The following is a 72,089-nucleotide window of genomic DNA, read 5'->3' as shown; positions in this document are numbered from 1 at the left end:
GAACTTTGCGACCTTTTGCCACATTTCAGGCTTCAAACATAAAGATATAAAACTGTATTTTTTTGTGAAGAATCAACAACAAGTGGGACACAATCATGAAGTGGAACGACATTTATTGGATATTTCAAACTTTTTTAACAAATCAAAAACTGAAAAATTGGGCGTGCAAAATTATTCAGCCCCTTTACTTTCAGTGCAGCAAACTCTCTCCAGAAGTTCAGTGAGGATCTCTGAATGATCCAATGTTGACCTAAATGACTAATGATGATAAATACAATCCACCTGTGTGTAATCAAGTCTCCGTATAAATGCACCTGCACTGTGATAGTCTCAGAGGTCCGTTAAAAGCGCAGAGAGCATCATGAAGAACAAGGAACACACCAGGCAGGTCCGAGATACTGTTGTGAAGAAGTTTAAAGCCGGATTTGGATACAAAAAGATTTCCCAAGCTTTAAACATCCCAAGGAGCACTGTGCAAGCGATAATATTGAAATGGAAGGAGTATCAGACCACTGCAAATCTACCAAGACCTGGCCGTCCCTCTAAACTTTCAGCTCATACAAAGAGAAGACTGATCAGAGATGCAGCCAAGAGGCCCATGATCACTCTGGATGAACTGCAGAGATCTACAGCTAAGGTGGGAGACTCTGTCCATAGGACAACAATCAGTCGTATATTGCACAAATCTGGCCTTTATGGAAGAGTGGCAAGAAGAAAGCCATTTCTTAAAGATATCCATAAAAAGTGTTGTTTAAAGTTTGCCACAAGCCACCTGGGAGACACACCAAACATGTGGAAGAAGGTGCTCTGGTCAGATGAAACCAAAATTGAACTTTTTGGCAACAATGCAAAACGTTATGTTTGGCGTAAAAGCAACAGAGCTGAACACACCATCCCCACTGTCAAACATGGTGGTGGCAGCATCATGGTTTGGGCCTACTTGTCTTCAGCAGGGACAGGGAAGATGGTTAAAATTGATGGGAAGATGGATGGAGCCAAATACAGGACCATTCTGGAAAAAAACCTGATGGAGTCTGCAAAAGACCTGAGACTGGGACGGAGATTTGTCTTCCAACAAGACAATGATCCAAAACATAAAGCAAAATCTACAATGGAATGGTTCAAAAATAAACATATCCAGGTGTTAGAATGGCCAAGTCAAAGTCCAGACCTGAATCCAATCGAGAATCTGTGGAAAGAACTGAAAACTGCTGTTCACAAATGCTCTCCATCCAACCTCACTGAGCTCGAGCTGTTTTCCAAGGAGGAATGGGAAAAAATTTCAGTCTCTCGATGTGCAAAACTGATAGAGACATACCCCAAGCGACTTACAGCTGTAATCGCAGCAAAAGGTGGCGAAAAGTATTAACTTAAGGGGGCTAAATAATTTTGCACGCCCAATTTTTCAGTTTTTGATTTGTTAAAAAAGTTTGAAATATCCAATAAATGTCGTTCCACTTCATGATTGTCCCACTTGTTGTTGATTCTTCACAAAAAATTACAGTTTTATATCTTTATGTTTGAAGCCTGAAATGTGGCAAAAGGTCGCAAAGTTCAAGGGGGCCGAATACTTTCGCAAGGCACTGTATATACTTCTGTGTATTGATATTAAGAAAGGCATTGGTGTTTATGGTTAGTTACAGTCGTCCAACGATTGTGCCTTTTTTGCAAATGCGCTTTTGTTAAATCATCCCCCAGCGTTGCAACAATTATATGCAACGCAGGACACGCTAGATAAACTAGTAATATCATCAACCATGTGTAGTTATAACTAGTGATTATTATTGATTGATTGTTTTTTATAAGATAAGTTTAATGCTAGCTAGCAACTTACCTTGGCTTCTACTGCATCCGCGTAACTGGCGGTCTCCTTGTGGAGTGCAACGAGAGGCAGGTGGTTATAGCGTTGGACTAGTTTACTGTAAGGTTGCAAGATTGAATCCCAAGGTGAAAATCTGTCGTTCTACCCCTGAACAAGGCAGTTAACCCACCGTTCCTAGGCCGTCATTGAAAATAAGAATGTGTTCTTAACTGACTTGCCTAGTTAAATAAAGGTATAAAAATAATATATATTTTTTAAATCGGCGCCCCAAAAATACAGATTTCCGATTGTTATGAAAACTTGAAATCGGCCCTAATTAACCGGCCATTCCGATTAATCGGTCGACCTCTAATCTGCACGCACAGTGAGGCGAAGACTTTTGGAGGAAGGCCTGGTGTCAAGAAGGGCAGCAAAGAAGCCACTTTTCTCCAGGAAAAACATCAGGGACAGACTGATATTCTGCAAAATTACAGGGACAGGACTGCGGAGGACTGGGGAAAAGTCATTTTCTGTGATGAATCCCCTTTCCGATTGTTTGGGGCATCCGGAAAAAAGCTTGTACGGAGAAGCTCACCATCAGTCCTGTATCATGTCAACAGTAAAGCATCCGGAGACCATTCATGTGTGGGGTTGCTTCTCGGCCAAGGGAGTGGGCTCACTCACAATTTTGCCTAAGAACACAGCCATGAATAAAGAATGGTACCAACACATCCTCCGAGAGCAACTTCTCCCAACCATCCAGGAACAGTTTGGTGACGAACAATGCCTTTTCCAACTTGATGGAGAACCTTGCCATAATGAAAAAGTGATAACTAAGTGGCTCAGGGAACAAACCATTGATATTTTGGGTCCATGGCCAGGAAACTCCCCAGACTTTAATCCCATTGAGAACTTGTGGTCAATCTTCAAGAGGCAGGTGGACAAACAAAACCCCACAAATTCTGACAAACTCCAAGCATTGATTATGCAAGAATGGGCTGCCATCAGTCAGGATGTGGCCCAGAAGTTAATTGACAGCATGCCAAGGCGGATTGCAGAGGTCTTGAAAAAGAAGGGTCAACACCGCAAATATTGACTCTTTGCATCAACTTCATGTAATTGTCAATAAAAGCTTTTGACACTTATGAAATGCTTGTAATTATACTTCAGTACTCCATAGTAACATGGACAAAAATAGACACCGAAACAGCAAACTTTGTGGAAATGAATATGTGTCATTCTCAAAACTTTTGGCCACGACTGTATAGCTTCTATACGTGTAGATAGATCATTAATATAGATGATAGATTACGTTGAAGTGATGGTCCTGAAGCGTTCCTGGCCCGCCGTGTCCCAGATCTGCAGTTTGACTCGCTCCCCGTCTATGTCTACCGTACGGATCTTAAAGTCCACACCAATTGTAGTGATGTAGCTGCCTGCAGGCCAAAGCAGAGAGGTTAGAAACACACACACACACACACACCACATGCTATGCACACATTCACAATCTTGAAGAAAATATAGAAAACACTGTTCCTAACCACTCACATCGTTTAATAGTATATACACTGACCAGATAGAGAACAGCAACTCACCAGAGAAGGAGTTATCTGCAAATCGTAGTAGTAGACTGCTTTTCCCTACATCTTGAGCAGAGAGGTTAGACAGGTATGAGAGGTTAGGTGATTAGGCCTTTCTTCATTCACTTCTGAGTACACAGTGTCAGGCTACTTATTGTCCTATTACAAGTAGCCAACATACAGCAAGCCATATCACTACATCATGGGTAAATGTTTTAAAATCTATCATATTGTCTGAAGAGTTGGCAACAAATAAGTCTACTTCGTCAATCATCAGAGCTGTAAGCTTGGTGAGTAAGTGAGGCATGTTCATCATAATCACCCAATGATTAAGCAGACTGACTGATATTTTCTGTGTTACTAAGGAGATTAAACAGTAACCTAATCCTTTAAATCACAACTCACAAAATATGACCTGCCCGCTAAACATCAGTGTCACAGCACAGCTACACTTGAATTACACTATTTTAACACAGACAAAGTAAGCACTAAGGGACCACAGGAACTTTGTATGAAGATGGAAGTTAAGATGCACTGACTGGAGTCTCCAATGATGAGCAGTTTGAAGAGATGGTTGTAGTCCTTTCCCGGGCCCGCCATTTCTGCAGACAGTGCTGTTGGTTTCAGTAATCCTCTCCCAATAAATGCCGTTCCACAGGAACAGTTTCCAGTCTTCCCAAATGCTACCAGTTCAGATTGGAAGATGTACAGAAAACATCCTCAAAACACTTCCATTGCAATTTAATTTCCTACTGATTTCCCAGATCAGTTCCAATATTACAAACTATTTCTGTTACCTCCAAAGTGCAATAATTACCAGTTAAATCAAGCGCATTTCCAGTTTAGTACATGGCATTCCGTTGTCGTGCTAAGGCCTCGGTTAGTTCTGGGTTTCACCTCAGTTCCAGTTCCTCCCACTAACTCCAGTAGGGGATTCCTAGTTCATTGCAGCACCATATTCAGACTCACAGGTTCACCTAAGTTCTTTCTACCAGTCCAGTGCAGAAATGTGTTTTTCCCCCTTAGTTGGGCTGTAGTGACAGATGTTGAAGGACTTCTGACACTTTAAACTCTACACAAGGGCAAAGAGACTATCCTCGTCAAATTGCGGTCTGGCAGAGTCAGTCACTTCCTCCATGAGCGTCTGAAAGTGCTCATAGTTGTTAGTCTGTGTCCAAGGTAGATGGATTGTTGTTGCTTGATTAGCTAATACTTAGATATTCCAGTGGGTAGCCTACGGATGTAAGAATTCACGTCACTGCTGTTCTCAGTTACCACTCTTGCTTATTCCACAGTCTTGCTGTCATCTCTGCATCAAGTTATCACGCACCTCTTACAAGAAACAAAATAACAGGCAGAGGGGCCTGAAGGGCTGGACAAGCAGAGACGGAAAGCAAAAATCTGAGAGGGTGAAGTACTTCCTCTTTCAATCTACAGTCCATGCAATGTTTTCATCCATTGAACTGCTTCGGTCTCAATCCCTTGGTTACACTTCCTCTCTGAGCTATGGGAAAATAAATGTTGGACACCTTCACAGTATTTGGTTTGTTTCAGGCTTTCCTCAGCTCCCTTGTTTGGCCCATACCCTGAAAAAGAACATCTATGGCACATTTATCAATGACAATATACAGGGACAGAGTGATGAGACAACCTGTAGTCTGTCAATTCCCTGTGACCACATGCCAACCCAGTCCCTGTATGCACCGCACCCTCCCTTCCCTGTTCACTAACACAGCTGTGTCTCTAACTGTAACGTTTCCAACCGTTTTCCCTCTCTCCACACACATTAAAAATAGACCTATATGAACCACACCTATATGAAACAGCCTGCATATATGGTTGAATGCGTAATGGATTGGGAAGAGGTTAAAACAAAATGTTTGGGGAAAGGTTATAATGTTAAATAGTAGAAAGTGTGTATCATAGAAACATACTTTTTCTTTGATATTCACTAACTAAGTGACCAAAGTATTTTTAGGGACAGCAAAAGAATCCCTCATGTCTGTCCGCGTCGCCGATTTTAGGGCGAAAGAATGGCAAGAACTGAGGACAGTTTTTCCCCATAATAAACACATTTTTTTTTTAAAGAGTACATGGGGCGAAAGTTAGTTAGTTCTTGAAAATAAATCCTGACACATTCGTACAAAGTTACAATATTTTCTATGGCTTCTTCTTCTTCATCGTGATTATCAATGAAAACATTACTGAAAACCCTGGGAAAGTGTCCCTCCCTAGTCCCTACCCAAACCCACAATCGTCTGCTGTCTGAGGAAAAACAAGCTGGCTAGGTCTCAACAATAACACACTTCGTAAATTAGCTACAATCGCAAACTACTCAAAAACAGTTGATGACAAACCACAATGTTTGATTTAATTTAAACCATAGACATGTGGGTTTAACACACTTACCTACCATGTAACCAGAGGACATTATCAACCGCTAGGATCAGCAGTGACTGCCTGAGCTGAGGCTAGATTCGTTTGTATCCGGGATCTTTGGGAATTGCTATTTGCTAGCCGCTCACCCACAGACGAAGTTAAAAGTTACTTTGTCATAAAAATGTAATGAGCGCAAAACACAACTCGGCTAGATAACGGTATAGGACTAATTCCTCGAGAGTAGCTACATTTCTATGCGCATTACAAACGCGTCGTGCTACAAAATGATCAATAGCGATGACTTGTGCAGGTCAGTCGGAAGGAGAAATACGAGGATCTGTTGACCGTTCCGGGGGGGGATGACTCAGGAAAGGTCGGAGCCTTAGACTAGTCAACGGCCCGACGTCTTCAGGCCACACATGAGTGTTGTTGAGTCACTCACATCCAAATCATGTGCTTCTCCCTTCTCTCTGTTCACCCCATCTTGCTCAGTGTGCTTTATCTTGTCTCATCAATACATACAAAAAAATAGGTCTGTTTGTACTATACTTGTTTAATGTGATTATAGTAGTAGGCTGGGTTACTTACACTATCTCTACAAATATGAAATATAAACACTGGGGAGGGAAACCAATATTCTAGAAATCTAAATGGAATAATCCAAGGCTTTATGTAGACACGATATAGAGATTTTTCAAACAATGTATTCCTTCAGAGCATAAAGCCGGGGTTAATTTTTCATCAAGACTGATGCACAGATATGGAAAAGTGATCAAAATATTTTATTATCATAAAACACATCAGGATGAATCCTGGAATGGAAGTCCTTTGGACAAGAGAGGCATGAGTTATGTACACAATAGTATAGTACAATTAATCAAGGAATAGCACATTATGAGCTCAAATCGGGTTATGTGTGTGTCCTCAGAAAGACAGCGAGAAGGTTCTGTGTGACAGGTTGGTGAATATGTCCATCTGGTGACTGCTTCCACCTACTGTCAGCACCTGGAAAAGCAAAGACATCACAACCACTTCCTTCATACACCAAAAACCACCACAGTCTCTGCTCAACAAAACTCAACCATATCAACACTGAGACCATATCAAAACTGAAACCATATCTAAACTGAATATCAATAATATCATCCAGGCTGTATCACTGAGTCCCATAGGGCGGCGATAGGCCCAGCGTCGTCCGGGTTTGGCCAGGGTAGGGCGTCATTGTAAATAAGAATTTGTTCTTAACTGACTTGACTAATTAAATAAAGGTTTAATAAAAAAATGTTTTTAAATGTACTGAAGCTTTGATGTGGACAAAAATGTAATCATTAGTAATGCTCTTATCCACAGCAACTTACAGTAGTGAGTGCATAATTACTTAACTTTTTTTCCCGTACTGGTACCCCATGGGAATCGAACCTACAACCATGGCGTTGCAAGCGACATGCTCTACCAACTGAGCCACACAGGACTTATGAACAAGAACAGGAAGAAAACAAGCGGGACGATCAAAGAAGGAAATTTAACCTGAGGGGTTGGATGAGTAATGTGGAGTGTTCAGATGGTCTGTCTAATGACAGTGCTGTTGAGGTTCAGTGCCAGCGTGTTGAGGGAGTGGGAGGTGCAGGGGATCTGAGCCTTTACCTCTCCCCCGAGGAGACAGTGGGACACACACTGGCCCTCACCCACCGACAAGATCTACAGACGGGGGAGGGGTCACACACATACACTGTCTGCAGTTAGAGAAAGACAAACACAAACTTTATTTCTCCCTTTCCACACACAGTCTGACCCACACACACGTCTCACCATGTCCTGGTAAAAGTTGGCTTGTCGCTGGCATCCGGAGAGAGAGAAGATGGAGGTGGGTGACATGGAGCGGAGGTGCCAGAGGGAAACGGATGGGCCTCCTCCACAGAGATGGTGGGGAAAAATAAGGCACAGAATTATTTAACTACATTAAAAGGAGATCAAATTGTAGGAGGAAACGCTGAGTAATGTTACAGTATCGGCATTGCAAAAAAACATTTCAGGCATCTCGACTTTTCATCCTGAAGGACTAAAAGATAACAGCGCAAGACATTCCACAGGTGGAGTCGACCTTCGCGACTGTTCTAATGTATCGCCATGGCAACCACACTGATAACAACATAAGTGCCGCATTTCAGACTGAGGTACTGAACAAGTCAGGACAATTTCTAGAAAGAGAGTGCTCATCCTATGGGGGAAGGGACCGTTGACTTATGGGAAAAAACTAAATTGCAAGGGCTGCCCTTCCTCACCATCCAATCAGAGTCGGTCATCAGGCAGCTGATCCACTTGCCATATTGAGGGCGTGGGCATTCCTAGAAAGAGAGGGAGTGAGAGAAGAGAGAAAGAGTAGAAGCATTATGATTGTTTGAATTATGATGTGTATTTTGTTACGCAATCTGCAGAAAGGGGCGGCGGACTATGTATTTTCATAAATAACAGCTGGTGCACAACATCTAAGGAGGTCTCGAGCTATTGCTCGCCCGAGGTAGAGTATCTCATGATAAACTGTAGACCACACTACCTACCTAGAGTTTTCATCTGTATTATTCATTGCTGTTTATTCATAGCTCTGACCACAGTCAGAGGCTGGCACTAAGACAGCAATGAATGAGCTGTATTCCGCCATAAGCAAACAGGAAAACGCTCACTCAGAGGCGGCACTCCTAGTAGCCGGAAAATTTTACGCAGGGCAATTTAAATCCGTTTTACCAAATTTCTATCAGCATGTTAAATGTGCAACCAGAGGAAAGAAAACTCTGGACCACGTTTACTCCATATACAGAGATGCATACAAAGCTCTCCCTCGCCCTCCATTTGTCAAATCTGACCATAATTATATCCTCCTAATTCCTGCAAAAATGAAAGCAGGAAGCCCAAGTGACTAGATCAATAAGAAAGTGGTCCGATGAAGCAGATGCTAAGCTACAGGACTGTTTAACTAGCACAGACTGGAATATGTTCCAGGATTCCTCCAATGGCATTGAGGAGAACACCTCATCAACACCATTAGCCCAGAAACCCTAGACCCAGTCCAATTTGCATACCACCCCAACAGATCCACCGATGATGCAATCTCTATTGCACGCAACACTGCCCTTTCTCACCTAAAGGATCACCTATGTGAGAATGCTATTAATTGACTACAGCTCGGCGTTCAACACCATAGTGCCCTCAAAGCTCATCAATAAGCTAAGGACCCTGGGACTAAACACCTCCTTCTGCAACTGGACTTCCTGACGGGCTGCCCCCAGGTGGTAACAACACATCCACCACACTGATCCTCAACACAGGGGCCCCTCAGCCTGCTATAGAGGTCGTGGATGGCAGGAAGCTTGGCCCCGGTGATGTACTGGACCGTTCGCACTACTCTCTGTAGTGCCTTGTGGTCGGAGGCCGAGCAATTGCCATACCATGCTGTGATGCAACCGTGCCTGGCCGTGCAGTAAGGGTAGGTAACAACACATCCACCACGCTGATCCTCAACACAGGGGCCCCTCAGGGGTGCGTGCTTAGTCCCCTCCTGCACTCCCTGTTCACTCATGACTGCACGGCCAGGCACGGCTCCAACACCATCATTAAGTTCGCCAATGACACCGATGGTCACCGACAATGACGAGACAGCCTATAGGGAGGAGGTCAGAGACCTGGCCGTGTGGTGCCAGGACAACAACCTCTCCCTCAACGTGATCAAGACAAACAAGATGATTGTGGACTACAGGAAAAAGAGGACCGAGCAGGCCCCCATTCTCATCGACGAGGCTGCAGTGGAGCAGGTTGAGAGCTTCAAGTTCCTTGGTGTCCACATCAACAACAAACTATTATGGTCCAAACATACTAAGACAGTTGTGAAGAAGGCACAACAAAGCCTATTCGGGGAATAGGAGACTGAAAAGATTTGGCATGGGTCCTCAGATTCTCAAAAGGTTCTACAGCTGCACCATTGAGAGCACTGCACGGCCAGGCACGGTTGCATCACAGCATGGTATGGCAATTGCTCGGCCTCCGACCGCAAGGCACTACAGAGAGTAGTGCGAACGGTCCAGTACATCACCGGGGCCAAGCTTCCTGCCATCCACGACCTCTATAGCAGGCGGTGTCAGAGAAAGGCCCTACAAATTGTCAAAGACTCCTGAACATCTAATCAAATGGCTACCCAGACTATTTGCATTGTCCCCCCCCCCCCCTCTTTTACACAGCTGCTACTCGCTGTTATTATCATCTATGCATAGTCACTTTAATAACTCTACCTACATGTACATATTACCTCAACTAACCGGTGCCTTCTGCACATTGACTCTGTACATAGGTCTCGCTATTGTTATTTTACTGCTGCTCTTTAATTACTTGTTACTTTTATTTCTTATTCTTATCTGTATTTTGTTTTAAACTCCATTGTTGGTTAGGGGCTCTCGTAAGTAAGCATTTCACTGTATGGTCTACACCTTTTGTATTTGGCGCATGTGACTAATTCAATTTGATTTGACAGGGATGTCAAACATTCAGCCCGCTGCACAGGCCCTATGCAGGTTCTAGTGTAGACCGCCTTTCGGGTTAAATTATGTTAAGGAGTGTTTTGTGTTAGAGGAATTCTAAATTCCTATATGTTTTGTAGCCAAAACCAAATTAACACTCTCTCTATTTCGTGATAAGTTGTAAGTTTATCATATTATGCATGAAATAGATCGAGACCAGTCTTAAAAGTCAGGTAATAGCGTTTAATTCAAGAGAGTACTGGGTACATACACATTTTACCACAGGTTATAAACTGAAAATGATGTCAGCGTTTTCTAAATGTTCTATCTCTTTCATGACACCGGTAGAGAGGCCCTATAGTTCTCGAGCCTTCCCTCCTCTCCTAAAGCCAAGGTCAGTCACTGTAAATCAGCATTCCAGACAGTCTGGAGATAGTCCGTCCCTGCCATCTGGAGATAGTTCATTCATTTGTACAAAGGAACAGACCGTCATTGTTACTAAACTCCTGACTAGATTATATACAAATGGGAATGGGAGCAAGAGAGCAAATTCATATATGTACAGTACATAATAGCATTTGGACTAGTCAGTCCTGATTGAAATGTATACATAATTAGTCATCATTGATAAAAATTCCCTTAACATTTTGTCAACACAAAATCATTAAACTAGTGAGAAATCTGTGATAGTTGAAAAAAATAATTTAGTTTGCTTGATTTACTATCATCCTAAATTAAGATAATTATTTTGCCATATCTAATTAAAATGTATATTACCCAACTATACAAGCTAATGTTTTGACCACATCAAATTGGGGGGGGATTACATATCGTTTTAACTCAGGTTGGTGACATTAGTATAAAAGTTTATAGTCAAGTAAGTAACTTAATAAGTAACTTAATACTCAAAACTAGAATTACCAGAATTATAAAGCTGTTTGATCAACACTGACAAGTACAAAACTGCTTTGTCAAAGTCAGAATTTCTTATTTCAAGCATCTTATCCTTTTCATCTCTTCACATATTAAGAACAGATAATGACCAAATGGAATTCACTGTTTCATTGTCAATCTTACACACAGCAATCGTGTAGACAAAATACAGTACTGGGGAACACACTATGAGGCATTTGAACTGTTCTATTACATCCCCAAGATGGTATTTGACTTGTACATAAGTTTGGCTCTTGTTGCTAACTGTGTACTAAGATGTAAAAATCAACCAGCTTTTCAGCATCCTACTAACTCAGTGGCCTGTGCAAGGTGTGGGACCTCAACTTGATAAGCCATGACGTTTCTATCAAAGCGTATAGTTTGAAATGGTTGATATTCCAAACAATAAAGCCTAGAATCAAGAAGAAACATATGTTTTTGACCAGTCCAAATTCTGGCATATTACCATTCAGTACATTGGCAAATTAGAATTTATTACAAGCCTTTTGCCTGATACAGCATGGTTTACTTCATTGAAACCTAGGAAGTCCCACAATTTTCCACGTAAATATTGTAGATCTTTAACCTCTGATACAGGTCCCATCTCCCTTTCATTTGAAAAAATTGGGTGCATTGAACTGTCAACATTTTGGCAGCTTTCATATATTTGATTCTGATTGATCAAAGACTTGCAAAGCCCAAGCCCATTGGAAGCCCATTGTTTAAAGAAACAACTTTTAGACTCAAACCGCATACACATATGTCTAACCATTGGACCCAATGACTTTATCTGTGATGGCAAATGTATCATATAATGCTGTTTAGGTGTAACATTGCAGTCTGGAAAAAGCGCCTTCCAATGCTTCAAATGATTTTCAATTAGTAACTTCAACCTAGACACAGTCACAATGGAAAGAACAGGCGCAAATACTATCTGTACAAATACTATCTGTACTATCTCTATTAGCTCAATTATCAGTTGTATATATGCATTGACTTCCAAACTCTCCAAAAATAAATGGCAATATCCTTAGCAGGACAAGCATTTGCCCAGATGATTGTTTTAGTTTACCATCACTTGACTTTAATGTACAAACAGAAATTGGGGATGGCCGATCTCTAACAGAGGGGAATAAGGGAAACCAAGAATAGCAGAATTCACTGAGTCCAGATCAATCTGTCCTGACACAACGAGATGATTCAAAACACATTTGACTTCCAATGGGGCTATGCCCTCCAGAATGACATGTATAATGTCTTGCAGAGTTTGTATGATATCAAAGGCTGGGAATTCAACAAACTTGCTCCTTCTATTGATCCCATATGTTGTTCTCAGGCTGTTGCGAAGCAAGTCCGTCTGTGCCTTTTCTATTTCATCACACTGACATGCTTCTCCAATGTCTTTTTAGTATATCCATCCTCATTGAAGAGTGACTGCATGCCCTCAAAAGAACACTCACAGTGTCTGCACTTACTGTAGGCAAAGCCCACACCCTCTTTGAACCCTGTTGTGCCAGGGTGTCTCCACAGAGAAACCATGGCACAATATATAATTTTCTCTCCGTTAACAGTTAGCATTTTAACCCACTGTACACTGCATCCATGTCTTCCTTGATTCTATTCAATATTACATCTACACCAGATTGACGGAGGACTGCTGATCTAGCCATGGCAAGTAGCCTGATAGCAGCCAGTTTAGACCTGTATTTTGGATTTATATTTCCTAGGGTGTAGTACACAATTAACTTGTTTTTTGATGCAAAGGACCTAGTGGATTACAGATTTCTATTTCATCCGTGTACAGAACAATCTGCAATGCCTTTGGTTTCTCTGAAAATAAGGGATGTGATTTTAGAAGAGCACCATCAACCATGTCATGAAAAAACTTTCCCTGCACATCTGGGGTCCCTTTTCAACCATAGACAAAATCCTTGGGTGTGATAAGAACTGTTCTAGACTTTTGACTAATGGTACATAATAAAATAATTTATCTTTGATGAAAATGTATTTTGATCCTCCACATTTCATCCTGCATATGGTTCGAGCAATTGGAATTTCCTCTGCATCCAAACAGCTTCTTAATACCACTGTCCTGTCTAAATGTTGTTGCAACGCCAGCAAAAGGGTCAATGAAATTGTCAAATATATCCATTGCATCTTTTTCAAGTTGACCTGATGTGCTTCCTGAATGCTTCTTTAGCACTGCTTCCATCTGCTTCCTGAGGTTGTCCAATAGTGGTGATTGATACTGCTGTACCCCAGCAACAATGTCATTCACACCTTTCTCAAAATGGGAGAGAGAGAGAGAGAGAGAGAGAGAGAGAGAGAGAGAGAGAGAGAGAGAGAGAGAGAGAGAGAGAGAGAGAGAGAGAGAGAGAGAGAGAGAGAGAGAGAGAGAGAGAGGTGGGGATGTCATCAATCATGGAGGTTGGAACACACTATCATGTATACACACCATCATGTAGGCAATATCAACCAGGTGAAATTGTGTCACTTCTCTTGCGTTCATTGCACGCAGAGTCAGGGTATATGCCACAGTTTGGGCAGCCTGGCTCATTGCGAACTAATTTGTCAGAATTGTACGTAATTATGACATAACATTGATGTTACGGTGCGTGAATGAGGACCCAAAAGCGAATCAACTTAAACAGAGCTTCTTTAATTACCAAACATAGGTAGGCTCAGATGGACCGGCAGATTCCGACAGGACAGGACAAGGTTACAGCAAACATGACGACAGTCTGGTTCAGGCATGAATGACACAAACAAACAAGAATCCGACAAGGACAGGAGCAGAAACAGAGAGAGATATAGGGACCTAATCAGAGGGAAAAAAGGGAACAGGTGGGGAACGGGGTGAATGGGTAGTTAGAGGAGACAAGGGACAGCTGGGGGAAAGCGGGGGAGAAAAGGTAACCTAACACGACCAGCAGAGGGAGACAGGGTGAAGGGAAAGGACAGAGACAAGACAACATGACAGTACATGACAGTACCCCCCCACTCACCGAGCGCCTCCTGGCGCACTCGAGGAGGAAACCTGGCGGCAACGGAGGAAATCATCAATCAGCGCACGGTCCAGCACGTCCCGAGAGGGAACCCAACTCCTCTCCTCAGGACCGTACCCCTCCCAGTCAACTAGGTACTGATGACCACGGCCCCGAGGACGCATGTCCAAGATCTTACGGACCCTGTAGATAGGTGCGCCCTCGACAAGGATGGGGGGGGGGGGGGGGGAAGACGAGCGGGGGCGCGAAGAACGGGCTTAACACAGGAGACATGGAAGACCGGGTGGACGCGACGAAGATATCGCGGAAGAAGAAGTCGCACTGCGACAGGATTAATGACCTGAGAGATACGGAATGGACCAATGAACCGCGGGGTCAACTTGCGAGAAGCCGTCTTAAGGGGAAGGTTCTGAGTGGAGAGCCAAACTCTCTGACCGCGACAATACCTAGGGCTCTTAGTTCTACGCTTATTAGCAGCTCTCACAGTCTGCGCCCTATAACGGCAAAGTGCAGACCTGACCCTCTTCCAGGTGCGCTCGCAACGTTGGACAAAAGCCTGAGCGGAGGGGACGCTGGACTCGGCGAACTGAGATGAGAACAACGGAGGCTGGTACCCGAGGCTACTCTGAAAAGGAGATAGCCCGGTCGCAGACGAAGGAAGCGAGTTGTGGGCGTATTCTGCCCAGGGGAGCTGTTCTGACCAAGACGCAGGGTTGCGAAAAGAAAGACTGCGTAAGATGCGACCAATAGTCTGATTGGCCCGTTCTGCTTGACCGTTAGACTGGGGGTGAAAGCCGGAAGAGAGACTGACGGAAGCCCCAATCAAACGGCAAAACTCCCTCCAAAATTGAGACGTGAATTGCGGACCTCTGTCCGAAACGACGTCTGACGGAAGGCCATGAATTCTGAAAACATTCTCGATGATGATTTGTGCCGTCTCTTTAGCAGAAGGAAGCTTAGCAAGGGGAATGAAATGAGCCGCCTTAGAGAACCTATCGACAACCGTAAGAATAACAGTCTTCCCCGCTGACGAAGGCAGTCCGGTGACAAAATCTAAGGCGATGTGAGACCACGGTCGAGAGGGAATAGGAAGCGGCCTGAGACGGCCGGCAGGAGGAGAGTTACCGGACTTAGTCTGCGCGCAGACCGAACAAGCAGCCACGAAACGACGCGTGTCATGCTCCCGGGTGGGCCACCAGAAACGCTGGCGAATGGAAGCAAGCGTACCCCGAACGCCAGGGTGGCCGGCTAACTTGGCAGAGTGAGCCCACTGAAGAACGGCCAGACGAGTAGGAACGGGAACGAAAAGAAGGTTCCTAGGACAAGCGCGCGGCGACGGAGTTTGAGTGAGTGCTTGCTTTACCTGCCTCTCAATTCCCCAGACAGTCAACCCGACAACACGCCCCTCAGGGAGAATCCCCTCGGGGTCAGTGGAGGCTACTGAAGAACTGAAGAGACGAGACAAAGCATCAGGCTTGGTGTTCTTAGAGCCCGGACGATAAGAAATCACGAACTCGAAACGAGCGAAAAACAGCGCCCAACGCGCCTGACGCGCATTAAGTCGTTTGGCAGAACGGATGTACTCAAGGTTCCTATGGTCAGTCCAAACGACAAAAGGAACGGTCGCCCCCTCCAACCACTGTCGCCATTCGCCTAGGGCTAACCGGATGGCGAGCAGTTCGCGGTTACCCACATCATAGTTACGTTCCGACGGCGACAGGCGATGAGAAAAATACGCGCATGGGTGGACCTTGTCGTCAGAGAGGGAGCGCTGAGAAAGGATGGCTCCCACTCCCACCTCTGACGCGTCAACCTCGACAACGAACTGTCTAGAGACGTCAGGTGTAACAAGGATAGGAGCGGATGTAAAACGATTCTTGAGGAGATCAAAAGCTCCCTGGGCGGAAACGGACCACTTAAAGCACGTCTTGACAGAAGTAAGGGCTGTGAGAGGAGCTGCCACCTGACCGAAATTACGGATGAAACGACGATAGAAGTTCGCGAAGCCGAGAAAGCGCTGCAGCTCGACGCGTGACTTAGGGACGGGCCAATCAATGACAGCTTGGACCTTAGCGGGATCCATCTTAATGCCTTCAGCGGAAATAACAGAACCGAGAAATGTGACGGAGGAGGCATGAAAAGTGCACTTCTCAGCCTTCACAAAAAGACAATTCTCTAAAAGGCGCTGGAGGACACGTCGAACGTGCTGAACATGAATCTGGAGTGACGGTGAAAAAATCAGGATATCGTCAAGGTAAACGAAAACAAAGATGTTCAGCATGTCTCTCAGGACATCATTGACTAATGCCTGAAAGACAGCTGGAGCGTTAGCGAGGCCGAAAGGAAGAACCCGGTATTCAAAGTGCCCTAACGGAGTGTTAAACGCCGTCTTCCACTCGTCCCCCTCCCTGATGCGCACGAGATGGTAAGCGTTACGAAGGTCCAACTTAGTGAAAAACCTGGCTCCCTGCAGGATCTCGAAGGCTGAAGACATAAGAGGAAGCGGATAACGATTCTTCACTGTTATGTCATTCAGCCCTCGATAATCTATGCAGGGGCGCAGAGACCCGTCCTTCTTCTTGACAAAAAAAAACCCCGCTCCGGCGGGAGAGGAGGAGGGGACTATGGTACCGGCGTCAAGAGCTACAGACAAATAATCTTCGAGAGCCTTACGTTCGGGAGCCGACAGAGAGTATAGTCTACCCCGGGGGGGGGTGGTTCCCGGAAGGAGATCAATACTACAATCATACGACCGGTGTGGAGGAAGAGAGGTGGCCCTGGACCGACTGAACACCGTGCGCAGATCGTGATATTCCTCCGGCACCCCTGTCAAATCACCAGGCTCCTCCTGTGAAGAAGAGACAGAGGAAACAGGAGGGATAGCAGACATTAAACATTTCACATGACAAGAGACGTTCCAGGAGAGGATAGAATTACTAGACCAATTAATGGAAGGATTATGACAAACTAGCCAGGGATGGCCCAAAACAACAGGTGTAAAAGGTGAACGAAAAATTAAAAAAGAAATGGTTTCACTATGATTACCAGAAACAGTGAGGGTTAAAGGTAGCGTCTCACGCTGAATCCTGGGGAGAGGACTACCATCCAGGGCGAACAAGGCCGTGGGCTCCTTTAACTGTCTGAGAGGAATGTCATGTTCCCGAGCCCAGGTCTCGTCCATAAAACAGCCCTCCGCCCCAGAGTCTATTAAGGCACTGCAGGAAGCTGACGAACCGGTCCAGCGTAGATGGACCGACAAGGTAGTGCAGGATCTTGAAGGAGAGACAGGAGTAGTAGCGCTCACCAGTAGCCCTCCGCTTACTGACGAGCTCTGGCCTTTTACTGGACATGAAGTGACAAAATGACCAGCGGAACCGCAATAGAGACAGAGGCGGTTGGTGATTCTCCGTTCCCTCTCCTCAGTCGAGATGCGGATACCTCCCAGCTGCATGGGCTCAGCACCCGAGCCGGCAGAGGAAGATGGTAGTGATGCGGAGAGGGAGGCGACGGAGAGCGCAAGCTCCTTTCCACGAGCTCGGTGACGAAGATCAACCCGTCTCTCAATGCGAATAGCGAGTTCAATCAAGAAATCCACGCTGGAAGGAACCTCCCGGGAGAGAATCTCATCCTTTACCTCTGCGCGGAAACCCTCCAGAAGACGAGCGAGCAAGGCCGGCTCGTTCCAGCCACTGGAGACAGCAAGAGTGCGAAACTCAATAGAGTAGTCTGTTATGGATCGATTGCCTTGACATAGGGAAGACAGGGCCCTGGAAGCCTCCTCCCCAAAAACAGATCGATCAAAAACCCGTATCATCTCCTCCTTAAAGTCTTGATACTGGTTAGTACACTCAGCCCTTGCCTCCCAGATTGCCGTGCCCCACTCACGAGCCCGTCCAATAAGGAGAGATATGACGTAGGCGACACGAGCAGTGCTCCTGGAGTAAGTGTTGGGCTGGAGAGAAAACACAATATCACACTGGGTGAGGAACGAGCGGCATTCAGTGGGCTCCCCAGAGTAACACGGCGGGTTATTGATTCTGGGCTCCGGAGATTCGAAAGCCCTGGAAGTGGCCGGTGGATCGAGGCGGAGATGGTGAACCTGTTCTGTGAGGTTGGAGACTTGGGTGGCCAGGGTCTCAACGGCATGTCGAGCAGCAGTGTCTGCCTAGCATCGCTCCCTGGATCTCGACGGCTGAGTGGAGAGGATCCGAAGTCGCTGGGTCCATTCTGGGTCGGATTCTTCTGTTACGGTGCGTGAATGAGGACCCAAAAGCGAATCAACTTAAACAGAGCTTCTTTAATTACCAAACATAGGTAGGCTCAGATGGACCGGCAGATTCCGACAGGACAGGACAAGGTTACAGCAAACATGACGACAGTCTGGTTCAGGCATGAATGACACAAACAAACAAGAATCCGACAAGGACAGGAGCAGAAACAGAGAGAGATATAGGGACCTAATCAGAGGGAAAAAAGGGAACAGGTGGGGAACGGGGTGAATGGGTAGTTAGAGGAGACAAGGGACAGCTGGGGGAAAGCGGGGGAGAAAAGGTAACCTAACACGACCAGCAGAGGGAGACAGGGTGAAGGGAAAGGACAGAGACAAGACAACATGACAGTACATGACAATTGAAGGTTGTGCAATGCAACAATAATATTTAGACTTAGGGATGCCACCCGTTAGATAAAATACCGAACAATTCCGTATTTCACTGAAATAATAAACATTTTGTTTTCGAGATGATAGTATCATGCCCTGACCATAGTTATCTTTGTATTCTTTATTATTTTGGTTAGGTCAGGGTGTGACAGGGTGCGTTTTTGTCTTGTCTAGGGTTTTTTGTATATCTATGGGGTTTTGGTATTGTCTTGGTAAATGTAGGTCTATGGTGGCCTGAATTGGTTCCCAATCAGAGACGGCTGTTTATCGTTGTCTCTGATTGGGGATCCTATTTAGGTTGCCATTTTCCATTTTGGTTTGGTGGGTTATTGTCAGCACTTGTTATTATTAGAGTCACGTTTGTTTTGTTAGTTTGTTTAGTGTTCTTTGTAAATAAAGAAGAATGTATTCAAATCACACTGCGCCTTGATCTCATCGTTACGGCGAACGTGACAGAGTTTCCGGATTCGACCATATTAATGACCAAAGGCTTGTATTTCTGTGTGTTATTTTATAATTAAGTCTATGATTTGATAGAGCAGTCTGACTGAGCGATGGTATGCAGCTGGCTCGTAAGCATTCATTCAAACAGCATTTTCTTGTGTTTTGCCAGCAGCTCTTCGCAAGCACAGCGCTGTTTATGACTTCAAGCCTATCAGCCTAATGGCTGGTGTAACCGATGTGAAATGGCTAGCTAGTTAGCGGGGTGCACGCTAATAGCGTTTCAAATGTCACTCGCTCTGAGACTTGGAGTAGTTATTCCCCTAGGGCTGTGGCATTTCTGGAGCGATGGGTAACGCTGCTTCGAGTGTGGCTGTTGTCGATGTGTTGCTGGTTTGAGCCCAGGTAGGGATGAGGAGAGGGACGGAAGCTATACTGTTACACTGGCAATACTATAGTGCCTATAAGAACATCCAATAGTCAAAGGTATATGAAATGCAAATGGTATATAGAGAAATAGTCCTATAAATACTATATTAACTACAACCTAAAACCTCTTACCTTGGAATATTGAAGTCTCATGTTAAAAGGAACCACCAACTTTCATATGTTCTAAGCAAAGATCTCAAACGTTAGCTTTTTTACATGGCACATATTGCACTTCTACTTCACCAACACTTTGTTTTTGCATTATTTAAACCAAATTGAACATGTTCCATTATTTATTTGAGGCTAAATGGATTTTTATTGATGTATTATATTAAGTTAAGTGTTCATTCAGTATTGTTATTTTCATTATTACAAATAAAAAATCATCCGATTAATCGGTATCAGATTTTTTTGGTCCTCCAATTATCTGGTATCAGCGTTGAAAAATCATAATCGGTCGACCTCTACTACACATTCACACTCGAACTGAATTGAATGGGGGACACAACTACTTTTCACTAAAGAAGGGAAATGAGGTACAACATGCAACTTTGATCGAAGACCTAAAATCATGCCTGACAAAATCACAACGGTATCCTAATATAGTGCGGATACAGAAGTAGCCTATTCTACAACAGTGTAACTGTGTGCTAGTATTATGTGGATGGGTAAGCTACTTCATTCAATGATTACAGTATTGTACAAGGTAGATACAAGAGTAGTCTATAGTCTACAATAATAATGTAATTGAATGTGCTCTAGTATAATTTTTATCATTGATGAATACAATTGTAAATGGGGATGGGTAGGCTACATAATTCAGTGAATACAGAATGTATTGCAATCTCTGGGAGTGTGTTAATGACGGCTGTTGAACTATGGCAATGTCGAACTAATTTCTAAATCTCTTTCTAAATCTCCTACTTTTAGTAGCCAGAGCAACCAATCAGCTGCTAAACCCACCACCCTCACTGTTCTCCCTCCACAAGTAACCACATCCTCTTCTCCTGTTCAATTACTTTGCCACGACACTAAAAATGACTGTACATTTTCTCCTGTGTCCATCTCAGTGCAACATGATCCATCCAAGGCCTCAGCTGGATGCCTAAAATGTGATACATGTAAGCAAGATGCTATAGTGTAGTTTGTGTATGTGTGTGGATGGATGGAGTTCTAAGTAAAGACATGAGGAGATGGTGATGAGAGTGAGAGCATACAGTATGAAAATAAAGACTCCTTGGGATCTAAAATGAGTGCTAGGTGCCTCTTGTCTCCTTTTTGTCTGAGGATACTACAGTCACCCCTGGTGGAGGTTCTTGGAACACTGCGATTTAAGTCTGAGCGGATGTTGACGAAAACGTTCAAAAGGTGGTGGTGCTTTGTTGCGTGTTATTTTAAACAGGCTGATGTTTGAGTACAGAATGAAATGGTGTAAACTTAACAGGCTAAACTTGTTGAGCACGCTGTTTGAGAAAGGGGTTCCAACAGGGTTCTTTGGCTGTTAACAAAGGAGAAGTATTTTTGGTTCCATGTAGAGCCCTCTGTGGAATGGAGCCCAAAAGGGTTCTACCAAGACACAGAAGGGGTTCTATCTGGAACCAAAAAGTGTTCTATGGGGATAGAAGAAGAATCCTGTTAGTTTGCAGACAGCACTTTTTTTTATCTGAGTGTAGGCCAATATTGCAGTGGTGGTTCAGTGGTTTTCTGTAAAAAAATGTAATTCATTGGTGGTGAGTTAAGATGATCAGAAATACTATGAAACATCCCCACTTTAAGCTGAGGCATGTGTGATCACTCAACATTGACAGGACCAACAAAAAAGACATGCTCACATGCAAACAAATGATAACATGTCTAACTTGCACCATTGTGCAATTATTAAGAGACTAGACACAAATAGCTAATCCTGGCTACCAATGTTCTAGCATTCGTTTATTGAGGCAAGCAGATCAGAGATGTTAAAGTGGTACCCAAACATATGCCATGTGTATATGTAAGGTCATTTTATTTCGTTATTTTATGGAGCCATTTCTAGGCCTCCCTGGTATTTGCATTTAATTGATTTATATAATTACTGCCGCTAGAGGAAGCTGTGACGTCAATGGAGTGCATTTGTGAGATCTTGGACATTTCTTCTTCATTCTTGGAGAATGACTAGTTCTGAAAACGAACGTTTCCCCCGCCTCATCAATTAACCCTATAAATTCAGGTATGTAAATGTGCAAAATTGCAATATGACTCAAATTATTGATGTAACATGGTTAATTACATAGTTCATGAGTTTGATGGTGTTCAAGGAATATGTGAAAAACTAGTTGGTATTTTCCCCATTGTAAGTAATGTAGTTAGGCTAGGTTTCTAATGGTTTACTTTTTTAAATATATATATATATTTTTAAAAAATGAGCTTTTTCGAAATTGCCACATATCTATTTTATATATATATATATATAAATGTGAGTTATATCATGTGAATGTGTAGATGTATGGTGACTCCACGTTTGGATGAACGGACCAACGAGACTGCCATGTGCAAAGAATAATGTTGAAGACATACAATATATATGTTCAACCACAAGGGTGTACTAATGAGGTATGATTTTAAAAATCATTTTGAGGACTAATATTATTTCAGTGTAGATAAGTGAGGGCCTGTTTAAAATGAAAACATGCCAGCCAGACCAGCCAGTGTATATGCAAATGTATTTGCATATGAATGGAGTGGAACTTAGCTGACTTTGTGATCTGTAAGGTAAGTACCAATGTGTGGATCCTAGTCAAGCGTTTGTCAAATCCAGATTTTTTAAAAGATGCGTATCAAATCTGTGGGCTAAATCAATGACAAACAGTTGACATGTTCAGGCTTCATGATCTGTGATCAAAGGATATGCGTAAAACTGCAACTGCACTGAAATTAATAGCCTGATTCAATGGGATTCTCCTGAATCTGTTAAACTGTTCGGTCTATGCATATACCAATACTGATTCTAACTTTTTGTTATTTTGCGGTAGGCATTTAATAAACCAACCACATTTTCTTGTGATGTTGAGGCTGAGTAAGACCTTCGATAGGCTAACAGACTGCGGAAATAATCGTGGAATTAATCATTGTTATTGCCTAGATCACTTAATATAATCTGGACCGTTGCTTTTCCCATGGCTAAGCAAAATGCATATGCATTTTGCCCGTCTCCATAACAAGGGATAGGCCAATATCCTCACATTTTATTTTGTATTTATTTTTTATTTAACCTTTAAGAAAGTCAGTTAAGAACAAATTCTTATTTACAATGACGGCCTACCAAAAGGCCTCCTGCGGGGACGGGGGCCTGGGGTTTTAAAAAATATATAAATATAGGACAAAACACATCACGAGACAACAACACTACATAAAGAGAGACCTAAGACAACAGCATAGCAAGGCAGCAACACATGACAACACAGCATGGTAGCAATACAACTTAACAACATGGTAACAGCACCAAACATTATTGGGCACAGTCAAACAGCACAAAGGTCAAGAAGGTCGAGACAACAATACATCACACAAAGCAGCCACAACTGTCAGTAAGAGTGTCCATGATTGAGTATTTGAATGAAGAGATTGAGATAAAACTGTCCAGTTTGAATGTTTGTTGCAGCTCGTTCCAGTCGTTAGCTGCAGCGAACTGAAAAGACGAGCGATCCAGGGATGTGTGTGCTTTGGGGACCTTTAACAGAATGTGACTGGCAAAACAGGTGTTGTATGTGGAGGATGAGGGCTGCAGTAGAAATCTCAGATGGGGCCTCCCGGGTGGCGCAGTGGTTAAGGGCGCTGCACTGCAGAGCCTGGGCGCGAACCCAGGGACTCTGATGGCACAGCTGGCTGTGCCATCAGAGTCCCTGGGTTCGCCCCCAGGCTCTGTCGTAACCGGCGCGACCGGGAGGTCTGTGGGGCAACGCACAATTGGCGCACTCATCGCGCACCAGCGACTCCTGTGGCGGGCCGGGCGCAGTGCGCGCTAACCAAGGTTGCCAGGTGCACGGTGTAGCCTCCGACACATTGGTGCGGCTGGCTTCCGGGTTGGATGCGCACTGTGTTAAGAAGCAGTGCGGCTGGTTGGGTTGTGTATCGGAGGACGCATGACATTCAACCTTCGTCTCTCCCGAGCCCGTACGGGAGTTGTAGCGATGAGACAAGATAGTAGCTACTACAACAATTGGATACCACGAAATTGGGGAGAAAAAGGGGTAAAAATACAAAAAAAAAAAAATCTCAGATGGGGGGAGTGAGGCCTAACAGGGTTTTATAAATAAGCATCAACCAGTGGGTCTTGCGACAGGTATACAAAGATGACCAGTTTACAGAGGAGTATAGTGCAGTGATGTTTGTGGCAAATCTGATGGCCGAATGGTAAAGAATATCTAGCCGCTTGAGAGCACCCTTACCTGCCGATCTATAAATTATGTCTCCGTAATCTAGCATGGGTAGTCTGAATCAGTGGTCATCTGTGGTCATCTGAATCAGTGTTAGATGGGGTGAAAGAGGAGCGATTACGATAGAGGAAACCAAGTCTAGATTTAGCTTTGATGTGTGCTGAGAGAAGTACAGTGCACCGTCTAGCCATACTCCCAAATACTTGTTTGAGGTGACTACCTCAGCCTCTAAACCTTCAGAGGTAGCAATCACACCTGTGGGGAGAGGGGCATTATTCTTACCAAACCACATGACCTTTGTTTTGAAGATGTTCAGAACAAGGTTAAGGGCAGAGAAAGCTTGTTGGACACTAAGAAAGCTTTGTTGTAGAGCATTAAACACAAATACCGGGGAGGGGCCAGCTGAGTACAAGACTGTATCATCTGCGTATAAATGGATGAGAGAGAGCTTCCTTTTGCCTGTGCTATGTTGTTGATGTAAATTGAGAAGAGCATGGGGCCTAGGATCAAGCCTTGGTGTACTCCCTTGGTGACAGGCAGTGGCTGAGACAGCAGATTTTCAGATTTTATACACTGCACTCTTTGAGAAAGGTAGTTAGCAAACCAGGCCAAAGACCCCTGAGAGACACCAATACTCCTTAGCTGGCCCACAAGAATGGAATGGTCTACCGTATCAAAAGCTTTGGCCAAGTCCATAAAAATAGCAGCACAATATTGCTTAGAATCAAGGGCAATGGTGACATAATTGAAGACCTTTAAGGTTGCAGTGACACATCCATAACCTGAGTGGAAACCAGATTGCATACCCGAGAGAATACTATAGACATCAAGAAATCCAGTCAGTTGATTATTGAGAAGTTTTTCCAACACTTTTGACAAACAGGGCAAAATAGAAATTAGCCTATAACACTTAGGATCAGCTTGATCTCCCCCTTTAAATAAAGGACGAACTGTAGCTGCCTTCCAAGCAGTGGGAAACTCCCCAGAAAGGAGAGACAGGTTAAAAAGGTTGGACATAGGGGCAGCAACCTTAAAGAAGAAAGGGTCAAACCATCTGGGTCATTCTTTTGGGGGTCAAGTTTAAGGAGCTCCTTTAGCACCTCGCATTCAGTGACTGCATGCAGCTAGAAACTTTGTAGCGGGGCAGGGGTAAAAGAAGGAGAAGCATCAGGGACAGTCGCATTAGAAGTGGTGGGAGATGAGGAAATGTTGGACGGGCAAGGAGGCATGGCTGAGTCAAATAGGAATCCGGACTTTAATGAAGTGTTGATTAAAGAGCTCAGCCATGTGCTTCTTGTCAGTAACAACCACATTATCAACATCAAGAGACATGGGTAGTTGTGAGGAGGGTTTATTCTCCAGGTCTTTAACCGTTTTCCAGAACTTCTTGGGGTTAGACCCACATAGAGAGAACTGCTCCTTAAAGTAACTAACTTTGGCCTTGCAGATAGCCTGAGTGCACTTATTTCTCATTTTCCTGAATGATAGCCAGTCAGCTTGAGTAAGCGTGTGCCAAGCCTTTCGCCAAATGCAATTCTTGAGGTGGAGTAACTCTGCAAGATCACGGTCGAACCCGGTGCTGAACCTGTTTTTAATTCTCATTTTCTTTATGGGGGTGTGTTTGTTAACAATACCACTGAAAATATCAAAAAAGAAGGTCCAAGCATCTACGACAGAAGGGATCAAGCTGATTCTATACCATTTTACAGAGGCCAGTTCATGAAGGAAGGATTGCTCATTCAAGTTTTTTAGCAAGCGTCTATGACAAATCAGGACAGTTCGTTTCACTGAGCAGCCATTACGAGCACAGGCTGTAAAACAGTGATCACTGTGATCAACAGTGATAAGGTCATTACAGACAACACCAGACTAATGCCTGTCAGTATTATTTGTGAGGATAACATCAAGACGAGTAGCCGTTTCTGGGTGTTTGGAGTCATACTTTGTGGGATTGGTAAAAATCTGAGAAAGATTTAGGGAGTCCCATTGCTTTAGGACTTGGTCAGGTGGTTTAAGCATGTCCCAGTTTAGGTCACCTAGCAGGACATATTCAGACTTAGTGTAAGGGGCCAGGAGAGAGTTTAGGGTACAGGCCGGTGCTGATGGAGGACGGTAGCACCCAGCAACAGTCAACAAAGAGCTATTTGAAAGTCACTGAAGGTGGTCCTTGGTAAAGATTGCCACTCCCCCACCTTTGGAAGATCTGTCTTTCCGAAAAAAAGGTATAACCAGAAACTATTTCTTAACCACGTCTCAGTAATGACCAACACATCTGGATTGGAGCTTTGAACCCACACTTTCAATTGATCAATTTTATGTAATAAGCTTCTAGTGTTAATGTGCAAAAAACCCAGGCTTTTAAGAGAGCAGAAATCAGTGAAGCAGATATCAGAGCACAAGTCAGAATTGGGGCTAGCAACTGTAGATAAGCCAGGATGTACATGCACATTTTCAGATATCATAAACAGTATCACATACTCCCTCAATTCGAACCCTGCTTTTAACCATAAGACATCTCCACATATATGTATAGCCTAAGGATTGCATGGTGACAGTTAATCCGGTAAACTGGGAAGTGGGGAAAAAGAGGTCAAATCAGAGAAAGATGCCAGAGTTTCTGAATTGGAATTCCGAGTTGGATGACTGTTAAAAAATATTTGAAAATCCCAGGTAGCTCGTTTTTCCTTTTTCTCCAGAGTTCCCAGTTGTCTTGAACGCACTGAAGTCGGAAGTCAGAGATTGCTGACTTCCAAGTTGTTTTTAATGCACCACTAAAGACCAAGGCTACCTCTTGTTTCTGAGTAGGGCTACGTCCAACAAAGGAGCCCTTGTGTCTGTATTGATGTGAGAAATAGGCATATCTACACAGTAATGGTGGCTGGCTGTGATATCAACTAGCCTAATCATTTTTGTGTTGAGGTGATTGTCGATTTAGCTAAAATAATATAATTGCTAATGAGGAAATTGCTAATGAATTTGATTAGATTACTCTGGCAATTAATATATATTTTTTGCAAAATCATGTACATGGTTAATGGTGAGATCTTTAATAATAAACTAAACTAACACGTGACCAAGAACATATGTAGACGTTAAGGCGTTCACGGTAAGCTCGTCCATGAACTTACACCCAAACTGACACGTGACGTGCCATTGCCACGTTATGCGACGTGAACGATACGTCTACAGGACGTGAACGTGTCGGAAGTTTGACGCCTTAGAAAAAAAAACGTCTCCTTTGACAGTCGATGTTAATTCATTGCGGTACTTTAGGTGACTTCGTGAGAGGTATCAGTAGCTTCACGAGTATTATTTATGACCTTCATCACCCCCCATACTGCTGCGGGAAAACAGTGCACTCCTATGGAGTTTAGCGGTGGCTGGCATCCAACGTTATTGTGCATTAACGCCACCTACTGTACTGCCCCCGCCTGTCCAATATTAAAAATGGACAAACCTAAATATAGAGGGTTTCCTGTACATGCCCAGAATTGCATGCCGCAATTACACCCTGCGCGATGATCGCGACTAGTCGTAGCGAGCCGACAACACGTTCGCCTGACTCCCAAGTTTACTTAGCTATATCGATATTTGTGCATAAAAGCGTTCCCACTACACTTGGAAAGTTTACCAACAAATGTTATTTCCATCAGGCCTGTCATGTACTTAACTCCTCGCATAAAAAGGTTGGATGGAAACATGGTTAGTTAGTGATTGCACTTGTTTTTACTTACAAATAAATCCGCATTTAATGGCACGACATTTTAGTTCAATGTTGCAGAGATTACTTACAAACAATTGAATGGTTGAAAATTAATCACTGCCAACACAAATGATACAACTTTTTTATTATTATTCATTATTTTCAAAGAGAAACAAACCATGAGTTGCAGTTTCTAATCAACATGGAAACATCACATAATTCAGCGATAACCAAAACACAGATGGGTCATATCTACATGTTGATCAACACAAATACAGAGGGGAAGAAAATGCACAGTGAATGTTACTTTGTTGTTTTGAGATGATTGAATAGGACTGTGTGGGTGTGCACAGTGTTTTGAGTCTGGAAAGCTTCTGTGCTTAACTTTCCTACCATGGGCTTTTCCACCTACCATTTACAGTTACATTTCTTCCTTACAGTACAGCATAAAACAAAATGTACAAAACCCCTTGACTAAAAGCAGACCTCTTGGTCTCTGTTGCGATTCAAATTCTGCCAACGTTTTCTTCCTGTGGTGCTATCCTCATGCCACAGAATCAACAACAAAGCTTAATTCACTCAGTCATTCACAGATCAAATGTCCTTAACTTCCCCTCCCTTTAATATCCAAATGATACAGTCCAGTTCAATCCAGCCCAGAAGTGTTTGGATGGAGGAAGGGGGAGGGAAAGTGGCAGTTACACTTCAGAGCGAAGGATCATTTTCTTCTCCTACTGCTTGGCGATCGGCTTGGGGACTGTCTGCTGCCACTCCTAGAAAAGAGGGGGAGAATAACCCAATACAATCAGTACTGATAACTCCACAATAATTATTTACATACAGTAGTTGCTAGAATAGTTTGTTTACATTTTAGTCATTTAAGCAGACTTCTTATACAGAGCGACTGACAATTAGTGCATACATCTTAAGATGGCAAGGTGAAAATCACCTGTTGTAGCAAGTACATTTACTTTATTTCTCAAAACCTATACCTTCTGTTGGAGTCAATCATTTTAAAGATTAGTCTGTTTTGTCCTATAGGAACACAGAAAAATATGTTTGCCTTCAAATTGGCTAGTTGACTACTGACCTGCGGGTGGGTGGAGAATGTGCAGGTCGCCTCTGTCTGGGTGGAGAGTAGCTGAGGGAGCGAGAGTCTCTCAGCGAATCAGCTGGCACTCTTTGAGGTTGCGCTGGGCTGGAAAAGATGACAGAGGTGTCAAATATCAACTGGTTCCTGTATGTTACAGAATTTTCCAGACTTTTTGAATAACATTAGGTAATTAATAATATTGTAATTTCCATAACTAGAGTTCTGGGTCAAGAACCAATGGAAATAATAGATCTATGACAAATAGTTAACAAATAGTTAACATTAACAACAATTCTGGTGGTCCTAGTCTTTTTGGTTACCACTTTTTCTTGTCTTCCTTCTCACTTTCAGAAGAGGAGGAGGAGGAGGAGCTATGGGCAGCCGTTATCCTGTCACCTCTGGGAGAGAGAGAGGGAGATATTGTAAAGAGAGGAATTATGTCAGCTCCATTTACGGCATTTCTATCCACAATGTGATCCAAATGTAAAACATGTCAATCATTTAACACCCCTCCTTACGCTTTTCCTTGCTCTGCATCAGAGTCAGAACTGTCTGATGAAGAGGAAGATGAGGAGGAGGAAGAAGAAGATGAAGAGCTGGGGCTGCCTAACTTTCCTTTCCTTTTCTCTTTGGCCCCCTTCTCACTCACACCGTTTTCAGTCCTGACTGGTCGGTCTGAGGGATCAGTAGCGCCGCGTGAGGGGAGAGGAGATTGGGTCCTCGAGGTGTCTCGTAGAGATACTCTGGTCTCTGAATGGCTGAGGGCCTGTGGTGACCTGAAGTGGGGTGGGTCAGAGTGACGTGTTTCTTTGGGGTGGGCTCTGATTTCTGATTGGCTGGGAAGGGGACTGGTCTCCTTGGAGTGGAGCGGTGAGGGTATGGAACGAGCCTTCCTTCCTCTGTCTCCCCCTTTCTCTCGTTCGTCTCTATCACTTCTTCGGTCTTTCTCCACCGTTGGTTTCATCACTTTTTCTACAGGCAGCTCCTTCCTCTCTCGGGCCGGAGAGGGGGATGAGGAAGAAGAACCAGAAGAGGAAGAGCGACGGGGTGGGGGGACTTCTTTAATAGGTTGACGCTCTCGCCTCTCTTGCTCTTTTTCACGTTGCCGCTCTTTTTCCCTCGCTCTCTCCAGCTCTCTATTCTTCTCTCTCTCCTGGTCTCTCCGCCTTTCTCTGGATAGCGAGAGGCTGCTTCTACTTCCTCGAATGGGAGAGGGGGATCGCCAAGACCTGAGGGGCGAGAAAATAAATACACAAATTAAATAAACAATTTAGAATCCGGTTTGGCATTCTGAGGTCTTGGCAGATTTGAATTGAGTTATTATTGATTTATGTACGCAGGAAGTTGCCCCACTGTGTGTGATGTTTGATGTGTGTATAGTTGAGTTGTGTTTGATTTGTTGTGAATAGGTCCTGGTCGTACCTGTAGAGGGGACTGCGTCTTCTGGGGCTCCTCGACCTGCTCCTCCTGGCTCCTCTGTCTCTGGAGCAATCCCTTCCCCCTCTATCCCTCGCTCTCTGACTCTCTCGGTTGTGCTCTAGCTCCCGGCTGCGGCTCCGCCGTGGTGCGTAGGCGCGAGTCGGGGAGCGGGTAGGGGGCGAGGCTCTCCGGGTGCTGGCTTGTCGTCGAGGGCTGGGGGAGTGATTGGGGGGGTCCTGGTACTGCCGTGGTGGGGTGCGGCGAGGGGGGGAGGGCCGCGGGACAACTGCTATTGCGGGGGCTTTTGGGGAGGGCGCCCTCTTCCTCTCCCACTCCTGCTCAGAGGGGCTGTGCCTCTCTGCCCTCCTGGCCTGGCTCTTCACCCCTCCCTCTTTCTCCTTCTCCCGCTCCTTTTCTCCTTCCACTTCAGTGGGGGCGTACCTCTCGCCTCTGCCTTGGGGGGCTCCTCTTCTGGGAGGAGAGGGTGGAGGGCTGGAGCTCTCTACCTCCGTTGGGCTGTACCTCTCCTGTCCCCTCCCTCGCTCCTTCTCTCTGTCTGTGGGGGGGGAACGTTCGGCAGCAGGGGGGCGTTGGGCGGCAGGGGGCGGGTGTTCCCTTTCAGAGAGCATGACCCTGTCCCCTCCTCCCGTTCTCTCACATTCCTTCTCTCTCCCTATAGCTCTCTGTTCGTCACTCTCCGAAGCGCTCCCTCTGTCCCCATTGGCCAGATACCTCTGGAAGGCGGCACCTAGGGCGGGAGGAGCGATGAGGGAGGGGAGGGCTTTCTTCACCGGGCTGCTCTTCGCCATGGTTTCCCTTTTCTTCTCTTCCTCGTCGGAGGATGAAGAAGATGAGCCAGAGGAGGATGAGGAAGAACTGTCGCTGTCACTCCCGCTGCTACTGCTGCTGCTTTCCTTCGCTTTCGGCTTCTCCTTGTCTTGCTCCTTTTCCGACAGGCTTTGGTCTCTGTTCTCCCGCCTGGTGTCCTCCTCAGTTTGTCTTTTTCGCTCCCTCTCGACTGTCCCCCTCTCCCCAACTCGCTCCACGGGGAGGTCTTCAGACAAACAGATAGACGGATGTTGTTGAGTAGAAGACAATCTGCCAGATCTCTCGCGCTCTCTCCCTCCATCTCGGTCTCGCTCACTCTCTTTTTCCCTTTCACTCTCCTGCTTCCTCCGCTCATCTTGTTTCTGCCTCTCTTCGTTCAATTCCCTCTCCCTCCCTTTACCCCTCTCCTCCGGTTTCCACTCGTTCTCTGTCCTTCCCTCACGCTCCCTCTCTTTCTGTCGTCCATTGGCGAGAGGTGATTGAGGGACAGGGGATGTGGAGTCGCGGGATGAGTTTCTACCCCTCCCTCCATCGCTTTTCCGACTAGGGAGAGGTCCTTTCTCATTCCCTCTCCCCCTCTCTCTGTCAGCTGGGGCTCGGGGGGGGACATTTCTTTCCTTTCCTCGCTCCCCCTCTCCACTCCTTGCTCCCTCTTTTTCTCGTGATGGAGACACAGAGGAGTCTCGTCTTTGTGGTTTGTCCTCCTTTCCGCTCCTCTGTTTCCTGGTGTCCGGTTGTTTCGGGGGTGGAGAGGGGGATGAAGAGTCGTCTCTGCTCCTCTGCAGCATTGTTCTCTGATTTCCTCTATCCTTCTCTCGCTCTCCACTTCTGGAGCGCCTGGCTTTCTCTCGTTCCAGTCGAGGAGGAGAGGGGGAAGAGGAGTCGTGTCTCTTTCTTGTAGGCTTCACTTTCTCACGCTCCTTCTCTCTCTTTTTCTCTTTGTCCTTCAGTCGCTCCTTCTCCTTTTCCTTGTTTGCCCTCGGTTGGCGTTCAGGGGAGCTGTGATACCTGGGAGATCTCTGAGAGGGAGAGAAGGAGGTAAGGAGAGTGAGGTGAGAGGAAAAAAAGGAGAATGAGTGAGAGTGCTGAAGGCCATTGATTATGCCGAATTGTCACAAAACAGGAGAGAAGGTTTTGAAATAGTAGAGATCTGATCACCGGACCAATCACAGGTGGTCTTACCACTCTGCCTCCAGGACGCTGTGGACTCCCGTCCTCACGACTACAACCCCTCCTGTCAGGAGCCAGCCCCCTTCTCCCCTCTTCTGCTCTCTTGACTGGCTGGTTCTGCTGCCTCTCTCTCAGCAGGGGAGGGGATTGGCTGATGGAGACAAGGCATGAGAGATGGAATAACAGCATGGGGTGCAACTCAAAACTCTGCCTTGACTTTTAAGTTATTGAATGACTAGGAATTGAGTAACTATGAATAGGGTTGCACATTTTCGGTAACTTCAACAAGGATTTGTGGAAAACCTGGGAATTTTAGGGGAAGTTACAACCCCAAATTGTGAGTCATGACCTCTGGTGACCCGGAAGTACCTGTGAGCAGAGCTTGAGGACCCACTCCTATGGCGCCGTGTCTTACCCTGGGGCGGAGTCTCATTTTCACTTCTCTTGCGTTTTTTCTTGGACGCCTGCTTCTCGTCTGAGGAGCTGAGAGGGAAAACAAAGTATTTTAGTACACACACACACTATGAACCACTTTCTGTAGGACCCACCTGTCTGTGTCACCCTTTTTTTCTAGCCTGTCCCTAGAACAGAGAACAAAGTCTTTGTTCATTAAGCTGAAAAAGGTAAAAGGCTCGCACACATCACACCGAACGGGAATCTAGTGTTTGTCTGTTGATCGTTCAGCATGCTTTGCTTTGGGGGGGAACGCCTGCTGGAGATGTCATTTCTTCACGTGATTCTCCACGTAAACATCGGTAGGCAAATTACATTCAGAGGTGCTAAGTATGAGTCCTCGCTAGCAAACTAAAAGCTAGCACATCCCTTACACAAGAGGTTCTGATCCACTTCAATTTAGATGTTCTGAAATAACAATACCAATGTTATGAAACTACGCTGGACATGAAATCCATTCACTGTCTGCAAAATGGAAAAAAATGAATGGAAACCTTTTCTTTTTCCTCTTTTTAGTTTTCACCCGTGTAGGAGAGGGGGAGGGACTCTCTGAGCTGAAGAAGAGAGTAAAGTTATCTGTCAATCAAACAAGCTATGCATTATTTTTATGCATGCACACAAAATAGGACTTTCTCCCTTCCCTCACCTGTCTCTGTTCTTGTTTTTCTTCCTTTTCTTCTTCTTACGGCTCTGCTTTCGGGCTGGTGAGTCCGAGTCCTCTGACTCTTCTACCAGCCTGAGAGAGACGGAGGGGGAGAGAAAGAGATGGTAAGTAACAGATAAACAAAGGAAAATCAGAGTTACACGAGTAAGTCTAGCTAGGAGAACCCTCCCCTCCCCTCGACTCACACGTATTTCTGCTGCTTCTCTTTCTCCAGCCTCTCCTGCTCCCTCTTCTCCTTCTCTCGCTCCTTGCGTTCCGGGTGGAAGGAGGAGCCGTCTACGTAGTCAGTGGCGATGCCGAATGCCGCCTTTAGCCGGTCGTTCTTCTGCTGATTGGCTGCAGCCAGGGCGTGAGTCTCTGTCGCCCTGAAGGAGGGGGACCATAGTTCAATAGGTCCTAGTATCCAAACGTTGGCCGTGCTAGCCCACCAGTGTTTCCATTCATGGCTGGGCGCAAATGCTTCAGGTGTGAGATGATTTCCACACAATCACAAGATGAAGATAAGGTGGAACTGGAAAATGGACAGGGATTTGTCTGCCCTAAATGCACCACCATCAAACATCTTAGGGAAGAGATCCCCCGGCTGTTAGCTCGGCTGCGAGAAAATAAACATCTACTTTCTAAGTACACCAACCTTGCTGTAACCCAGGCAAACCAAATATGTTTTAAATGCCTCCTATAGCAAAGCTAATGATGAGTCGGGCAGCGTTGATCTGTCCCAATCCAACGGACAGATGTGAAGCTCAACTCAGCGGCCCATGGGAGACTGTACACAGGTGGAGGAGATCGGGGACGAAGTCTGGCCACCCAGCTATCTGAGAAGATCCAATCCAGCTAGCAAACAGCTTTTCCCCACTTGAGACGGACCTAGCAGTCAGCACGGACCATGGGTGTATACCAAAAGCATGCTGGGCCCAGTGGCACCCTCCCCCACAGCCATCACAGTTCAGCAGGTTGTTTCCCTATCGGATTCACAATCATTGTGGGCAGCTCGATGGTGAGAGATTTTGGCCTGCCTACGGCCTGTGGACCGACTAAGGTTCACTGTCATCCAGGAGCCTGTGTCCATGACATCAACTCTCCTGCCTACAGTTCTGGTCAACTACTCCAATATTGACACCATCGTCACTCACGTAGGTTTAAACTAGAGGTCGACCGATTAATCGGAAAGGCCGATTAATTAGGGCCGATTTAAAGTTTTCATAACAATCGGAAATCTGTATATTTGCCAATTTATTTTTATTTTTTTACATCTTTATTTAACTAGGCAAGTCAGTTAACTTTTTATGGCTGCAGGGGCAGTATTGAGTAGCTTGGATGAAAAGGTGCCCAGCTCCTCAGTCTCAGTTGCTAATATATGCATATTATTATTACTATTGGATAGAAAACACTCAGAAGTTTCTAAAACTGTTTGAATTATGTCTGTGAGTATAATAGAACTCATATTGCAGGCAAAAACCTGAGAAATTCCTCTTCCTGTCAATAGTCAATAGAACTTTGTCTGATGACTAATGTGAAGGGGGGGGTCGAATGAGACAGGAAATAGTCACCACTGCCACGAGTTGACCATGCTTTCACTATGCGCGTTCACAGGGGAAGGACCTGCGTTCCACCGGTCATCTGAAGTCATTCTAATTCTCCGGTTGGAACGTTATTCAAGATATATGTAAACAACATTCTAAAGATTGATTCGGTACATCGTTTGACATGTTATACTGACTGTTACGGAACTTTTGGACATTTCGTCACGTTATAGTGGACGTGCTTTGTGACTTTGGAACTGTTTACCAAACGCGCTAACCAAAGTAACTAATTGGACATAAATAACTGACATTTTTAAACAAATCAAGCATTTATTGTGAACCTGAGATTCCTAGGACTGCATTCTGATGAAGTTCATCAAAGGTAAGGAAACATTTATCATGTGTTTTCTGGTTTCTGTTGACTCAAACATGGCGGCTAATTTGGCTTCTGTTCTGAGCTCCGTCTCAGATTATTGCATGGCTGGCTTTTTTCGTAAACTTTTTTTGAAATCTGACACAGTGGTTGCATTAAGGAGAGGTATATCTATAATTCCATGTGTATAACTTGTATTATCATCTACATTTATGATGAGTATTTCTGTTGAAACGATGTGGCTATGCAAAATCACTTGATGTTTTTGGAACTAGTGAATCTAAATAGCCAATGTAAACTCAGAGTTTTTTTGTATATAAATATGAACTTTATCAAACAAAACATGCATGTATTGTGTAACAAAGTCCTATGAATGTCATCTGATGAAGATAATTCAAGGGTAGTGATTAATTTTCTCTTTCGTTTTTTTGTGAATGCTATATTTTGCTGTAAAATGGCTGTGCTTATTGTGGTTTGGTGGAGACCTAACATAATCGTTTGTGGTGCTTTTGCTGAAAAGCATATTTGAAATCGGACACTTTGGTGGGATTAACAACGAGAATAGCTTTAAAATGGTATGAGACACATGTATGTTTAATGAATGTTAATTATGAGATTTTTGATGTTTTGAAAATGGCGCCCTACACTTTGACTGGCTCTTGTCAAATTGCTCCCGTTAACGGGATTGCAGTTATAAGAAGTTAAGAACACATTCTTATTTTCAATGATGGCCTAGGAACGGTGGGTTAACTGCCTTGTTCAGGGGCAGAACGACAGATTTTTACCTTGTCAGCTCAGGGATTCAATCTTGCAACTTTACGGTTAACTAGTCCAACGCTCCTCATGAGGAGCCTGCCTGTTACGCGAATGCAGTAAGAAGGTAAGTTGCTAGCTAGCATTAAACTTATCTTATAAAAAACAATCAACAATCATAATCACTAGTTATAACTACACATGGTTGATGATATTACTAGTGTATCTATCGTGTCCTGAGTTGCATATAATCGATGCGGTGCACATTCGCGAAAAAGGAATGTCGTTGCTCCAACATGTAACTAACCATAAACATCAATGCCTTTTTTTAAATCAATACACAGAAGTATATTTTTAAACCTGCATATTTAGCTAAAATAAATCCAGGTTAGCAGGCAATATTAACCAGGTGAAATTGTGTCACTTCTCTTGCGTTCTTTGCACGCAGAGTCAAGGTATATGCAACAGTTTGGGTCACCTGGCTCATTGCGAACTAATTTGCCAGAATTTTACGTAATTATGACATAACATTGAAGGTTGTGCAATGTAACAGCAGTATTTAGACTTAGGGATGCCACTCGTTAGATAAAATACGGAACAGTTCTGTATTTCACTGAAAGAATAAACGTTTTGTTTTCGAAATGATAGTTTCCGGATTCGACCATATTAATGACCTAAGGCTCGTATTTGTGTGTTATTATGTTATAATTAAGTCTATGATTTGATAGCGCAGTCTGACTGAGCGATGGTAGGCACCAGCAGGCTCGTAAGCATTCATTCAAATAGCACTTTCGTGCGTTTTGCCAGCAGCTCTTGAATCACAGCGCTGTTTATGACTTCAAGCCTATCAACTCCCGAGATTAGGCTGGTGTAACCGATGTGAAATGGCTAGCGGGTTAGCGGGGTGAGCGCTAATAGCGTTTCAAATGTCACTCGCTCTGAGACTTGGAGTAGTTGTTCCCCTTGCTCTGCATGGGTAACGCTGCTTCGAGGGTGGCTTTTGTCGATATGTTCCTGATTCGAGCCCAGGTAGGGGCGGAAGCTATACTGTTACACTGGCAATACTATAGTGCCTATTAGAACATCCAATAGTCAAAAGGTATATGAAATACAAATGGTATAGAGAGAAATAGTCCTATAATTCCTATAATAACTACAACCTAAAACTTCTTACCTGGGAGTATTGAAGACTCATGTTAAAAGGAACCACCAGCTTTCATATGTTCTCATGTTCTGAGCAAGGAACTTAAACGTTAGCTTTCTTACATGGCACATATTGCACTTTTCCTTTCTTCTCCAACACTTTGTTTTTGCATTACTTAAACCAAATTGAACATGTTTAATTTATTTGAGGCTAAATTGATTTTATTGATGTATTATATTAAGTTAAAATAAGTGTTCATTCAGTATCATTGTAATCGTCATTATTACAATATATATATATATATATATATATATATATATATATATATGTATAAAAATATTTTTTAAAATCGGTATTGGCTTTTTTTGGTCCTCCAATAATTGGTATCGGCGTTGAAAAATCAATCGGTCGACCTCTAGTTTAAACAACCTTCATTTTAGGAGTTTATTTTTACGACCCTCGCTGGCACAGGTTAGATAATTCTCTGGCCCCCTCCTGAGCTACCGAAGGGGTTTGGAACTTTTCAGCCGACTCTTTGCCCTAAACGAGCACCTGAAGAAACTTTGCAATGACAAGAATGTCTTTTTGTGTGCGCAACCAGCACTTTTTAAAAGAGATATGATTACCCCTAAGCGCAGGGGTTCCAATTTCCAGCAACATCACAAACTGTTTTAGAGACTGACAGACAGGGTCTGGTAGTACTCCAGTTCTCCCTGTTAGAAGCAATAAAGGACTTGGAAACCATATCAACTCCTATAGAAATGGCCACTTTGGTTATTGCGAGCAACCTAATTTATGTTCCTTTATCTGCTTTCCAGTGAGTTTATACAAACTCATCTCCTACCAGTCTGATAGATTGGAGACTGTCAGAAAACATGGCTGTAACGATAATTTGGTTGTTACTCCATTGGTTACCTCTAGGCAGGTGAAGAGTGGCCCATACATCTTAACTTCTCCTAGAGTAGGGGGCAGCATTTGGAATTTTGGATGAAAGGCATGCCCAAATTAAACTGCCTTCTACTCAGGCCCAGAAGATAGGATATGCATATAATTAGTAGATTTGGATAGAAAACACTAACAGTTTTCAAAACTGTTAAAATAATGTGAGTATAACAGAACTGATTTGGCAGGCAAAAACCTGAGAAAAATCCAATCTGGAAGTAAGACATTTTTTGGGGGGGTAGTTTTCTATTCAATGCCATTACAGTATCCATTGACTTAGGACTCAAATTGCAGTTGCTATGCCTTCCACCAGATGTCAACGGTCTTTAGAAATTGTTTCAGGCTTGTATTCTGAAAAATGAGGGAGTAAGAGCAGTCTGAATGAGTGGACTCTGCCATGTCAGAGCTTTTTCATGCGCACGACCAGAGAGAGTGCCTTTCTTGTTTACCTTTTATATTGACGACGTTATTGTCTGGTTGAAATATTATAGGTTATTTAGGCAAAAAACAACCTGAGGATTGAATATAAACATTGTTTGACTTTACGGATACAATTTTATTTTTTTTGTCTGCCTGTTGTGACTGCGTTTGAGCCTGTGGATTACTGAAGAAAACGCGCGAACAAAACGGAGGTTTTCGGATATAAAGAGAGACTATCGAACAAAAGGAAACATTTTTGAATAAATTAATGTCTTCTGAGTGCAAACATATGAAGATCAAAGGTAAGTGATTAATTTGATCTCTAGTTCTGACTTGTGTAACTCTTCAACTTGGCTGGTTACTGTTTGTAATGATTTGTCTGCTCTATGTTCTCAAATAATTGTAAGGTATGCTTTCGCCGTAAAGCATTTTTGAAATATGACACCGTGGTTGGATTCACAAGAAGTTAATCTTTAAACCAATGTAAAATAGTTGTATCTTTTCTGAAATGTAATAATGAGTATTTTTGTATTTGAATTTGGCGCTCTGCAATCTCACTGGATGTTGGCCAGGTGGGACGCTAGCGCGAGTATAACAGAACTGATATGTGAGTATAACAGAACTGATATTGCAGGCAAAAACCTGAGGAAAATCACACCAGGAAGTGGCTTCTATTTTGAAAGCTCCATGTTCCATAGCCTGCCTTTGCTCCATTTAAAGGGATATCAACCAGATTCCTTTTCCTATCGCTTCCTCAAGGTGTCAACAGTCTTTAGACATAGTTTCGGGCTTTTATTTTGAAAGATGAGTGAGAAAGATAACATCGCGTCAGTGGATAGCTGGGTGTTCGCATGAGTTTTGCTTCCGCAACACAGTGGGGGAGCCATTGACTCCCTCTCCTACTGAAAAGGAGACAGTGCCGGTTGATATATTATCGATTATATATTTTAAAAACAACCTGAGGATTGATTATGAATCACGTTTGACATGTTTCTGTGGACATTACGGATACTATTTGGAATTTTCGTCTGCGTTGTCATGACCGCTCGAGCCTGTGGATTTCTGAACATAACGCGCCAAACAAACTGAGGTATTTATGGAACAAAATAACATTTATTGTTATTGTGTAACTGGGAGTCTCGTGAGTGAAAACATCCTAAGATCAAAGGTAAGCGATTAATAAGCGATTCATTTTATTGCTTTCTGATTTGTGACCAAGCTACTTTGATGCTAGGTGCTCATAATGTTTTGTCTAGTGACCGATAAACTTACACAAACGCTTGGATTGCTTTCGCTGTAAAGCATATTTTCAAAATCTGACACGACAGGTGGATTAACAAAAAACTAAACTGTGTTTTGCTATATTGCACTTGGGATTTCATGAATATAAATATTTGTAGTAATATTATTTGAATGTGGTGCTCTGCAATTCAGCGGTTGTTGATGACAATTATCCCGCTAACGGGATGGGTTGCGTCAAGAAGTTAAAGAGCATTGATACTATCAAGAGCAGTGTTTGAGTTTCTTATTTTCTCTCATTTTATTAAACTGTTACCATGCACCTGCAAAATAGATAGCTCAGATGTGCGAGTGCCTTTTGAATAATCATGTTGACAAAGAGTGACTCCAAGGATATTGAATTTCTGAATCTTTTGAGCTTTATGGACTTCATCCAACATGTTACTGGGCCGACCGATAACCGCAGCCATACTCTGGACCTGATTATTACCAAGGAGCATTCTATTGACATATCCTCGATTGTTGACGTTGCTTCAGCTGACTACCTTGTTGCCCATAACAGAGTAATGCTGAACGCATTATTAAGAAACGCTTTAAGGTTTTATTGAGTGTATGAACAATACTCCACCTATTCTGCCTTCCTCTTGTGATGATTTAGTTGACAACTTTAATAGCAATTAAAGGGCAATCATTGATGCCATAGCTCCAGTAAAGTTGAAAAAGGTCACATCCAACTGGAGAGCCCGCTGGATGACTATGGAAACTAATACATTTCAGAGAATTTGCAGAAAGGCAGAGCAGAACTGGAGAAAGTCAAAGTTGCAGGTCCATTATGATATTCTGAGAGAGCAACTTGGCATATATAACAAGGCAATTAGCAATGCCAGTTGAGGAAACTTTTCTAACTTGATCACTGAATCAGAATAAATTTGAGACTGCTCTTCTCGACCAGGTGGCCTGATAAATCCTATATGAAGTTTCTTCAACATCGAAATGTGATGAGTTTGCGGCATATTTCAGAGATAAACAGTCTGGGTATCAGTCAGGCAAGACCTGATGAGAAGTTTGATAATAAACATCCCTTTTTCTGGACCGTGTCGTTCAAAGATATTGGGATGTTTACATATTAACTTCACAGATCTTCATTGTAAGGGGTTTAAACACCGTTTCCCATGCTTGTTCAATGAACCATAAACAATTAACTTCTTTGGGACAGGGGACAGTATTTTCACATCCGGATGAAAAGCGTGTCCAAAGTACTGCTACTCAGACCCAGAAGCTAAGATATGCATATTATTACTAGATTTGTAAAGAGAACACTCTGAAGTTTCTAAAACTGTTTGAATCATGTTTGAATCACGTGAGTATAACACAACTTATTTGGCAGGCGAAACCCAGAGGAGGAAAAAAAAAATAAAAAAAAAATAAATAAATATATATATATATATATATATATATACACACACACACATACATACACATACAAAATATTTAAAAAAATTAAAAAAATTTAAAAAAAAATCGCTCAGATTTTTTGGGTTTTTGAGGTCACTCTTTTCAATATGTTTTCATTGGGAATACAGATTTCTAATCGACTTCCCTGCAGTTCCTATCGCTTTCACTGGATGTCAACAGTCTTTAGAAATTGGTTGAGGTTTTTCCTTTGAGAAATGAAGTAACAATGTTCAGAATGAGGCTCGAGGGATGTGCACTCTTTGTTAGAGGCACGTGACCTGAAAGCCCGCTTCACTTTGTTTTCCTTCGGTATTGAACACAGTATATCCCATCTTCAATTTTATCGATTATTTACGTAAAAAAAAAATACCTAAAGTTGTATTACTAAAGTATTTTGGACAATGCATGCAGGTAACTTTTGAGATATTTTGTAGTCACGTTGCGCAAGTTGGAACCTGTGTTTTTCTGGATCAAACGCACCAAATAAATGGACATTTTGGATATATATCGACGGAATTAATCGAACAAAAGGACCATTTGTGATGTTTATGGCACATATTGGAGTGCCAACAGAAGAAGATCGTCAAAGTTAAGGCATGAATTATATTTTTATTTCTGCGTTTTGTGTCGTGCCTGCAGGGTTGAAATATGATTTTCTCTCTCTGTTTACTGGGGTGCTATCCTCAGATAATAGCATCGTTTGCTTTTGCCGTAAAGCATTTTTAAATCTGACACGATGGCTGGATTCACAAGTTTAGCTTTAATTTGGTATATTGAATGTGTGATTTCATCAAAGTTAAATTTTTATAGTAATTTATTTGAATTTGGCGCTCTGAATTTTCACTGGATGTTGGCCAGGTGGAACGCTACCGTCCCACATATCCCAGAGAGGTTAATGAACATGCACCTGTGGAACGGTCGTTAAGACACTAACAGCTTACAGACAGTAGGCAATTAAGGTCACAGTTATGAAAACGTAGGACACTAAAGAAGTCTTTCTACTGACTCTGAAAAACACCAAAAGAAAGATGCCCAGGGTCCCTGCTCATCTACGTGAACGTGCCTTAGGCATGCTGCAAGGAGGCATGAGGACTGCAGATGTGGCCAGGGCAATAAATTGCAACGTCCGTACTGTGAGACGCCTAAGACAGAGCTACAGGGAGACAGGACGGACAGCTGATCGTCCTCACAGTGGCAGACCACATGTAAAAACACCTGCACAGGATCGGTACATCCGAACATCACACCTGCGGGAAAGGATTGCAACAACAACTGCCCGAGTTACACCAGGAACGCACAATCCCTCCATCAGTGCTGACTGTCCGCAATAGGCTGAGAGAGGCTGGACTGAGGGCTTGTAGGCCTGTTGTAAGGCAGGTCCTAACCAGACATCACCGGCAAAAACATCACCCATGGGCACAAACCCACCGTCGCTGGACCAGACAGGACTGGCAAAAATGGCTCTTCACTGACGAGTCACGGTTTTGTCTCACCAGGGGTGATGGTCGGATTCGCATTTATCGTCAAAGGAATGAGCGTTACACTGAGGCCTGTACTCTGGAGCGGGATCGATTTGGAGGTGGAGGGTCTGTCAATGTCTGGTGTGTCAGAGCATCATCGGACTGAGCTTGTTATCATTGCAGGCAATCTCAACGCTGTGTGTTACAGGGAAGACATCCTCCTCCCGCATGTGGTACCCTTCCTGCAGGGTCATCCTGACATGACCCTCCAGCATGACAATGCCACCAGCCATACTGCTCATTCTGTGCGTGATTTCATGCAAGACAGGAATGTCAGTGTTCTGCCATGGCCAGCGAAGAGCCCGGATCTCAATCCCATTGAGCACATCTGGGACCTGTTGGATCGGAGGGTGAGGGCTTGGGCCCTTCCCCCCAGAAATGTCCGGGAACTTGCAGGTGCCTTGATGGAAGAGTGGGCTAACATCTCACAGCAAGAACTGGCAAATCTGGTGCAGTCCATGAGGAGGAGATGGACTGCAGTACTTAATGCAGCTGGTGGCCACACCAGATACTGACTGTTACTTTTGACCCCCCCCCCCCCTGTTCAGGGACACATTATTCAATTTCCGTGGAACTTTTTCAGTTTATGTCTTAGTTGTTGCCGAGTTTACACATCACTTGATAGCATTCCACAAGGTTTGATTTTGGGTCCGGTCCGTCTATCTATCTATAACCCCTTGGCTGCATTATCAGAAAGCACAGCATTGATTTCCACTGCTACGCAGACTAGACTACTTTCCATTTGTGTCACCCAAGGATTTTAGCTCCAAGACAAGACAGAGGTACTTATTTTTGGAGCCAAAGCACAGAATGTATCTGGCTGCACATTTTTTTTCAGGGGCAATAAAGGTAATACACCAGGTAAAAAAACCTTGGTGTTATTTTCAATTGTTCTCAATTTCAAATCACACAATAGGAATGTGACCACAATATTTTTTTACCATCTGAGGAACAGTGCCAAGGTGCGGCTATTTCTCTTTCAGGCTGATACAGAGACACATTCATGCTTTTATTACAAGCAGTCTTGACAACTGTAATGTCTGGTCTACCCAAGAAAGCCATTGGTCAACTGCAAAACACACAGAATGCTGCAGCACGGGTACTGACCAAGACCAAATGGAGAGCACACATTACACCGGTTTTAAGGTCTCTGCAATGACTGCCTGTGAGTTTTAAAAAACATTTTAAGATTAAGATTTTTTTAATCAATCCATGACTGTGCACCCCAATACATGTCAGACATGCTTTTAAGTTAGGTACCCAGTAGGTCCCTCAGGTCCTCTGGCACTGACTTTTTAACAATCCCAAAGCCTAGGACCAAGAGGCATGACCAGGCAGCCTTTAGTTACTATGCCACCAGCCATTAGAATAGTCTGCCTGAGAACCTGAGGCGGTCGAAACGTTTGACATTTTAAAAATAGATCTTTTAAAAAAAATGTTTAGCTTTACTTTCCTTAGGGTGCTTTTTAGTCATTCAGTTTATATTTATTTGTTATTCTTTTGTTTTTTAATAATTTTACTTTGTTTAGTAAATATTTCAGTTTTTATTTTCATTGATTTTCGTAGTTTTTTTTCCCCTTGTCTGAAATGTTCCGCATAAATAAAGCTTGATTGTAGTTCATTTAAAAGTTTGTGCAGCCATGTGGTGGTCTGCAGTAGAAATGTCACTAGTCCCTAGTGATCACACTACTCTATAGTGATCTGTGGTGGTGTGTACTTACGATGGTCTCTCGGTAGGGGCTGAAGGCGGCTCCTGCTTCTCCTGCAGCATCATGCGGAAGCTGTTCACCTTCTCTTCAATCTCCTCAGCTGAGTACCTGTCAACACACACACACGGCTCAGCAGTTAAGACACCGAACGCTCTCCTTCAGCACCCCATATCTTCACCCTTTCTCTCCAAATCTCTGTCCCTCACATCCTCTTCTGAGGGGATTTGATTAAAATGGCCCACCTGCCTGGAGTTTGCACTGGGCGAAAAGTGATTGCATTCGTTTTGGAACCAGGCTGCTTCCCGGGCTTGAACCAGGGGCCCCGCTCTGGCCAACATCGCCTCCCCAAAAAAAGTGACGTTGGTTAAGCATGTGGAGTAATGTTTAGGATTCTGTGTTCGCATACGAAAGTGATTGCTTCATCTGCCTTCCCAATGGAAGCTAGTTTGAAAATGTGAACATATATTTTATATTTATAAACAACTCAACATGCTGCATTGTTGACAATATGACAGAGTGGTGCAGATTACCATTCAATTTGGGCAGGGCACACCTACCTCACCGGCTTTGTCCGGTCACGTGACGGGCCATAGCCCAGTGCAACCCGGGCCAGCTTAATTAAATCCCCTCTCTCCTTTCCACCCCACCCCCTGCCTGCCCATCCCTCCCTCCTACACCTATCCACCCATCCCTCGCTCTCTCTCACCCCTGCTCTTCCATCATGTCCTGCAGCTCTGCACACTTGACTTCCAGCTGCCTCTTTCTCTGGTGCTCCAGGATCTCTGCGTTGGGCTGACGGTTCAGCTGGCTCTCCAGCCTCTCACGGTCCTTCTCGTCCCGCTCGCCACCGCGCTCGTCCCGTGGACGCTTTGCACGCACGCTCGACAGGTTACGCTGCACATAGCCGTTAGTGCCGCTGCCTCGCGGCGTGGTCAGGCCAATGCCGTTGTACATAGCTCCTCTGTGGACCGGGAGGGAAAAGGACAAAGGTCAGATAAGTGTGAGTATTAAAATGATTGGAACTGGAATGGTTGAGGGTAGTAGGCCTATTAGTCAGACCCGAACAAAACAAACATAGCCTACAACCAGGTCACAAAAATCAACCACGTTAGGCTGGCAGACCAGGGTTGGGGTCAATTTAGGAAGTAAACTGAAAATATTAATTGACCACGACGCCGTTGTAAAAAAAATTTGGCCATAGTATCTTAAGCCATGCACTATGGAGTTAGGCATGCCAATAAATACTAAACTGGGAGTGTATTGGGTAGGTACAATGCACAAATAGGTAATTATAATAACCCTCCCCTATAAACCATATTGATGATATAGAAGAGATTCCAAACTAGGCCACACTGTCAAACACAGCTTATAAATAAACAAACTAGTTGGCAAGGTTGGGGTCAATAATGTTTTAATTCAGGAAGTAAACGACAATGACAATTTCAATTCTCCCAAATGCTTATCTATGATAAACATTTGGGATTTGAAATTATGTTTACTTCTTAAATAAAACAGATTGCTAGCTAACGTTGCAACAGCTACCTTAGTAGAACAGAATATAGTCACCGATAGCTAGCTAAGGTTTAGTAAAAAAAAAAACAGTGACCTGCCTTTGAACCCAACAATTTCTAGGTAACCAACTAACTAGCTAGCTACTATAACGTACCACCCCACAACACTTCGCAGCAGGAAAGAGAAACAAGCCTAGCTAGCTAACGTTAGTAGTATGAGATGTGTCAGAAACGGAGATAGCTAGCTAGCTTCTTTAGCTACGCACTAAACTATTAGTAGGGACAAATGACCGGCTACGGTAGTTCGTCTACAATGAAATATCTAGCGAAATAACTAACGTCAGCGGGCATTACGTCGAAATTAAACTGTTAACGTTACCTGACTAGCTTGTTACTGCACTTATAAAGATGACGACGTTGACACACACTTCTTGTGCGAGCCCTACCCCTCAGTGATCGAACCCGAGGCTTAACGAGCCCCCTGCCTTACGGGCCAAACTTTGGCCCAAATCGGCCTTCTATATAGGCTAGTTAGCAACTAGCGTAGCTAGCTACCGTGCGCTGTACACTTGTGGAATGCATCAAAAACAATATAGGTAACGTTATCTAACATTATTTGGACAGCAGTCAGGTCATTATATCTTTTTTTGTCAGCTAGCTAACGTTAGATATCGAAATATGTTATCCCCGCATGGTAGCTGGCAATAACTATTAAGCCAATTTAGCATACTTAACCAAATAGCGAACGTTACCTCTGAGATCCCCGCGAACGGAGACGACGAAGGGAAGCAAATACACTGGCAAAAGCCTAAATAAAACGACAACAGAAACAAAAATAAATCTACTTCAAGTACTTATTCGTAAAACAAACACATAATGCCTGCTGATATCGTCACTGGCTGAACATCGGGGGGAAAAAACGCATGATGATGGCGACCCCAGACTCCGCGTCTAAACTGCATTTCCCATGTTTCCCATTAATAATTTTCTTCTTCAAAGTTTTATGGCCGACTACACCTATTGGTGTATAAACTTTTCACCTTGTTGACTTGATGCCACAAGTAACAACAACCCTGAGTATGAGTTTATCTGCTGTATGAGTAGCCTAATGTGAAGACATATTGTCCATGCCATGAATGACAGCCCCCTTGTATTTTCAGGTTATCTTGTTCATTTAAAGGCACAATCTGTAATTTCAGCATTCCTTCCACCTGGTTTACAATAAGGTACATTTATTTAACCTTTATTGAACTAAGCAAGTCAGTTAAGAACAAATTCAAATTTAAACCGGCGGCCTACCCCAGCCAAAACCTAACGACGCTTTGGCCAATTGTGTGCCGCCCTATGGGACTCCCAATCACGGCCGGTTGTGATACAGCCTGGAATCAGGGTCTGTACAGACCAGGGTCTGTAGTGACACCTCTAGCACTGAGATGCAGTGTCTTAGACCGCTGCGTCACTCAGGAGCCCAATGATGGGGCTGCGGAAATTACACCTATGCTGTCTGTAGAAAAGGCCCATGGAGTTGGTGGAATAATCCTTTGAAAATGCCAGTGAAGACACTTGCCAGCTGGTCAGCGCATGAGTTATGGTAATTCAGGTCCCATTAATAGAATAATCTCGAACGGAGCTCGTCTTTTCCTCTTCTCAGTGTCAGGGATAAGGGCCTGGTCCCGGTTGAGTAGTATGTCCTTCGCTGCCGAGGTTAGTGATCATTGTTCTGATGTCCAGGAGCTCTTTTCGGTCATAGGAAATGATGACAGAAGCATTATGTACAAAAAAAGTTGAGACCTCTGTCTGTACATTCCCACACGGTTCCACCTCGGTGAAAGAAAACAATCATCACCCCTCTTTCCCAAAAGCCTTCTCCCAAAGAAAACAAAGACTGTTTACCTGTTGCTCTGTCCTCCATTGTAATGAATTGTCTTGAAAAGATCATGGTGTGTATCAGTTTTCTTACAAATACAAGCGTGGCACTGATGATGCAATCTTCAGCATAGTGCATCTCATCCTGCAACATCTGGAGAACCCCAAGGCTGCTATTTGTGAATTTTAGTTCAGCATTTAACATCTTGCAGTCACACATCCTCTTCAGTAAACTCAGACAGATGTCAGTCAAACTCTATACCATCAGATGGTATCACTCATTTCTGACCAACTGGAGCCCAAGGTCATTGAGGTGCCCCCCAAGGCTGAGAGTTCACCCATCCTATTCACACAGTATACAAATGAATGTACAAGTAGACACCCTGATAACTATATTGTCCAGTTTTCTGATAATATTGCCATTCTCTGTCTAATTTACAGAGACTGACACTACTGTGTATATGTCAGAGATACAAAGGTTTGTGTAGTGATGTGATGAACACCACCTCATCCTAAATGTCCAGCAAACTGCGTAAATGTTTTTTGACCCCAAATCTGTTGGTGACCACTCACCTGTGGTGGTCCACAATGTGGACAACCTTTAATTTCACCTTTATTTTACTAGGCAAGTCAGTTAAGAACAAATTCTTATTTTCAATGACGACCTAGGAACAGTGGGTTAACTGCCTGTTCAGGGGCAGAACGACAGATTTGTACCTTGTCAGCTCGGGGATTCTAACTTGCAACCTTTCGGTTACTAGTCCAACGCTCTAACCACTAGGCTACCCTGCCGCCCCATAATGTGGACAATACTCAGTACTCCACGCTTACAAATGCTCTAGTGTCCAAAAACACCTTTATTTTCTGCCTAGGTTCAGGGTTTGTGGAGTCAAACAGAAGGGCATGATCCTATTCTACCAGGCTGTCATAGAGAGCATTCTATCCTATGGCATTTCAGCCTGGTTTGGCACCTTGTCAGTTACCTTAAAATAACAAATCAATCACCTGGTCCAGACTGCCATGAAGGTGATACAGTAGGTGTGAGGTAGCTCTACATTGCAGACTGTGCTTATGAACAAACAATCATGAGACTGGCCAAGAAAATAATGTCATAACCCTCCCATGTACTCCACCCAGAGCTTCAGCTTCTCCCCTCAGGCAAGCGCAATAGGGTTCCTCATTGTAAGCTGAACATATATATGAACTCCATCCCCGTCAGTCAAACTCCAAAACAGCAGTATATACAGTATATAGTAGATAAACACTGAGTGTACAAAACATTAGGAACAGCTCTTTCCATGACGTAGACTGACCAGGTGAATCCATGTGAGAGCTATGATCCCTTATCGATGTCCACTTCAATGAGTGTAGATGAAGGGGAGGAAACAGGTTAAAGAAGGTTTTTAAGCCTTGAGACAATTGAGACATGGATTGTGTGTGTGCCATTCAGAGGGTGAATGGGCAAGACAAAAGATTTAACTCTCCTGTTGTGTTCGTTTCATTATTATTATTATTATTATCATTATCATTATTCATTATCAATTATAAATCGAAAATAATACATATATTATCACCTAATGTTGTGTTAGATCTTTTTATCAACTTAACTTCTTGTGAACATTACAAGTTCTGAACCATTATTTGCTATTTATGGCCTGTAGGCCTCATTGAACTGAGCTCATACAACTCGCTTTTTAGTAAAAAAAGCATAATGTATGGATTATTTTGACTATAACAAATACTCAGATGAAACATATGTTATTTATCACAGACTAATTTGTGTCAAAGTTTAACAAGGACGTTCGTTTTGAAACCATTTCTAATGCTTAAATAGTGGCAGGATTTTATGTCATCAACTCAGGATATGGGGTATCTCGTTAGCCCTGGGATCATCCTGATAACATTTCCAGCCGACAACCGACCTCTCCTCTCAGGTGGGGATGAAGACCATGACAAATTCCCATTCTTTGACCGGAATGTAACAACAACCTCAGCAGGGCCCTCTTCCTCATTACTGAATTGTTCCATATCGGTTGTCTCTTGGTCTGGATCATATTCTGTGTTGTCTTCAACTTCTGACACTTCCTCCTCTAATGCGTCTTCACTGTCAGTTTCCTGGCCTCTCTCCTCACCAGTATCATGATCAAAGATATGATCAAGAGCCTCACATACAGTATATAATTTGGTCATTGTGCTGCCACAGAATGAATTGTGAGCAAGGCCTCAAAAAAGCTATATACCAAAAAAGCTCTATATGCAAGAAAAGTTATATATATTATTGAAACAATGTTGCGATTGCTTGTGAGAATGCCGACAGATGTGGTTCCCGTGGGGGAAAGATTCTATTGGGGAAAGGTTCCTGTGGGGGTTGCCATGGAAGCCAAGAAGGCGAGTGAGGTGTGTGTGTGTGTGTGTGTGTGTGTGTGTGTGTGTGTGTGTGTGTGTTCAAACACACCTGCATGTGGGGGTCTGGGAGAGGAAGTGTGTCCATCTGATGAATGGGCATGTGCCTGAACTCAATTTTCTACACTAATTGTAGTCTCAACCATTCATTTCTAGTGACCGGTCGTTTTTGACCAGGAACACCACAGGTGTATAAAAGTTAAATAAAACACCCAAAATGTAATGAAAATCATCCAAATGTATTTTGTGTGTTCAGATGCCCTGTGTGGACAAAGTCATGGAACCTTATGACAATCAGAATAAATTAACTATATTTTTCAGAGAGAGAACTTGAAAATCGGACCAATTCGACCAGAGTACAGCAGGAGGGTTAAGTGTCTTTGAAGAGGTATGTTAGTAGGTGCCAGGTACGCTGGTGACAGGTAGCCTAGTGGTTAGAGCGTTGGACCAGTAGCCAAAAGGTTGCAAGATCGAATCCCCGAGCTGACAAGGTTAAAAAAATCTGTCGTTCTGCCCCTGAACAAGGCAGTTAACCCACTGTGCCTAGGCTGTCATTGAAAATAAGAATTTGTTCCTAACTGATTTGCCTAGTTAAATAAAGGGTAAGTTAAAAAACGGTTTGTGTTAAGAACTGCAATGCTGCTGAGTTTCACATGTGAGAACCACTGATCTATAAGGCTAAATGCCTTCAGTAATTTTCTTATTTGTCTAATCTGTATGTGTTTATTCATTCACAACTAGGATGTTGCTGGGCCCAGTACAGGCAGTGTGGTCCCCTCATCTTCTGGTCCCAGTGATGCTAGACGTAGTACAGACAGCTCAGCTGCTGCAGCAGAGTGCAGTGGAGGTAGGAAGACAACAACACGGAGAGAGAGAGACACACTCACTGACACACACACGCGGTCAATACTATTTACTTTATTGCACATCCCAGCATTTTCTGTAGTAGTCATAGTATATTTCATACAAAGATTATACAACGGGTGGGTCTAATCCTGAATGCTGATTGGTTAAAACTGCATTCCAGCAGATGTCTATTCCACAAGTTACCACAGGCTTAATCTGATAAAATGCCTATTTACTCTGTTCCATCTGATTGCGCAATCCACTGTCTCATCAGCCCAGCAATTTATAAACTTGATCTCTACTATAAAAAGCATCTAGACATTATCACACATTACTTTTAGACTAACATTTAGTTTTCAACAACGGAGATTTGTATAAACCTTGCTGTCTGTCTCTCCGACATTTGCAACATTGTTTCAATACTCAAATTCGATCTCCAGCTGTCCCATAGTAATGAACGTGTCGGGAGTCAGGACGAGACAGACAGGCAGGCAGCGTTTCTCAGCAAGTCGAAAACATGAATCAGCTGGCATAATTTTTATGCATATGTACAAAGAAATGTAAATTAGAATAAGGTGAATGTTTTGCAGTCTTTCCATCTTCAGTTTGAAGTGATTGCATTAGATGTGTTGTTGGCTAGCTCCTCTGAACAACAGTGTTCTGACGAGTGAGCACATTTTCTATGCCAAGCAAAATCGCACCTCGTTAGCTAATTGTTATTGATGTATCCAAATAAATCTCACTAGAAAATAGCTTAAACAAATGCGAACGCAGCTACTTTGCTGTTAGTCTGGATGCACTTTTTGACGTGACTGTAAGTTAGCCGTAGTTGGCTAGCTAGCAAGCAAGGGATAAGAATGTTGCCAGTCAGTATGGCAATGGAACATTTAGAACAAATGACAGGGTCGCGTCCATAGATACAGAAGAAAAAGACTGAACGACTAGGTCATGTCTCAAGCAACCAAACCGATATAACGAACAACCAGCCTGCTTGGGTAGCAACATTAGATGTGTCGGGACTATATCTTGTGGAAGGATGAAATAGTATGAATTACAAGCCAGTGTTTGGAGGATATATTGGCACGGTTTGCCGCCAACTTTGTCTCGGGCCTAACAACACCTGTGCCAATTATATCCTCCAAACACCGCCTTCGAGGGCATTACCACTTAAAAATTCAACATATTCCTAATGTGTATATATTCCTATTACCCTTCCTGCTTCTTCTTTGAAAAATTATTTGTCTAATACTTGGTTGTATTTTTGTATATATACAGTGCACTCCAAGCTCATCATTAAGTTTGAGGCCCTGGGTCTGAAACCCGCCCTGTGCAATTTTGTCCTAGACTTCCTGACGGGCCACCCCCAGGTGGAGAAGGTGGAAAACAACATCTCCACTTCACTGATCCTCAACACTGGGGCCCCACAATGGTGCATGCTCAGCCCCCTCCTGTACTCCCTGTCCACCCATGTCTGCGTGGCCATGCACGCCTCCAACTCAATCATCAAGTTTGCAGACAACACAACAGTAGTAGGTTTGATTACCAACAACGACGAGACAGCCTACAGGGAGGAGGTGAGGGCTCTTGGAGTGTGGCAACAAAACAAAGGAGATGATCGTGGACTTCAGGAAACAGCAGAGGGAGCAATCCCCTATCCACATCGACGGGACAGCAGTGGAGAAGGTGGAAAGTTAAGTCCCTCAGCGTACATATCACTGACAACCTGAAATGGTCCACCCACACAGACAGTGTTGTAAAGAAGGCGCAACAGCGCCTCTCCAACCTCAGGATGCTGAAGAAATTTGTCTTCTCACCCAAAACCCTCACAAACTTTTACAGATGCACAATTGAGAGTATCCTGTTGAGCTATACCACCGCCTGGTACGGCAACTGCACCACAGGGCTCTCCAGAGAGTGGTGCGGTCTGCACAACGCATCACCGGGGGCAAACTACCTGCCCTCCATGACACCTACAGCACCCAATGTCACAGGAAGGCCAAAAAGATCAAAGACACCAACCACCCGAGCCACTGCCTGTTCACACTGCTACCATCCAGAAGGCGAGGTCAGTACAGGTGCATCAAAGCTGGGACCGGGAGACTGAAAAACAGCTTCTATCTCAAGGCCATCAGACTGCTAAACAGCAATCACTAACTCAGAGAGGCTGCTGCCTACACTGAGACCCAATCACTAGTCACTTTAAATAATGCCACTTTAATCATGTTTACATATCTGACATTACTCATACTCATAGGTATATGCTTTATTTTATACTATCTATTGCACCTTGCCTATGCCGCTCGGCCATCATTCATCCATATTTATATGTACATATTCTCATTCATCCCTTTAGATGTGTTTATTAGGTTGTTGGGAAATTGTTAGATTACTTGTTAGATATTACTGCAGTGTCGAAACTAGAAGCACAAGCATTTCGCTACACTCGCATTAACATCTGCTAACCATGTGTATGTGACCAATAAAATGTGATTTTGGTGGTATCCAACAGCTCCTTCTCCCATAATCCCTGGATACGGCCCATACAGTGTCTTTGTCCACAGGGCATAGTCACCGGATCCTTCATGTCTAGACAGATGGGACAGTTGAAGAGGTCCTGTTCCACTAAGATAGTGGTTGCCATTTTACTTGACATTGTGTCTGATTTACAGTTAAGTTGTGTGAGGTAACTAGCGTAGAGAGTAAGAGACGGAACTGATGTTGGTGCACCACTTCACTGAGAAAGCAAAGAAAAGGCAAACATATTGTAAATAAGAGTTTAATGTCTCCTGAAATCCTGACTCGCTGTGGTCACATTGTTCATTAGTTTATGGTAAATCATCTACCTTCTGAAGGGTTATCAAGTTATATTCAGTGCCTTGCGAAAGTATTCGGCCCCCTTGAACTTTGCGACCTTTTGCCACATTTCAGGCTTCAAACATAAAGATATAAAACTGTATTTTTTTGTGAAGAATTAACAACAAGTGGGACACAATCATGAAGTGGAACGACATTTATTGGATATTTCAAACTTTTTTAACAAATCAAAAACTGAAAAATTGGGCGTGCAAAATTATTCAGCCCCTTTACTTTCAGTGCAGCAAACTCTCTCCAGAAGTTCAGTGAGGATCTCTGAATGATCCAATGTTGACCTAAATGACTAATGATGATAAATACAATCCACCTGTGTGTAATCAAGTCTCCTTATAAATGCACCTGCACTGTGATAGTCTCAGAGGTCCGTTAAAAGCGCAGAGAGCATCATGAAGAACAAGGAACACACCAGGCAGGTCCGAGATACTGTTGTGAAGAAGTTTAAAGCCGGATTTGGATACAAAAAGATTTCCCAAGCTTTAAACATCCCAAGGAGCACTGTGCAAGCGATAATATTGAAATGGAAGGAGTATCAGACCACTGCAAATCTACCAAGACCTGGCCGTCCCTCTAAACTTTCAGCTCATACAAGGAGAAGACTGATCAGAGATGCAGCCAAGAGGCCCATGATCACTCTGGATGAACTGCAAAGATCTACAGCTGAGGTGGGAGACTCTGTCCATAGGACAACAAGTATATTGCACAAATCTGGCCTTTATGGAAGAGTGGCAATAAGAAAGCCATTTCTTAAAGATATCCATAAAAAGTGTCGTTTAAAGTTTGCCACAAGCCACCTGGGAGACACACCAAACATGTGGAAGAAGGTGCTCTGGTCAGATGAAACCAAAATTGAACTTTTTGGCAACAATGCAAAACGTTATGTTTGGCGTAAAAGCAACACAGCTGAACACACCATCCCCACTGTCAAACATGGTTGTGGCAGCATCATGGTTTGGGCCTGCTTTTCTTCAGCAGGGACAGGGAAGATGGTTAAAATTGATGGGAAGATGGATGGAGCCAAATACAGGACCATTCTGGAAGAAAACCTGATGGAGTCTGCAAAAGACCTGAGACTGGGACGGAGATTTGTCTTCCAACAAGACAATGATCCAAAACATAAAGCAAAATCTACAATGGAATGGTTAAAAAATAAAAATATCCAGGTGTTAGAATGGCCAAGTCAAAGTCCAGACCTGAATCCAATCGAGAATCTGTGGAAAGAACTGAAAACTACTGTTCACAAATGCTCTCCATCCAACCTCACTGAGCTCGAGCTGTTTTGCAAGGAGGAATGGGAAAAAATTTCAGTCTCTCGATGTGCAAAACTGATAGATATACGATTTGCTGTAATCGCAGCAAAAGGTGGCGCTACAAAGTATTAACTTAAGGGGGCTGAATAATTTTGCACGCCCAATTTTTCAGTTTTTGATTTGTTAAAAAAGTTTGAAATATCCAATAAATGTCATTCCACTTCATGATTGTGTCCCACTTGTTGTTGATTCTTCACAAAAAAATACAGTTTTATATCTCTATGTTTGAAGCCTGAAATGTGGCAAAAGGTCGCAAAGTTCAAGGGGGCCCGAATACTTTCGCAAGACACTGTATATACACACACATTTATGTATAGATACATACACACATATATACATATACACACTGACATGTGGCTATTATTCTTTCTATCGTATATTGTTACTCAACATACAGAATATGGTAATGTTTATTTTCTTTATATAGTTTGAGCTATATAATCATTTGTAGCTTCTCACTGTCACTAATTTTCAGGTATGTGTACGCAGTTAAATTATTAACTCTGAGACTATTTTAAAGATACAAAGTTAAGTTTCTATTTACTCTGAAAACTCATTACAAAACATTAGGAACACCTTCCTAATATTGAGTTGCACCCCCTTAAACAGCCTTAATTGGTTGGGGCATGGACTCTACACGGTGTCGAAAGCGTTCTTTATACACACAGGAAACTGTTGACTGTGAAAAACCCAGCAGGGTTGCAGTTCTTGACACACTCAAACCGATGTGCCTGGCACCTACTACCATACCCCGTTCAAAGGCACTTAAATTCTACTCAAATGAACATTTCTTTTAAAAACGGGTAAAAAAATATTTTTATGAATGCTGTAATTACAGAAATTGTTTCCTCAGTGGGAAATTAATATCCAACTAGTCAGTGACAACTGTGGTTTGGAGATTGTGATAGCAACTATGTGAGCTTATTACATAAACAGCAGAGGTGTATTTGGAGGGCGAATTAGTTAGGATGACATCTATGAGGGTGCCCGTGTTTACTGATTTGGGTTGAAATGGGTTACCAGTGTACTCGGTGACACCAACAGAACACAACTGAAGAGTTTACACAAATATTAGCATCTCATCATGGGACTGTGAGAAATCACCTCCCCAGTCAGCCTATTGTGTGTATTGACATTCATATTGCACTGTACAGCTTTACCTTAGGATTGGGGATCTATGAAATGGGGTATCAGTCTACTCAATACCAAAGATATATTTTCCCAATGTCCTCCTCAGAGTTATCAGACTCAAACATCCATGCAGTTTGTTTTTCCTCGGAATAGTGTTCAGTACACATAGGTTGACAAAAATGTGGCTAATTCACTGTTGTTTCAGAGTCCTGCAATAAGAGTTACGATGCTAATGTTCTCTGGGTGTCACTGAGTAAACTGATATCCCATGTCATTGATCCACAATCAATAGGTAAGGCTGTACAGTGAAATAAGTATGCCCCCAATGTAATTCTAAAGTATAATACATCCAGAGTGATTAACAGATTTGTCAAACAAATTGTATTTTGTTGATTTTATATAACATTCCAACCTCGTTTAGCATGGTCTATTCAATTATGGCATAATTCTACTATTTGTATGTGTTCGCATCATTGTCAATGACATACTTTTATTTTGAAGGCTAACCCGCAAAGTCCACTATTGTAGCTAATCCTTATTGTGGCTAGCTTCACATATGGGACTGACAACCATTAATCAAATAAGAACTGTCTTATAAATTAGGCTTATTTTAGATGACACCTAGCTATATACTTATCCAGCTAAATATAGCTACTGAAACAGATTGTCCTTTTGCTAAGTTTTTGGGGAAGAAAATTGTTTGCATACGAGCTAGCTAGCTGTTTTTTATTTTTATCACCAGCACTGTAGGTGCGCGAGACAACTTTACCAGCATTATAGCATACATATCGACGAATCGTTGTGACATACGAAATACGGGTGATAGTGTAATCAATGTGTAATAACTACGTAAACAATTAATGAATGCATTAAATGCTGTGACGGGTAGTCATATTCAGGTCCTGATTGCTCAACAAGCTTATTTGACATGTCAAATAGTGTTATTTGACGTGTTTATTTTTAGACATTTAAACACCCAAATGGCGTTCCATAGAAATCCTGGTTGAGAACGAAACGACTGAACAAATGACAAATGAAACAGCGCAGCAAGTAAATGAAAGAAACGGGGACAATGGTAATGGGGACATACGTAAATGCCAATAAAATAACTTTTTGGGTGGTGTGTGTGTGAAACCGTTATTTTACTAGGCAAGTCAGTTAAAGAACAAATTATATTCAAATTTACAGTGACGGCCTACCCAGACGATGCTGGGCCAATTGTGCGCCGCCCTATGGGACTCCCAATAACGGTCGGATGTGATACAGCCTGGATTTGAACCAGGGACTGTAGTGACACCTCTTGCACTGAGATGCAGTGCCTTAGACCACTGCGTCCACGCGTGTGTGTTTACTATTTAACTGTATTAGAATGCTTAAAAGGTTATCGGTATCGTTTTTTTTGGCTAGGAAAATATCGGATAAATAAAATCACATTTCCAAATCAAATCATTTTAGCTGGATGTCAACAGTGAAGAGGCGACTCCGGGATGCTCGCCTTCTAGGCAGAGTTCCTGTCTAGTGTTCGTGTTATTTTGCCCATCTTAATCTTTTCTTTTTATTGGCCAGTCTGAGATAAGAATATTTCTTTGCAACTCTGCCTAGAAGGCAGGATCCCAGTGTCGCCTCTTCACTGTTGACGTTGAGATTGGTGTTTTGCGGGTACTATTTAATGAAGCTGCCAGTTGAGGACTTGTGAGGCCTCTGTTTCTCAAACTAGATACTCTAATGTATTTGTCCTCTCATTTGTGCCACCCACTCTTTCTATTCTGGTTAGAGCCCGTTTGCGATGTTCTGTGAAGGCAGTAGTACACAGAGATCTTCAGTTTCTTGGCAATTTCTCGAATGGAATAGCCTTCATTTCTTAGAACAAGAATAGACTGACGAGTTTCAGAAGAAAGTTCTTTGTTTCTGTCCATGTTGAGCCTGTAATCAAACCCACAAATGCTGATGCTCCAGATACTCAACTTGTCTAAAGGCCAGTTTTAACAGTTCTCAGCTGTGCTAACATAATTGCAAAATGATTTTAAAATGATCAATTAGGCTTTTAAAATGATAAACTTGAATTAGCTAACACAACGTGCCATTGGAACACAGGAGTGATGGTTGCTGATAATGGGCCTCTGCGCCTATGTAAATATTCCATTATTTTTTTTTTTTTTTTAAATCAGCTGTTTCCAGCTACAATAGTCATTTACAACATTAACAATGTCTACACTGTATTTCGGACCAATTTGAAGTTATTTTAATGGACAATTTTTTTTGCTTTTCTTTCAAAAACAAGGACATTTCTAAGTGACCCCAAACTTTTGAACGGTAGTGTAGATAGAGTTATTAAAGTGATTATGCACAGATGAGTAGCAGCAGCGCTTAAAAGGTTAAAAGGGGTCTGGGTAGCCCTTTGACTGTTCAGGAAACTTATGGCTTGGGGGTAGAAGCTGTTAAGAAGCCTTTTGGACCTAGACTTGGCGCTCCGGTACCTCTTGCCATGCGGTAGCAGAGAGAACAGTCTATGACTTGGGTGGCTGGAGTCTGACCATTTTTAGGGCCTTTCTCTGACACCGCCTTGTATAGAGGTGCTGGATAGCAGGAAATTGGCCACAGTGATGTACTGAGCCGTACGCACTACCCATGTCGTGCCTTGTGGTCGGAGGCTGAGCAGTTGCCATACCAGGCAGTGCTGTAACCAGCGATGGCGCAGCTGTAGAACCTTTTGAAGATCTGAGGACCAATGCCAAATCTTTTCAGTCTCCTGAGGGGGAATAGGCTTTGTCATGCCCTCTTCACGACTGTCTTGGTGTGTTTGGAGCATGATAGTTTGTAATGTGGACACCAAGGAACTTGAAGCTCTCAACCTGCTCCACTGCAGCATTGTCGATGAGAATGGGGGCGTGCTCTATCCTCCTTTTCCTGTAGTGCACAATCATCTCCTTTGTCTTGATCACGTTGAGGGAGAGGTTGTTGTCCTGGCACCACCCGGCCAGGTCTCGCACCTCCTCCCTATAGGCGGTCTAATCATTGTTGGTGATCAGGCCTACCACTGTTGTCATCTGCAAACTTGATGATGGTTTTAGAGTCGTTCCTGGCCATGCACTCATGAGTGAACAGGGAGTACAGGAGGGGACTGCGCACACACCCCTGAGGGGAAGGGTTGTTACCTACCCTTCCCACCTGGGGGCGGCCCACCAGGAAGTCCAGGATCCAGTTGCCGAGGGAGGTGTTTGTTTAGTCCCAGGGTCCTTATCTTAGTGATGAGCTTTGAGGGCACTGTGGTGTTGAGCTGTACTCAATGAATAGCATTCTCACGTAGGTCTTCCTTTTGTCCAGAGGTGGGAAAGGGCAGTGTTGCGTGCAATAGAGGTTGCATCGTTTGTGGATCTGTTGGGGCGGTATGCAAATTGGAGTGGGTCTATGGCTTCTGGGATAATGGTGTTGATGTGAGCCATAACCAGCCTTTCAAAGCACTTCATGGTTAAAGAGTGCCATAGTCATTTACTGTAGGCAGGTTAACTTAGTGTTCTTGGGCACAGGGACTATGGTGGTCTGCTTGAAACATGTTGGTACTACATACTCAGTCAGGGACCGTTTGAAAATGTCAGTGTATACACATGCCAGTTGGTCAACGCATACTCTGAGTACACGTCCTGGTAATCCGTCTGGCCCTGCGGCCCTGTGAATGTTGACCTGTTTAAAGGTGTCTCTCACATCGGCTTTGGAGAGCATGACCACACAGTCGTCCGGAACAGCTTATGCTCTCATGCATGTTTCAGTGTTACTTGCCTAAAAGTGAGTATAGAAGTTATTTAGCTCGTCTGGTAGGCTTGAGCCATTACTGGCCATTGTTCCTTTTTGTAGTCTAATGGTTTGCAAGCCCTGCCACATCAGACGAGCGTCGGAGCCGGTGCAGAACGATTCGATCTTAGTCCTGTATTGCTGCTTTGCCTGGTTGATGGTTCGTTGGAGGGCATAGTGGGATTTCTTATAAGCTTCCAGGTTAGAGTCCTGCTCCTTGAAAGCAGCAGCTCTAACCTTTAGCTCAGAGCGGATGTTGCCTGTAATCCATGGCTTTTGGTTGGGGTATGTTACGTTCAGTCACAGCGGGGACGACGTCATCGATGCACTTATTGATGAAGCCAGTGATTGATGTGGTGTACTCCTCAATGCCATCGGAAGAATCCCAGAACATATTCCAGTCTGTGATAGCAAAACAGTCCTGTAGCTTAGCATCTGCTTCATCTGACCACTTTTTTATTGACCGAGTCACTGGTGCTTCCTGCTTTAGTTTTGGCTTGTAAGCAGCAATCAAGAGGATAAAATTATGGTCAGATTTGCCAAATGGAGGACGAGGGAGAGATTTGTACACATCTCTGTGCGTGGAGTCAAGGTGGTCTAGAGTTTTTTTCCCTCTGGTCGCACATTTGACATGCTAGTAGAATTGAGGTAAAATGGATTTAAGTTCCCCTGCATTAAAGTCCCCGTCCACTAGGAGCGCCGCCTCTGGATGAGTGTTTTCCTGTTTGCTTATGGCCGTATACAGCTCATTGAGTGCAGTCTTTGAGCCAGCATCGGCTTGTGGTGGTAAATAGACGGCTTTGAAGAATATAGATGAAAACTCTCTTGGTAGATAGTGTGGTCTACAGCTTATCATGAGATACTCTACCTCAGGCGAGCAAAACCTTGAGACTTTCTTAGATATCGTGTACCAACTGTTGTTTACAAATATACATAGACCGCCACCCCTTGTCTTACCAGAGGCTGCTGTTCTATCCTGCTGATACAGTGTATAACCCGCCAGCTATATGTTATTCATGTCGTCATTCAGCCACGACTCAGTGAAACATAAGATATTACCGTTTTTAATGTCCCGTTGGTAGGGTATACATGCTTGTAGTTCGTCCACTTTGTTATCCAGCGACTGTATGTTGGCCAATAGTACCGATGGCAAAGGCAGATTAGCCACTCGTCGCCGGATCCTTACAAGGCACCCCGATCTTCTTCCTCAATATCGCCGTCTTTTTCTCCTGTGAATGACGGGGATGATGGCCTCGTCTGGAGTAAATCCCTCTCGTCCGACTCATTAAAGAAAAATGATTCATCCAGTTCAAGGTGTGTAATCGATGTTCTGATGCCCAGGAGATATTTTCGGTCAAAAGAGATGGTAGTAGCAACATTATGTACAAAATAAGTTACAAACAATGCAAAACAAAAATAGCACAGTTGGTTAAGAGCCCATAAAACGGCAGCCATCCCCTTCAGCGCCATTAATATGCTTTTACTTTTGATACTTAAGTATATTTAAAACCAAATACCTTTAGACTTTTACTCAAGTAGTACTTTACTGGGTCATTGTTTTGGAGTAGTTTTCTATTAGGTATATTTACTTTTACTCAAGTATAACAATTGGGTACTTTTTCCACCATTGCGAAGAGGTGGAGGAGGACTCGGTGGAGATCTTGGTCAATCCTTTAGACCCCCTGGAGAGCTGAAATTACCTGTCCTGTTTCAACCATGAACAACGCTGGATCTGTGAGGCTAAGGCTTTTCACAAGCCTCAACACAATAATCAGTCATATTTTGCAGAAAGTATGGTGAAACTACTGTTTCTATGTTTTCTGTCTGTATGTTTGCTATGTGTATGAAGCACAGGCCTGGAAGCCAAAGACAAATGTCCATTCTTAAATAGAATGGACAATAGCGATTTGAACTTTAACTTTAATTGCTGTATTCATGGACTATGTATTTGTGCTGTTACCAGTCCAGAACGGTGTCTAAAATGTAGTTAACCAAAATTCCGTCCAGTTTTTATTCAAGTAAAGTCCGACTGTATAAAAAAAGGCTGAGGCTACGAATACAAAGGTTTTGCACCCGCCTTGCAGGTCCCCATTAGCTTCTGCCACAGCAGCAGCTATTTTTCATTGGAGTCACATTTCTCTCTTTTACTCACCCTCTTCTGAACACTCAACCAATTTGATCAATATGATGATGTAGCCTATCTCTCTGCCTGATATTTCTGAACAGCTGCAATTTGAACGAACGTTCCAAAAATATATATGAAGACTACAACCTTCTCTGTCTGTTGTAACGGATATTGTCATAGCACAAGCAGGACGCAGTCTACACATTGCATTGATGTCATCTTTATAGTTATGCTGCCATATAGCCAGCTTCTGTTTAGCCAATGTTGCAATGACGATGAAAAAATAACATTAAATCACTGTGCCTTGCTTGTTTGATATGTGTAGGCTACATAGGGTGAATTCAGAAAAAGTGGGACAGAGCATTTCCGTCTTCTTTAACCTCTTTCGATATTGTTGTGGAATATTCTAATCAAGAGACTTTGTCATTTCTTCAAACAATCATCTTTATTTAATATTGATTCATTATTGCAGTGTGCTGCCGAGAGCTTAACTGATAATGAAAAAACAGATCTTATACAGAAGACCTAAAAATTCTTAGCCAGGGCTGGTTCCACCCCTCCCATGCTGATCATGGGCATCATAAGCCACATTATGAACCCCAACCAGGGTTCATCTCCTGGTTATCCGCGCAGAATGTTGTTTTACCCCCAACCCGGCTTAGTTTCCCAGATGCCAGGACGAAGATGAGACAATGAGGGATTGTTATAACTTTTCCAGGCTATCTCTATCTCGGGTCACACACACCACATCATATCTATGGAATGCCGACTGTATGTTTTTTATCAGTCATTGTCAATTGTCAGCTCAAGCTCCAGAGGCCCAACTCAGTCACAGATGAGAGTACTCGCCATAGCTATTCGATTCATGAACAGTATTAAACATAATCTTGTCATTTTTTCTCTCACATCTATCTATATTAGCCCAACATATGATACATTTATGAAATCCTCAAGATGTTTCTTAATGACACAATCAGGGCAAATGTTGATATAAAATTCACAGGAGGCATGACACCCATTTGTGTACACTGAGCCAAAACCATATTTTCAGTTTGTGGGACACCATTCTTCTTTTTATAAGAAACATTCATGTGTTGAACATTCCAAATTGTTTGCATAGTCAACTTAAACACAGGTCTGACACACACACTTACCCAAATAGACATGCCGCCAGGGGTCTTTTCACAATCCCCAAATCTAGAACAAATTCAAGAAACCGTACATTATTATATAGAGCCCTTATTGCATGGAACTCCCATCTCATATTGCTCAAATTAACAACAAACCTGGTTTAAAAAAAAAACAGAAAGCAACACCTCACAGCACAACGCCTCTCCCCTATTTTACCTAGATAGTTTGTGTATGTAGGCTGTGTACTTTTTTTTATGTACAGTTGCAAGACAAAGTATGTGAACCCTTTGGAATTACCTGGATTTCTACATACATTTGATCTGATCTTCCTCTATCTTTCTTTATCTGTCCACAACAATAGACAAACAGTGTGCTTAAACAAATGACACACACATTATTGCATTTTCCTTGTCTATATTGAATACATCATTTAAACATTCAGTGTAGGTTGGGAAAAGTATGTGAACCCCTAGGCTAATGACCAAAATCTAATTTGAGTCAGGACTCAGCTAACCTGGAGTCCAATCAATGATACAAGATTGGAGATGTTGGTTAGAGCTGCCCTGCAATATGAAAAACACTCACAAAATCTGAGTTAGCTATTCACATGAAGCATTGCCTGATGTGTACCATGCCTCGAACAAAAGAGATCTCAGAAGACCTAATATTAAGAATAGTTGACTTGCATAAAGCTGGAAAGGGTTACAAAAGTATCTCTAAAAGCCTTGATGTTCATCAGTCCACGGTAAGACAACTTGTCTATAAATTGAGAAAGTTCAGCACTGTTGCTACTCTCCCTAGGAGTGGCCGTCCTACATAGGTGACTGCAAGAGCACAGTGCAGAATGCTCAATGAGGTTAAGAAGAATCCTAGAGTGTCAGCTAAAGACTTACAGAAACATCTGGAACATGCTAACATCTCTGACGAGTCTACGATACGTAAAACACTAAACAAGAGTGGTGTTCATAGGAGGACACCGCGGAAGAAGCCACTTCTGTCCAAAAAAAAACCATTGCTGCACGTCTGAAGTTCGCAAAAGAGCACCTGGATGTTCCAAAATATTCTGTGGACAGATTAAAATAAAGTTGTGTTGTTTGGAAAGAACACGCAACACTATGTTGGTGTGCAGTGACTTCTCTCCACACATCTAAACCTCATCCCAACTGTAAAATATGGAACTGCTTTGCTGCCTCAGGACCTGGACAGCTTACTATCATTGACGGAAAAATGAAATCCATGCTTATCAAGACATTTTGCAGGAGAAAGTAAGGCTATCTGTCCACCAATTGAAGCTCAACAGAAGTTGGGTGATGCAGCAGGACAATGACCCAAAACACAGAAGTAAATCAACAACAGAATGACTTCAACAGAAGAAAATACGTCTTCTGGAGTGGCCCAGTCCTGAATCCTGACCTCAACCCAATTTGAGACGCTGTGGCATGACCTCGAGGGCGGTTCACCCCAGACATCCCATGAATATTGCTGAACTGAAACAGTTTTGTGAAGAAGAATTGTCCAAAATTCCTCTTGACCGTTGTGCAGGTCTGACACGCAACTACAGAAAACATTTGGTTGAGGTTATTGCTGCAAAAGGAGCGTCAACCAGTTATTAAATCCAAGGTTCATATACTTTTTCCACCCTGCACTGTGAATGTTTACACGGTGTGTTCAATAAAGACATGACAACGTATAACTGTTTGTGTGTTATTAGTTTAAGCAGACTGTCTTTGTCTATTGTTGTGACTTAGATGAAGATCAGGTCAAATTGTATGACCAAATTATGCAGAAATCCAGGTAATTCCAAAGGGTTCACATACTTTTTCTGTAAGTAGTTCTGTCCTTGAGCTGTTCTTGTCTAATGTTCTATATTATGTAATGTTTCATGTTTTGTGTGGACCCCAGGAAGAGTAGCTGCTGCTTTCGCAACAGCTAAATGGGATCCTAATAAAATAACAAAATACTAAATAGTCCTAATTGTACCTCATTGAAAATGTAATTTACAATTTGTTATATGATAATAATATAGATGATAATATTGAGGATTTAAGAAGTTCCACTTCTTCTGAATTCACCCTACTATATTTCTGTTAGGTGCCATTGGAATAAACAGGATAACAGTACTCCAAGTACCAGAGCCCTGCGTAACCTAAGTACAGGGGGTCCCTAATATAAAATTGATCTCTTTCGTCACACCCTGATCTGTTTCACCTGTTCTCGTTATTGTCTCCAACCCCTCCAGGTGTCACTTGTTTTCCCCAGTGTATTTATCCCTGTGTTTCCTGTCTCTCTGTGCCAGTTTGTCTTGTATGTTCCAAGTCAACCAGCGGTTTTCCCCGTTCTCCTGCTTTTTGCTATTCTCCTTTTTCTAGTCCTCCCGGTTTTGACCCTTGCCTGTTTCTGGACTCTGTACCCACCTGCCTGACCATTCTGCCTGCCTTGACTATGAGCCTGTCTGTCACGGTTGTCGTCTGGAGATAGAGAGGAGGATCAAGATGCGGCGTGGTAAGTGTTCGTGATTTTTTAATAGAAAAGCTGAACACTTTCAAAAACAAAACAACAAAGTGACAACCGTGACGCTACTGAAACACAGTGCTAACAAGCAACATAACATAGACAATCACCCTCAACCCACAACGACAAAACATATAAATACACAAAGCAAACTATGGTCAGGGCGTGACAGTACCCCCCCACCCCCAAGGTGCGGACTCCGGCCGCAAAACCTGAACCTATAGGGGAGGGTCTGGGTGGGCATCTGTCCGCGGTGGCGGCTCTGGCGCTGGACGTGGACCCCACTCCACCATAGTCTTAATCCGCTTCTGTGGCCCCTTAGGAACGGTGACCCTCGCCGCCAACCTAGGACTGGCAACCCTACTAAAGGGCCCCACTGGACTGAGGGGCAGCTCGGGACTGAGGGGCAGCTCGGGACTGAGGGGCAGCTCGGACTGAGGGGCAGCTCGGGACTGGCTGGCGGCTCTGGCAGCTCCTGGCTGGCTGGCGGCTCTGGCAGCTCCTGGCTGGCTGGCGGCTCTGGCAGCTCCTGGCTGGCTGACGGCTCTGGCAGGTCCTGGCTGACTGACGGCTCTGGCAGGTCCTGGCTGACTGACGGCTCTGGCAGGTCCTGGCTGACTGACGGCTCTGGCAGGTCCTGGCTGACTGACGGCTCTGGCAGGTCCTGGCTGACTGACGGCTCTGGCAGCTCCTGGCTGACTGACGGCTCTGGCAGCTCCTAGCTGACTGACGGCTCAGGACAGACTGGCGGCTCTAGCAGCTCAGGACAGACGGGAGACTCTAGCAGCTCTGGACAGACGGGAGACTCTAGCAGCTCTGGACAGACGGGAGACTCTAGCAGCTCTGGACAGACGGGAGACTCTAGCAGCTCTGGACAGATGGGAGACTCTAGCAGCTCTGGACAGATGGGAGACTCTAGCAGCTCTGGACAGACGGGAGACTGGCAGCTCTGGAGAGGAGGAAGGCTCTGGCAGCGCTGGAGAGGAGGAAGGCTCTGGCAGCGCTGGAGAGGAGGAAGGCTCTGGCGGCTCAGGACAGGAGTAAGGCTCTGGCAGCACTGGAGAGGAGGAAGCACTTGTAGGCAGAAGACGGAGAGACAGCCTGGTGCGGGGGGCTGCCATAGGAGGGCTGGTACGTGGAGGTGGCACTGGATAGACCGGACCGTGCAGGCGCACTGGAGCTCTTAAGCACTGAGCCTGCCCAACCTTACCTGGTTGCATGCTCCCGGTAGCCAGGCCAGTGCGGCGAGGGCTGTGCTGGTGAAGCGGGGACACCATGCGTAAGGCTGGTGCCATGTACGCCGGCCCAAGGGGACCATGTACGCCGGCCCACCGGGGACCAGATGCGTAGAGCCGGCTTTATGGCACCTGTCTCGATGCACACTCTAGCCGGGCCGATACGAGGAGCTGGAATGTACCGCACCGGGCTATGCACCCACACCGGGGACACCGTGCGCTCCACAGCATAACACGGTGCCTGCCCGGTCCCTCTCGCTCTCCGGTAATCACGGGGAGTTGGAACAGGTCTCCTACCTGGCTTCGCCACACTCCCTGTGGTGCTCCCCCCCAAGCCCCAAGTCATTTTTGGGGCTGCCTCTCTGGCTTCCTACCGCGCCACCGTGCTGACTCCATTCGCCGGTATCCCTCCTCACACTGCTCCAGAGAATCCCAGGCGGGCTCCGGCACTCTCCCTGGGTCGACCACCCACCTGTCTATCTCCTCCCAAGTAGTGACACAGTCCAGATCTCGCTCTCATGTCCAGAATTTCTGACATCGCTGCTGCTGCCCGTTGCCACGCCGCTTGGTCCTTTTGTGGTGGGTGATTCTGTCACGGTTGTCGTCTGGAGATAGAGAGGAGGATCAAGATGCGGCGTGGTAAGTGTTCGTGATTTTTTAATAGAAAAGCTGAACACTTTCAAAAACAAAACAACAAAGTGACAACCGTGACGCTACTGAAACACAGTGCTAACAAGCAACATAACATAGACAATCACCCTCAACCCACAATGACAAAACATATAAACATACAAAGCAAATTATGGTCAGGGTGTGACACTGTCTGCCACTCTGTACCTCCTGGACTCTGATCTGGTTTTGACCTTTTGCCTGTCCACGACCATTCTCTCTCCTACTCCTTTTGGATTAATAAACATTGTAAGACTCCAACCATCTGCCTCTGCATCTGGGTCTCGCCTTGTGCCTTGATATCTTTCCTCCATTGGAAAAGCCTATGAGACTGCCCTACTTTAGCTAGATATGGTTGGTAAAGTGTGACAACTAAATAAATGAATTACAAAAAATAAACATAGTATGCACATTTACATCAATTTGGCACAGTGCATTTTTCATGACAGTTTTATAACCTTCACAGAAAAAAAGCTATGTCACTGATCCATTGATAATAGGACTCATCATGAATATAACCCATTTTAGCATGGACATTGCCATTGAGGGCTTCCACCATTTTAAAGTAGTCAACTGGGTGGGGATTCCTATGAGTTGGGCGCAAAACGTACTACTTTAAAATGGAGATTGCCTCAATGGCGCTGCACATAGACAGGTTGGCTAACAATGTCACGAAAACGATGTACGTGCTTCCATTTATGTTTAAAATAAACATTGGAGACTAAATATAGCTTACACGTGTTGTCAACAATCTACATCAACCTCATCTGTTTTACCCCATGTGCACGCGTCCAACCTGTCTATGCTGTCACAGATGCTATAATGGCATAAAAAAACAAAAATATAAACGCAACATGTAGTGTTGGTCCCATGTTTCATGAGCTGAAATGTTACATATCTAATTTTGTGCACAAATGTGTTTACATCCTTGATATGATGAGCATTTCTCCTTTGCCAAAATAATCCACCCACCTGACAGGTGTGGTATTTCAAGAAGCTGATTAAACAGCATGATCATTACACAGGTGCACTTTGTGCTTGGGACAATTAAAGGCCACTAACGTGCAGTTATGTCACACAACACAATTCCACAAATGACTGAAGTTTTGAGGGATCGTGCAATTGGCATGCTGACTGCAGGAATGTCCACCAGAGCTGCTGCTAGAGAATTTAAAATGAATTTCTCTATCACAAGCCGTTGTTTTGTCGATTTAGAGAATTTGACAGTACGTCCAACCGGTCTCACAACCACAGATCATGTGTATGATGTCGTATGGACGAGCGGTTTGCTGATGTCAACATTGAACATAGTGCCCCATGGTGGCGATATGGTATGGGCAGGCATTATCTACCAACAAACACAATTGCATTTTATCGATGGCAATTTGAATGCACAGAGATACTGTGATGAGATCCCACAGCCCCATATCACAAGAATCTGTACACAATTCCTGGAAGTTGAAAATGTCCCAGTTCTTCCATGGCCTGCATACTCACCAGACATGTCACACATTGAGCATGTTTGGGATGCTCTAGTTGAAGTGTATGACAGTGTGTTCCAGTTCCCGCCTATATCCAGCAATTTCTCACAGCCATTGAAGAGGAGTCGGACAACATTCCACAGGCAACAATAAACAGCCTCATCAACTCTATGACAAGGATATGTATCTCACTGAATGAGGCAAATGATGGTCACATCAGATACTGACTGGTTTTCTGATCCACTCCTCTACTTTTTTTTACGGTATCTGTGACCAACAGATGTGTCATGACGTTGGCCTGGGGATAGGTTTATGACAGTCATAAATACCCCCCCCCCCCTTTTCCTCTCTCTACCCTACTGATGTGACATTTGAAAATCCCTTGGTTAACATAGAGGTTCTGGGAACATCAGAAGGTGGGGGGAAATGAACTATTTCTGGTAATCCGACCAATTGAACATATGTGGTGGTACTTAATGAATATGATGTCAGTTCGTTTGTCATCTGAGACAGTCTCATCAATGATAGGATTACAAACTCTACAGTGGAAAGTCTGCACATTGTAGTTATCGGATTCACATGGAATTGTTGTTCAATGTAAATGTTTTAATAAAAAATGATTGGTGAAGAGATTAAATGTAATTTTAGCTTCCAAATGAGAGATTTGGATTTTCATAAGGTTAGGGCTCTGCTCAATCAGTGGCCTGCCCATGTGAAGAGACATGGGTTATAAAACTTTTCAAACACACCCTTCTCGCTCCACTATATAAAGCCTTGGCGAAAATGTAACCTCCTGTTCCGAGGATGTGAGGACGACGGTCCATACGTTAAAAGGACTAACATGTCAACTACAGAACTAAGCCAACCTCAGCGTGAGCTTTGGTTGCGAATGGTATGAACTTGAACTCTTATTCACTACAGAAGTGATACCTCCTAGCCGTTGAGTTAGCAACAGCAGCTGCAAACGTGGGCTAGGAAAGAACAGACAGAGGATCCCGTCTACCACACAACGACGTTACTACAACGTATCCAATTTACTACCAGATACATTCTTCAAAGGACAAAGGACTCAGTTGGGCAACACGGCCTTCCATCTACCACCAACCTACCGAAGCGCAGCTCAGAGTAAATATTTATTGCATTTTCCTTTTCCAAATGAGCGGTAATTTAGAATGCATAAGATACTGTATTTACGATAGAGACATCGCTTCTCCCTTTGTTCCTCAGTCTTCCCGCTCTTTCACTCAAACCCAGACCCTTTTCTTTGGGTAACCAGCTGTCATATCTGTTCTGCGCGCTTGGGACGTTTTCCTTTATGCCGTAATTTGTAATCAAGGTATGATTAATTCTGTGCTAATGTAATTCTGTGTGATTAGTTAGGTATTTAGTAAATAAATAATTAAACCCAATTTTTGTATTGCTGATTCAACTTGTTAGCCAGGGTTCGTGAATATAACCAAGAGAGACTGAAATAAGGTGACGATTAATATTGACTGCTATTGATGTAAAATATTACTAGGTCTTTAAGAGTTTATTCGGAAGATAAAAGCTCTATAAATATTATTTTGTGGTGTCCCGACTTTCTAGTTAATTACATTTACATGATTAGCCCAATCAGCTAATATGAATTACAGAGAAAGGATTTTATAGAATAGCATCTCATATCACTTAATCCGGCATAGCCAAAGACACGACAGATACATACAGTGCATTCAGACCCCTTCCCCTTTTCCACATTTTGTTACGTTACAGCCTTATTCTAAAATGAATTTAAAAAATAATAATCTCATCAATAATGACTAAGTGAAAACAGGTTTTGATTTTTTTGCAAATGTATTAAAAATAAACGTACATTCAAACGTGCATTCAGACCCTTTACTCATTACTTTGTCAAGAGGTTTGGATACGAATACACTGTATTACACTACACTACATGACCAAAAGTATGTGGACACCTGCTCGTCGAACATCTCATTCCAAATATGGAATTGGTCCCCCCTTTGCTGCCACAACAGCCTCCACTCCTCTGGGAAGGTTTTCCACTAGATGTTGGAACATTGCTGCGGGGACTTGCTTCCATTCAGCCACGAGCATTATTGAGGTTGGGCATTGATATTCCAATATATCACAAAGGTGTTCGATGGGGTTGAGGTCAGGGCTCTGTGCTGTGCAGGCCAGTCAAGTCAACACCGATCTCGACAAACCATTTCTGTATGGACCTCGCTTTGTGCAAGGGGCCATTGTCATTACAGTTGGCACTACGCATTCAGGCAGGTAGCGTTCTCCTGGTATCGGCCAAACCCAGATTTGTCCGTTGGACTGCGTTTCCACTACTCCAGAGTCCAATGACAGCGAGCTTTACAGGCTTTACAGGCTTTTTTGCGGGTGCTCAGCCATGGAAACCCATTTAAGGAAGTCCCGACAAAGTTTTTGTGCTGACGTTACTTCCAGAGGCAGTTTGGAACTCGAGTGTGTGTTGCAACTGAGGATAGATGATTTTTACGCGCTACATACTTCAGCACTTGGCGGTCCCGTTCTGTAAGCTTGTGTGGCCTACCACTTTGCGGCAGAACCGTTGTTGCTCCTTGACGTTTCCACTTCACAATAACAGCACTCATTGAGACTGAGGCACCTAGTGCAGGGCAGAGATTTGA

The 72,089-nt window shown here is 43.6% G+C and overlaps 2 protein-coding genes across 8 annotated transcripts in view; both read right to left on the bottom strand.

Annotated features, from left to right (window-relative positions):
- Positions 1-6,245, bottom strand: part of LOC110521898 (ras-related protein Rab-35) — a 17,656-nt gene extending 11,411 nt beyond the window's left edge. Inside the window, exons 1-5 of one of the 5 annotated variants that reach the window (XM_021599844.2) lie at positions 5,791-6,244; positions 4,199-4,981; positions 3,921-4,064; positions 3,397-3,447; positions 3,114-3,237 (exon numbers count right to left, since the gene is read on the bottom strand). In XM_021599844.2, coding sequence (XP_021455519.1) covers positions 3,114-3,237; positions 3,397-3,447; positions 3,921-3,981 — 236 coding nt within the window. In that variant the 5' untranslated portion in view covers positions 3,982-4,064; positions 4,199-4,981; positions 5,791-6,244. Of the gene's footprint in view, positions 1-3,113; positions 3,238-3,396; positions 3,448-3,920; positions 4,065-4,198; positions 4,982-5,790 lie in introns of all 5 variants that reach the window. The other 4 variants (XM_021599846.2, XM_021599845.2, XM_021599843.2 and 1 more) reach the window with 4 other exon arrangements.
- Positions 6,246-27,979: 21,734 nt separating this feature from the next.
- LOC110521896 (serine/arginine repetitive matrix protein 2) lies at positions 27,980-47,246 on the bottom strand. Of its 3 annotated transcripts, none has more exons than XM_021599839.2 (13): positions 46,820-47,246; positions 45,263-45,517; positions 44,569-44,664; positions 33,664-33,843; positions 33,461-33,550; positions 33,309-33,368; positions 32,731-32,844; positions 32,374-32,512; positions 30,367-32,210; positions 29,463-30,173; positions 29,265-29,342; positions 28,942-29,049; positions 27,980-28,624 (listed from the first exon to the last, which is right to left on the bottom strand). In XM_021599839.2, the coding sequence occupies exons 2-13, from the start codon at positions 45,508-45,510 to the stop codon at positions 28,570-28,572; spliced, it is 3,723 nt and encodes a 1,240-aa protein (XP_021455514.2). In that variant the 5' UTR covers positions 45,511-45,517; positions 46,820-47,246; the 3' UTR covers positions 27,980-28,569. The 3 variants fall into 3 exon arrangements, with proteins under 3 accessions (XP_021455514.2, XP_021455515.2, XP_021455517.2); XM_021599840.2 differs by lacking the exon at positions 46,820-47,246 and adding an exon at positions 46,447-46,575; XM_021599842.2 differs by lacking the exon at positions 33,309-33,368.
- Between the last annotated feature and the right edge of the window lie 24,843 nt (positions 47,247-72,089).

Source organism: Oncorhynchus mykiss, chromosome 30 (genome assembly GCF_013265735.2).
Source record: "Oncorhynchus mykiss isolate Arlee chromosome 30, USDA_OmykA_1.1, whole genome shotgun sequence".
NCBI lineage: Eukaryota > Metazoa > Chordata > Actinopteri > Salmoniformes > Salmonidae > Oncorhynchus > Oncorhynchus mykiss.
Note: the sequence above shows the minus strand (reverse complement) of the source record. Positions and strands in the feature narration are given on the sequence as shown.

Coding starts and splice junctions, on each gene's coding strand:
- LOC110521896 (XM_021599839.2), bottom strand. CDS start 45,510: ATGTACAACGGCATTGGCCTGACCACGCCGCGAGGCAGCGGCACTAAC. Junction 33,844..44,568: donor GCCCCTACCGAGAGACCATC/GTAAGTACACAC, acceptor CCCCTCCTTCAG/GGCGACAGAGACTCACGCCC. Junction 29,050..29,264: donor AAGGAAGACAAGAAAAAGTG/GTAACCAAAAAG, acceptor CATCTTTTCCAG/CCCAGCGCAACCTCAAAGAG.